This window comes from Electrona antarctica (genome assembly GCF_951216825.1).
Source record: "Electrona antarctica genome assembly, chromosome: 1".
Taxonomy (NCBI): Eukaryota; Metazoa; Chordata; class Actinopteri; order Myctophiformes; family Myctophidae; genus Electrona; species Electrona antarctica.
Window position 1 is genome coordinate 12,024,704 of NC_136806.1, and position 64,387 is coordinate 12,089,090.

Consider the following 64,387-nt stretch of genomic DNA (forward strand, 5'->3'; position numbering starts at 1 on the left):
GGCCAAACATTTCCCCTTATTGCAAATGCTCGGAATTCTATTCCCTTTGTTTTATTCACCCAATTATTCAAAAATAATAATATAATAGTAGTAGTATAGTATAGTTAGACAGATAAGTACACATTTGACTGAGCAATGTTCATTTGCAGACAGTTGACCGGGAGTATCTAAACTTTGACTCAAGTACGGGGGTTGAGTAGTACTTTGGCCACTACTGCTAATAATGTAATCAAAATAAGTCAGCCTCTAAGGGCACGGGGTGCTCAATACTTTGCCCTGTTTCTGGATGTCATCAGCCCAGACCACAGGCGCTGGGCAGCAGAAAGGCATCCTTTGTTTTCATCCCCCTATGATTGTGAATCACCAACCTGCAAGCACCGTAGCCATGGCAATCTGCCCCAGCTTTAAAGGACAGCTTTAGGGGCTTGCACGCTGCAGCATTTAGGGTGATGTTCATAGGGTACAATAATGAATGTGCCGTATTAATTACTGTTGCAAATAATTACGTAGCTACTCTAACTCGGTGACTCTCAAACACATTGTCCCCCAAATGTATTTGGCCGCGGAGCACCATCTGAAAATATTTAGTGACAATGAAGGACCCACTGGGGGTCCCGTTACCCCATGTTGTAACTGCATGTACTGTATTGATGTTTTTTACCTCTGTGGTTCTAACACACTTTATGTCAGGTTTTTTTTCGACATATTTGTTTTAAAAAACAATTTAGTGGAGGCCACAATTCAGTGTGGACTTGTCTGTAGGCCATGACATGGCAGGTTAAGTGGTGGGGGCTGTTACAACACAATGCACAAGTGTCCCCCCCACCCCAGTGAGTGTAGATCAGGATGAATTAAAGCTCTATCTGTGTGCGTGCGTGCGTGCGTGCGTGCGTGCGTGCGTGCGTGCGTGCGTGCGTGCGTGCGTGCGTGCTTTATTCACACACGGTAACATGCATTTCAGAACACAACTGGCTATAGGAGCCTGGGATTGCTTGTGAAGAGGTTCTAAGCTTTTCTATAGACTTTTTCTTTATTTCTCTCTCTCTCTCTCTCTCTCTCTCTCTCTCTCTCTCGCGCGCGCGCGCTCTCTCTCTATTCATAAAAAGGACAGTATAGTCTAGTTTACTTTGGTGGATTCCCGTAGTTACACAACAGAGGAACTGCACAGCGAATGCTATTGTCCACATCGCTATGGTTACAGACTGGGGCCTTGGAAAGTGTCCAACATGTTAATTCTAGGAGAGGAAAAAAAGAAAGGTTCACTGGCAGTGCCCCTACGGTGCCACCCCAGCCCCCTACCTCCCACTACACGTTCAACCACCCACCCACCCATCACATGTCTGTCTTCTCTGAGCGTGTGTGTGTGTGTGTGTGTGTGTGTGTGTGTGTGTGTGTGTGTGTGTGTGTGTGTGTGTGTTTGTGTGTGTGTGTGTGTGTGTGTGTGTGTGTGTGTGTGTGTGTGTGTGTGTGTGTGTGTGTGTGTGTGTGTGTGTGTGTGTGTGTGTGTGTGTGTGTGTGTGTGTGTGTGTGTGTGTGTGTGTGTGTGTGTGTGTGTGTGTGTGTGTGCGCGCCCCATGGGCTTTGTGGCCATATTTGGCTGAAGTTTCATGCTAGCTGCTCTACAGTACCTTGAAAAAGGTTATCTTTGAAAAACAAAGAAGGGTCCCGCACACTGTCAGAAAACTTGCCAAAAATGTGCTCTTTATTTCAACGTTTCGGTCTATTCGACCTTCATCAGGACCGACAAATCCTGATGTCCTGATGAAGGTCGAATAGACCGAAACGTTGAAATAAAGAGCACAATTTTTGGCAAGTTTTCTGACAGTGTGCGGGACCCTTCTTTGTTTTTCAAAAATAACCCTTTTCAGTATGCTTTATTGCCCTACGCACCTGTCAATAGCCTTGAGGTGTGCATCGGCCTTTTGCTAAAAAGCTCTACAGTACCTTGAAATGTTCAGCATACTGACATTCTTTATTTTTTCTTCAAACTCATTTCTGATGATGAAGATCAATGGCCAATATTCTCCTTGACGTATGCTGACACATTTCAACAGTGGCGTAAATTTCTACATAATGGCCTTGACAATTCTGAGTGCTTTTTCCACCACTGCATTTCAAGGCAATCTGTTGTTTTCGAGCAGCCCTCAGGTGTCACATGCACATGTCTCCCTGCATCCGTGGGTTGGGGCTAGCAGCCCTCAGGTGTCACATGCACATGTCTCCCTGCATCCATGGGTTGGGGCTAGCACCCCTCAGGTGTCACATGCACATGTCTCCCTGCACCCATGGGTTGGGGCTAGCACCCCTCAGGTGTCACATGCACATGTCTCCCTGCATCCGTGGGTTGGGGCTACTAGCAGCCCTCAGGTGTCACATGCACATGTCTCCCTGCATCCGTGGGTTGGGGCTAGCACCCCTCAGGTGTCACATGCACATGTCTCCCTGCATCCGTGGGTTGGGGCTACTAGCAGCCCTCAGGTGTCACATGCACATGTCTCCCTGCATCCGTGGGTTGGGGCTAGCAGCCCTCAGGTGTCACATGCACATGTCTCCCTGCATCCATGGGTTGGGGTTAGCACCCCTCAGGTGTCACATGCACATGTCTCCCTGCATCCGTGGGTTGGGGCTACTAGCAGCCCTCAGGTGTCACATGCACATGTCTCCCTGCATCCGTGGGTTGGGGCTACTAGCAGCCCTCAGGTGTCACATGCACATGTCTCCCTGCATCCATGGGTTGGGGCTAGCACCCCTCAGGTGTCACATGCACATGTCTCCCTGCACCCATGGGTTGGGGCTAGCACCCCTCAGGTGTCACATGCACATGTCTCCCTGCACCCATGGGTTGGGGATAGCACCCCTCAGGTGTCACATGCACATGTCTCCCTGCTTCCGTGGGTTGGGGCTAGCACCCCTCAGGTGTCACATGCACATGTCTCCCTGCATCCGTGGGTTGGGGCTAGCACCCCTCAGGTGTCACATGCACATGTCTCCCTGCACCCATGGGTTGGGGATAGCACCCCTCAGGTGTCACATGCACATGTCTCCCTGCTTCCGTGGGTTGGGGCTAGCACCCCTCAGGTGTCACATGCACATGTCTCCCTGCATCCGTGGGTTGGGGCTAGCACCCCTCAGGTGTCACATGCACATGTCTCCCTGCTTCCGTGGGTTGGGGCTAGCACCCCGCAGGTGTCACATGCACATGTCTCCCTGCACCCATGGGTTGGGGCTAGCACCCCTCAGGTGTCACATGCACATGTCTCCCTGCATCCGTGGGTTGGGGCTAGCACCCCTCAGGTGTCACATGCACATGTCTCCCTGCTTCCGTGGGTTGGGGCTAGCACCCCTCAGGTGTCACATGCACATGTCTCCCTGCACCCATGGGTTGGGGCTAGCACCCCTCAGGTGTCACATGCACATGTCTCCCTGCACCCATGGGTTGGGGTTAGCACCCCTCAGGTGTCACATGCACATGTCTCCCTGCATCCGCATGGGTTGGGGCTAGCACCCCTCAGGTGTCACATGCACATGTCTCCCTGCACCCATGGGTTGGGGTTAGCACCCCTCAGGTGTCACATGCACATGTCTCCCTGCATCCGCATGGGTTGGGGCTAGCACCCCTCAGGTGTCACATGCACATGTCTCCCTGCATCCATGGGTTGGGGCTAGCACCCCTCAGGTGTCACATGCACATGTCTCCCTGCACCCATGGGTTGGGGTTAGCACCCCTCAGGTGTCACATGCACATGTCTCCCTGCACCCATGGGTTGGGGTATAGCAGCCCTCAGGTGTCACATGCACATGTCTCCCTGCATCCGTGGGTTGGGGCTAGCACCCCTCAGGTGTCACATGCACATGTCTCCCTGCATCCGCGTGGGTTGGGGCTAGCACCCCTCAGGTGTCACATGCACATGTCTCCCTGCATCCGTGGGTTGGGGCTAGCAGCCCTCAGGTGTCACATGCACATGTCTCCCTGCTTCCGTGGGTTGGGGCTAGCAGCCCTCAGGTGTCACATGCACATGTCTCCCTGCTTCCGTGGGTTGGGGCTAGCACCCCTCAGGTGTCACATGCACATGTCTCCCTGGGGCGACTGAGGCTCAAGAGGTAGGTCTTCCAGGTCGTCCAATGATCCATGGGTCGGCGGTTCGAATCCCGGCTCCTCCTGTCTACATGTCAAACAAAGTGTCCTTGGGCAAGACACTGAACCCCAAATTGCTCCCGATGTGCTGGTTGGTACCTTGCATGGCTTCCGATGCAATCGCTGTATGATATGTGTGTGTGAATGGGTGAATGTGGGTGAATGTAATGCACAATCTATGTAAAGCGCCTTGGATAAAGGTGCTATATAAATGCACCATTTTACCATTTTCCCTGCATCTTTGGGTGTCATTCTAGTCTGACTCTGAATGACAGCAACAGGTGCCGGTCACACTCCTCACTGAAATACCTCAACGACATCACCTGCTCAAGTACTATAGGTGTAACAGAGTGAAATATAAAATATACAGAATTCAAGTCTTATAGGCACGTACATCTCAATTGCATTTTATTTATTTCCAAGTACAAACATTAGACATATTTTGTGACATTGTGGTTCCTTGATTCTTGATCCCTGGCAGTGGTCTTCTTACTCAGCCATGTCCTTACCATGTTAGAAGATAGGACATAATTATTGATGAGATAACAGCATTACTTAATTTACAGAATTGTTATTTCGATCAGCGTTTGACTGTTATCTCATCTATATACCACATCAACACAGCTTGGAATTGTGGACAACATCGTAGGCTATTAAGTTTTGGGTCCGAGAGGCTAAATCTCATCAAATGGTGGTCCATGGTAACCTGACTCCGCCAGATGGGGCAGCAGAGAGTACACTGGGGGGAACCCAGTGTACTCTCTGCTGCCCCATCTGGCGGAGTCAGGTTAGGTCCATGGCTCCAATGGCGAATAAATAATGGACCTTGACATGAAAAAGGTTGACAACCACTGGGTTAAATAGCATAATTAGTCCCTGTAATCATACCTTTTCAGTCACAGTCACGGCCCTACTTGGCTCTCATCTTGTTGAGCTGCGACTCAGCAATGTCAGCACGCTCCTCCGCCTCTTCCAGATCATGCTGCACCTTCCTGAACCTAGACAGGTGACCGTTGACCTGCTCCTCCTGGAAGTTAACACACCTAGTTAACACACCTTCCTGAACCTAGACAGGTGACCGTTGACCTGCTCCTCCTGGAAGTTAACACACCTAGTTAACACACCTTCCTGAACCTAGACAGGTGACAGTTGGCCTGCTCCTCCTGGAAGTTAACACATGTGAAATGTAACACCTTTCAGCATCTCCACTGTGACTATCACAGGGATAATTATGGATTCTAGATGAACGGGGGGGTCTCCAGATGACAGTGAAGTGGCATTTAAAGGTCATGTGACATTAAACAAAAACAAGGTTTTCTTATTATTGTTTTTTAGGTTTTCGGAGCTCAATTACACTCAAATAACCTGAAATTTTAACATTCACTAGATTTTATGTGGTCTGATCTTCCTGTGGACTGATGTAAGAGTTCACAAATCCCATATATGACATAAGAACTTTCCAGCAGATGTCACTGTTGAGGGATTTTGTCGGTTTTCACTGCAGCTCAAAAGGCTTCGGAACACACAGAGAAAACCCCAGACCACAGAAAATCCACTGAATGTTGTTGGTTGGTTATGTGGGTGTAATTGAGGTCATAAAACCCAAAAGAAAAACGGAAAATTGAAATACATTAAAATGAATGTCATGAAATCTTTAATGCAAGCAAAGAAAAAGACCATTACTGCATCAAAGGTAATCAACAAACTGTACTATAAAAACTGGTCAAACATTGGCCAAATTGTCAAATAATAATAAGAAAGGGGCAAAGATTGTGAAAATAGCCTACAAGCTCACAACGCCTCCCAATGTCCCCAAAATAAATCCCCCACAAATGCATAATTTGTTTTGAGGTCCTCAGGAGTCCCCGTGCAGTTCTATATGTTGGGCGATCCCCAGTTCAAATATGATTATTTGGGGGGGGGGGGGGGGGGGGGGGGGGGGGGGGTTGAGAACCACTGGTCTAGGCCTATAATTGCATGATTACTTACAGCCTCCTCCGCCTGCCTCTTGTAGGCCTTCACTTTACACTGCAGCTTGTCCACCAAATCCTGCAGTTTGAACACGTTCTTCTTGTCCTCCTCCGTCTAAAATAGAGTGACAAATGTGTTATTTTATGAACTGCTTGACTTGTACAGTTACGTTATTTATTTTCATTCCCTTGTTTCAGATTCACAGACAGCTATGTTGTTGGGTTGGGGGGGAGAGACTCATACCTGATAGGACAGCTATGTTGTTGGGTTGGGGGGGGGGGGGGAGACTCATACCTGATAGGACAGCTCCTTCACTATGTTGTTGGGTTGGGGGGGGAGAGACTCATACCTGATAGGACAGCTCCTTCACTATGTTGTTGGGTTGGGGGGGGAGAGACTCATACCTGATAGGACAGCTCCTTCACTATGTTGTTGGGTTGGGGGGGGAGAGACTCATACCTGATAGGACAGCTCCTTCACTATGTTGTTGGGTTGGGGGGGGAGAGACTCATACCTGATAGGACAGCTCCTTCACTATGTTGTTGGGTTGGGGGGGGAGAGACTCATACCTGATAGGACAGCTCCTTCACTATGTTGTTGGGTTGGGGGGGGAGAGACTCATACCTGATAGGACAGCTCCTTCACTATGTTGTTGGGTTGGGGGGGGAGAGACTCATACCTGATAGGACAGCTCCTTCACTATGTTGTTGGGTTGGGGGGGGAGAGACTCATACCTGATAGGACAGCTCCTTCACTATGTTGTTGGGTTGGGGGGGGAGAGACTCATACCTGATAGGACAGCTATGTTGTTGGGTTGGGGGGGAGAGACTCATACCTGATAGGACAGCTATGTTGTTGGGTTGGGGGGGGGGGAGACTCATACCTGATAGGACAGCTATGTTGTTGGGTTGGGGGGGGGAGACTCATACCTGATAGGACAGCTATGTTGTTGGGTTGGGGGGGAGAGACTCATACCTGATAGGACAGCTATGTTGTTGGGTTGGGGGGGAGAGACTCATACCTGATAGGACAGCTATGTTGTTGGGTTGGGGGGGAGAGACTCATACCTGATAGGACAGCTATGTTGTTGGGTTGGGGGGGAGAGACTCATACCTGATAGGACAGCTATGTTGTTGGGTTGGGGGGGAGAGACTCATACCTGATAGGACAGCTATGTTGTTGGGTTGGGGGGGAGAGACTCATACCTGATAGGACAGCTATGTTGTTGGGTTGGGGGGGAGAGACTCATACCTGATAGGACAGCTATGTTGTTGGGTTGGGGGGGAGAGACTCATACCTGATAGGACAGCTATGTTGTTGGGTTGGGGGGGGAGAGACTCATACCTGATAGGACAGCTATGTTGTTGGGTTGGGGGGGAGAGACTCATACCTGATAGGACAGCTATGTTGTTGGGTTGGGGGGGAGAGACTCATACCTGATAGGACAGCTATGTTGTTGGGTTGGGGGGGAGAGACTCATACCTGATAGGACAGCTATGTTGTTGGGTTGGGGGGGAGAGACTCATACCTGATAGGACAGCTATGTTGTTGGGTTGGGGGGGAGAGACTCATACCTGATAGGACAGCTATGTTGTTGGGTTGGGGGGGAGAGACTCATACCTGATAGGACAGCTATGTTGTTGGGTTGGGGGGGAGAGACTCATACCTGATAGGACAGCTATGTTGTTGGGTTGGGGGGGGGGGGAGACTCATACCTGATAGGACAGCTATGTTGTTGGGTTGGGGGGGAGAGACTCATACCTGATAGGACAGCTATGTTGTTGGGTTGGGGGGAGAGACTCATACCTGATAGGACAGCTATGTTGTTGGGTTGGGGGGGGGGGGGGGGGGGAGACTCATACCTGATAGGACAGCTCCTTAGCTATGTTGTTGGGTTGGGGGGGAGAGACTCATACCTGATAGGACAGCTATGTTGTTGGGTTGGGGGGGAGAGACTCATACCTGATAGGACAGCTATGTTGTTGGGTTGGGGGGGAGAGACTCATACCTGATAGGACAGCTATGTTGTTGGGTTGGGGGGGGGGGGGGGGGGAGACTCATACCTGATAGGACAGCTCCTTCACCCTCCTCTATGTTCTCCTATGTTGTTGGGTTGGGGGGGGGAGAGACTCATACCTGATAGGACAGCTCCTTCACCCTCCTCTATGTTCTCCTATGTTGTTGGGTTGGGGGGGACAGACTCATACCTGATAGGACAGCTCCTTCACTCTCCTCTCGTACTTGCGAACTCCCTTTATGGCGTCGGCACCGTGTCTCTGCTCGTTGTCCACTTCCACTTCAAGCTCGCGCACCTGAGAAAGAATAGAATGTTGTGTACACATAATTAAAGGTATATTCAGTGATTTGACTTAATTCAAATATCACTTATTTTTTCTTTTTTTCTGGATAATCCTCCCTAGTGTGCTGACCATATAAGGAGTTCCTCCCTGTCCCCAGTGAGCCCCTGGGGTCAAAAAACCCTAGTTTCAGTTTTGGTGGCGGGTGGCAAAACCTTCATCCAATCAGGATGAGAGGGGCCTTCCTCCAATCATGATCGAGTGGGGGCGGGCCTTGGTGCACATGCTGTTGGCCTGTTGCACTTCCCCCCACTGTAGAGCGTCCATGTGCACATTTTGTTACCGGGGCGGACTGGGTGGTTTTCCAAATCACCCAAATCACTGAATGCTCCTTTAATAAGGCTGCAAGGCAACTCATACATTGATGTGCAATTATTTAGATATCAATCTAATCATGAAGGTCCTTATTAATGGTATGATACAGTGTTAATTTTGCAGACAAAAAATGTGAAACTAAATAAAAAACTAACCAAAATAGATTTTAGTCGACTAAATCAACTGTCGATTAAGTAAAACGTTTCAGACAAAAAAACCTAAGAACTAAATACATTTTCTGTCAAAAATGAACACAATTCAAAGTACCCTATCCTCCAGTTTGTGGAGCTGCCTCTTGCCGCCCTTCTCGGCCTCATTGAGACGATGCTGCAGGTCCTTCACTGTGACCTCCAGGTTCATATTCATCCTCTCCATGTGAGCGCTTAAGTCCTGCTCCTTCTGCAGCTCTTCGGCCATCATGGAAGCCTAAGATATACGAGGGAACAGTTTTATATTATGTATTTTACATATGTATTTATTTATTTCATCCATCCATATTCAGCTGCTTATCCAGAGTATGGTCGCTGGGGCAACAGAGAGCTCCAGACGTCCCTTACCCGAGCAACACTGTCCACATCCCGAGGGGGATCCCGAGGCGTTCCTAGGCCAGTGTGGAGATTGAATCCCCCTATCTGGTCCTTGGTCTGCCATGGGGTCTCCTCCCAGTGGGATGTGCAGCAAGGACCTCCCTAAGGAGACGCTCGGGAGGCGTCCATACAGATCGCGAACCACCTAAGCTGACTCCTTTCCAAGTGAAGGAGTCCCTCGTGGATGACAGAACTTCTCACCCTATCTCCAAGGGAGAGGCCAGCAATCCGACTGATGAAACTCATTTCGGCCACTTGATCTTATTCTTTCGGACATGACGCCGCACTTCATCACCATAGGTGAGAGTATAGGAAAGAAGATTGCTTGGTATACGGGGAGGTTCGCCTTCTGACTCAGCTCTCTTTTCGTCACAACAGCGCGGTACAGCGACTGCAATATCGCTCCTTCCGCTCGGATTCTCTGGCTGATCACCTGCTCCGCCCTGCCCTCTCTCGAGAACAAGACCCCGACATACTTAAAGTCTCGTTCCCTACTTGGGAGTGCACAAATTAACCATCGATTTCCTGCTGAGAACCACAGGCCTCAGATTTGGAGACATTTTATTTTATTTGACCTTCATTTTTATACAGGTGAGGCCCCGTTGAGATGCCAGATCTCTTTTACGAAGAAGCCGTGTTCAGGGTAGCAGCAATACAAGACATGTATGTAGATATACTTTATAAGACGATGTACAGTTATTGTTTTACATTCTGCTTACATCAACGATGGCCTTCCTGGCGTTCTCCTCTACACTTCTGAATTCCTGAATAATTTCGTCCACCTCACCGTGGACCTGCACCAGCTCAGCGTCAGTCTTCTTCTTGCTGTTCAGAAGTTTTGTATTCTAAAGGAGAGAAGGAACAGTTAATATTCCAGGACCTACACTGCTACAGTGTCTGATCATCATGCAATTGCAATCTGGGAAAAAAAATATCTATCTATCTGAAAAGAGATCAAAGTAAGGAGTGTTCTTCTTCTCACCTGGGAGTGCAGCAGTCCCAAACGCTCACTGGCATCGATCAACTCCTGCTCGGTAATCTTGCGGCCTCTGTCAGTCTGCTCGAGGGCACTTCTCAGCTCCTCGATCTCGGCCTTCATCAGGCTGTTACTGCGCTCCACTGTGAAGGCTTGTTCCCTGTGGTCATCTTCAGCCTGGAGAGAACCATCAAGCTGCAGTTGGGCATCCTGAGATGACAGAATAATGAAATGTCATAACTGTTGTATTGATTCCTCACACAGCAAGTGGATTCCAGGAACTCTCTGGGTTCCTTTAGGGGGGTCTAAATTACAAGTATATAACTCTAACAGTGTACAAACAGAACCAAATGGACCTTTAAGAGGGAGGGGCTCCCAACATGGTACTTTATCAATTAACTCCTTAACTCTTGAGAGCGTAAAATAAGCGTTAAACACCTGCATTACTTATACTTAACAAGTCTACACAAAAATAATTATTATTTTGATCAACGTTTCCCTGTTATCTCTTCTATGCGGTACCAACATCAATACAGCATGGAATTGTGGACAAAAAATATTCTTTTGTTTTGGGTCTGTGAGTCAAAATCTCATCAAATGATGTCTAGCAGGTGGCACCCATTGTGTTAAGGGGGAGACCTTGAAATCTAAAAGTTGGAGGCCCATTGCTCCACAGCTATGACCAGTACCTTGAGTTGTCCCTGGACGATCCCGAGGTGTTTCTGGGACTCGGCGGCCAGGCGGTTGGCATGGCTCAGCTGAACGTTGGAGTCGTTCAGCTCTCCCTCCATCTTCCTTTTGACCCTCAGGGCCTCGTTCCTGCTCCTGACCTCAGAGTCCAGCTGGCTCTGCATTTCGTCCACCACTCTCTGGCTGTTCCTCCTGATCAGCTCCAGCTCCTCCTGCTTCTCCGAGAGCTTCCTGTCCACCTCGCCCTTCACCTGCTTCAGCTCCAGCTGCACGCGGACCATCTTGGTCTCTTCATGCTCCAAAGTATACTGGAACAATTAAGGTTATTATAGTCAACGAAAACGGGAAAAAAAACATTTTCGTTTAACTGAACTAAATAAAAACTATAATAAAACAAGAATGACTTGGTCATAAGTGCCAGGTGCAGAAAGCTCTCGTTTATCTTTATTATACGGCAATGGTTCCCAAACTTTTCCACGTCAAGGACCCCCAAATTGACACTAACTATCCCGCGGACCACCATTTGAAAAGCTATGCCAGGGACCCCCATGGGAGAAGATGTTTACGGCTCTAGCAGTGATTCTCAACCATTTTAATTTCAAGGACCCCCAGTTTGACATGCATTAGTCTACGGACCCCCATTTAATGGCATTTCTATCTCTGGAACCCCCAATTTATATTGTAAAATCAATGTTAATTTAACTCAGAGTTACAGACCCATAAGGGTCCATTTGGTATCATTTAGCTGGGGACCCCCTGAAACTCCCTCAAGGACCCCTGGGGGTCCCCGGACCCCACTTTGGGAACCACTGATCGACAGTATAATCAGTTTGTGTGCCGCAGCCTCTGCCTCAGCTCACGGCTTCGCGTTGCGGCGTTCAGAGGATGGGTTTTATGGGCAAGTCACCCATTGGCTTAGACTCAGGCAGCCTAGAGACGAGGCAGCCAATCATGAAAAGGTGTCCACTACAGTCGCTACTAGAGGTAGTAGCAAATGTAGTCCAGGCGCTTTTCAAGCACCTGGCGAAAAAATAAAAAAAACACCTGCATTAGGCTTATGTACTGTAAAAGAAAATCTTATTTTGATCAACATTAATTTGCCTGATATCTCTTCTATGGTATACCACATCAATACAGCATAGAATTGTGGACAAAATCTTGTCCAACGACAACAAAATATTCTTTAGTTTTGGGTCTGTGAGTCAAAATCTCATCAAATGATGTCCGTGGCTTCAAATGCTGAATAAATAATGGGCCTGGCCCTTGATATATGAAAAGGGTTGAAAACCTCTGCTTCCTCCAGACCAGAGGAAGCACTCTACAGATGACGTTCTAATCTAAGACATACCTCTGCTTCCTCCATGAGGAAGCACTCTACAGATGACGTTCTAATCTAAGACATACCTCTGCTTCCTCCATGAGGAAGCACTCTACAGATGACGTTCTAATCTAAGACATACCTCTGCTTCCTCCATGAGGAAGCACTCTACAGATGACGTTCTAATCTAAGACGTACCTCTGCTTCCTCCATGAGGAAGCACTCTACAGATGACGTTCTAATCTAAGACATACCTCTGCTTCCTCCAGACCAGAGGAAGCACTCTACAGATGACGTTCTAATCTAAGACATACCTCTGCTTCCTCCATGAGGAAGCACTCTACAGATGACGTTCTAATCTAAGACATACCTCTGCTTCCTCCATGAGGAAGCACTCTACAGATGACGTTCTAATCTAAGACGTACCTCTGCTTCCTCCATGAGGAAGCACTCTACAGATGACGTTCTAATCTAAGACGTACCTCTGCTTCCTCCAGACCAGAGGAAGCACTCTACAGATGACGTTCTAATCTAAGACGTACCTCTGCTTCCTCCAGAGCGGTCACTAACTCAGCCTTCTCAGTCTCCATGGCCTTCATGGTCTTCTCCATCTCATGGATACTCTTACCAGTCTCACCCATCTGTTCCGCCAGGTCTCCAATCTCCTCTATTTTAATAGAAAAAAAATCATTACTAATTGACTGTAAAGCACTGGTACACCATTGTACCCTATATACTCAGTATGGCGTCCTTGGAACAACATATTTTCAGATGGGGGTCGGCGGCCTATTAGGCTATACATATACTTTTTGGGGTCCTTCTTGACATGATATTGAGCACCACTGATACAGAAACATAGGTATTTCAGAAAACTGTCATGATTTAGAAGACATTTTTTTTAATTCCGACGTCAGGCCTAAATGTCCTCCTGGTACCCACGCTGGAGGTTCTTGTTCTCCCTCTTCGTAGTGTCCACCTGATCCAGAGCCTCCTCGTAGTAGTTCCTGGTCTTGAAGAGCTCGGCGCTGAGAGCGCGGGCCTCTTTCTGAGCAGCCTCCAGCTCACACTGTCCCTCCTGCAACTTCTGCTTCCACTCAGTCACAACCTGGAAGGGAGGGCGCTCTTATCATCATACATCATCATACATCCTCATACATCATCATACATCATCTATACATCATCTATACATCATAAAATTCCGGCCAATCACTTTTGGCGTCCTCACTTTTCTGTCCTCACTTTTTATCCTCATTTTTTTAAGCCCTCAGCCAATCAAATCATCACTATGGCGTACGCACACACACACGCACACGCGCGCACACACACACACACACACACACACACACACACACACACACACACACACACACACACACACACACACACACACACACACACACACACACACACACACACACACACACACAGCCCATAAAACACACACACACACACACACACACACACACACACACACACACACACACACACACACACACACACACACACACACACACACACACAAAAGGCTAGAATATGGAGATAAGAGGTTACTTAGGTCGCATTCACACCTCTACTTCGGTAGACTCGATGCGAATGGGCGGAGAAGTTGCATCATTCTTGCATACTTAATTTGCTGCGTTTGCCTTCACACTGCATGGCCGTGTCAAACCACAGTAGGGAACCGCATCAGGGAACGTCATCAATGAGTTCAATTCATAAACTTTACAGTGAAATAGATGGTGTTAACTTAAAAATATATTGTTTGAGTAATAGTTAGGACTTAATAGGACATAAAGTGAGGGTTACGTGGTGCATTCACTTCTAGTCATTTTTACTAGTTGACTAGTTGCCTAGTTTACTAGTCGACTATAGTTGTTTAACTACCTATTTAAGTACTTTTTTTTTTTTTGGAAATAAATAACTACCTATAATTTTTTGGGGAAATAACTATTTGTACATTTAAAAACTGTGTACATTGGTGAATATAGCTATAATCTACCTGATCTTGAAAAAAGACCCCCCCCCCCTTTTTTCTCTTTTTTTTCTTATAAACTAGTCAACTAGTACCAACAAGGTTGACTAGTGGATTTACTAGTCGACTAGTTGAATAGTCGACTAGTTGCTTAATGCCCTATTAAGTGGGTGCAGTGTGTCGTCGGGGATTGGACGTTGTGTAAAGCATTCTGGTGTGAATGCAACCTTATTTTGAGAGGAGCTGATTTCTGAAATGACAATTTAGGCAAGATGGCAAGCACTGTTTCTGAACCTTGTCAAAGTTCCTCTGCTTCTTGTCGAGGTCGGCGGCCATGCTGTTGCTCCTCCCCACGTCGACCATGAGGTCCTCCACCTCACCCTGCAGTCTGTGCTTGGTCTTCTCCAGAGAGACACACTTCGAGTCCACAGCCTCCATCTGCTCCTCGGCCTCCTGGAGACCCTGGGCAAGCTTCTTCCTGTTGGATCATGGAACACAGCGGCAACGTCTCTGATCAGCTGATGATTTTTAGGAATGACTCCCAGCAGTGAGTCAGTAGTGGAAAAAGTAACTCACATTATTTTGTTTTTACTTAATTAATACTTAGAAATGTCATGACGTTCCTGGTAACGTTTATACTCACTTGGCCTCCTGGATCTCGTCGGTGCGCTGCGCGGTGACGCTCTCGTACTTGGCCCTCCACGCGGCCGCCTCGCGGTTGGCCACGGCCGCGGCGCGCTGTAGCTCCACCCTCATGGCCTCCTGCTCCTCCTCCAAACGCTGTAGCTCCGCCCTCATGGCCTCCTGATCCTCCTCCAAACGCTCGCGGAGCAGCTCGACGTCGCAGAGGGACGACTGCAGGCCGTGAGCCAGGGCGCGCTTGGCCTTGACCTCCTCGTCCAGCTGCCTCCTCAGTTCCTCCACCTTTAAAAACCCATTTAGACCCGAGTTAAAAACATTCACTTTGAAATAATATATATTCAAAGATTTGTGCCACATTTTTACGATTTTTCAAAAATAGCAGACCTACAAGCTCGTAGCGCGCCACTCGGTGGCGCGCTATGAGCTTGTAGATCTGCTATTTTTCAATAGCTAAATTATAACATAATGTTTAAAACACCAAAAAGGGTTCCCACCGAAAATGGGTTAAAACCCCATTTAGACCTGAGAACTAATTCTACAAAATGTCTTCTAAATCCTGACAGTTTTCCTGAAAAACCTCAGTTTCTGTCAGTGGTGCTCAACCTTTTTCACGTCAAGGACCCCAAGAACCCCCAACTGAAAATATGTAGTTCCAGGGACCCCCCCGAGAAGCGTTAAAAAGAGTTAAAAACTTAATCTCTGAAAGAATATATATTCAAAGATTTGCGGCACATTTTCAAGATGCGTCGACTGCCGTGGCTATTTTCTAAATTCTTTATACATTTGAAAACTTGGAATGAGACATTCTGCATAATAAGTACTTTCTACATTTGGTACTTAAAGTACTTTTACTTTGAATCCCAGACTTTTACTTGTAACGGAGTAGTTCTAAGTATTGGTACTTTTTTTGATACCTCTTGGGTGTGGAGGATTTTGACGGTGACTTTGCCAGCCTCCTTGCTCAGCATGGAGGCCTTAAGGTACAGCTCCTTGGGGTGCGTCACGTAGCAGGCCATTTCCGGGTCCGTACTCATGGTGGCGGCTACAGAGGGTTCTCTGAAATAACAAAAAGCAGGAGCTCTTGTATGTGTGCTCTTCATGTGGGGTCCAAGTTTCTTAATTACTTCATCATTATCCAACATTGCATGTGGCCAACTAACTGCAACCAAGCTAAGCTATACGTTAACACAGGAATAGAAAATACTACATCAGGGTCCTATTTGTATATGTCTTTAAATGTTTTGATGTGTGTATATACACATCTAAGGAAAGAAATCATCACAGTTAGAAAAAAGGGAATACGTGTAGGCCTACACCCTATACAGTATAGAAAATAATTATTAAGATCATGGAGAAATATAGTTGCAACAGTGATGAAAACCTATAAGACTAAGTCACAGTAAAATAAATGAAACCATACTGAACTGTTTTCTTCTGTGGCAGACAGTAGTGTACCTTTCAACTGGAGCAAGCTGTTATCCTGCTGGCCTGTGCCTTCTGTTTCTCTAGGACCCCTTATATATATGGGTACGGGGGATGCTAAACGGCCAGCAGCTGAAGCAACACTGCCTGTTTGGTTGTGGCCAATTGGATCACGTGCCATTTTATTTCACATAACCGTTTCCCCGCCTATAGACAGAACACCTACATTTGAAGAAGAATTTGACCAAATCCTATAAATCCATGCAATGATGTTTTAATTTTTCTGGGATCATTATTTCAGGCACCTTTCATTAACATGATTTTTTTCATTTTTTACATCCTTTAACTTAACATACTGTTACATAATGTTCATTTAAATATAGTTTTGTTGCCTATATTCCATGCACAGGTGGGAAATGAGTGACTTACTGTAATACAGTGCTATCTGTCAAAGGATGTTTCATGAGAATTCTAATCTATGAGGCTTTGTGAAACTAGATTTTAGTCATATTTTAGTCATGTGAAATGTTTTAAGTCTACAGTTGATCAATCATGTTTCATGAGAATTCTAATATATGAGGCTCTGAACTTATGCCAAACCATTCATCATTGTTATGACTGTTATTTATTTCACTTTGATTTCATTTGTTCTAGCTCAGCATTACAATAGATGGCTGGGCTGTCTCCTTACTGCACACATTAAGGAAAGTTCTCTCACAACTGCAGTGGGGAAAACAACATGCTAAACCATTTCTGCCAAATTAATAAAATATCTACCGATATATTTTTTTGCTTCAGATGATATATCCAATGATGGTATTATAGTAATGCTGACACCTCTCCTTTGTTCTGACACATCACAAGCGATCGTGTTAAATACTCACATGTTAACTTGCTGAAATGACAGCCAACAGCCTCAGGACAAGCATGGCTAAAGGATCAACAGCTGATGGTCAATTGTAGTGTATGTTCTTTGTCTTGTTTGAATAGCCAGTATAGGCCTATATTATTCTTAGAACAAATGCTTGCCAAGTTTATTGCCAACATAGGTGAGGTCTTTTCTGTCTTTCTGATAAGGAGCTTTTATATAACTGTTAGATTTTTTAATTAGACTAATACAATCTGCATTGTGTTGTGCTGATGTGAATGGGCAGTCGAATAAGAATATTATTATTGTTAATTTACATTTTGTAAAATGTTGAACACTTAAAGGGCTATTTCACAGCTGGAAGAAACTGCAGTCACTCAATCTTAATAGTATTAACAGTAGCACAATTTGAAATTTGCGCCCTATGGCCAGAAAACTAATGTAGTCTAAATACAAAGGGAACTCGCTCGCTCGCTCGCTCACTCACTCACTCACTCACTCACTCACTCACTCACTCACTCATCAGAATCAGACCAAAGTGACACCTCCAACACCCACACAAAGGATCAAGGGCTCCTGAAATGTCTGACTCTGAGATAGATCACACCTTGATTCACAAAAGACTTAAGACCACATTCTATTCTGTATCAGACTCTGCTGTGGGAGAGGTGCTGTACCAACATGTATGGTATGGAGCTACAACGCCTCACATGTTGAGTTGTGAGCTTGTAGATCAGCTATGTTCACAATTCTTGCCTCTTTTTTATAAATTATTATTTTACAATTTGGCCAATATTTGTTGATTACTTTTGATGCAGTATAGTCCTAGATGGTCTTTTTCTTTTCTTTCTTTCTTTTAAACTAAAAAGGTCTTAGAGATCCTTAAATTGTCACTTCCCTGTGATCTGGGGACCCCCTCATAATCATGTGGGGACCCCAATGGGGGTCCTGACCCACAGGTTACGTCTCCATCCTGAATGCATACATTTCCAAAGATTACCCCCCCCCCCACACACACACACACCAATGGCATCGCTGTAGTGAACGAAAATAAAAGCCTGGGTACAGAGGCTAGTCAAATCCTAGTCAAACACATGTAGGGTTTCTTCCTGGAGGCTGAGACCTTGACAGTCGAGCGTGCCAATGAAAAAAACTGATATAGTGACATGACATCACAATATCATCCCCTCTAACCCCTCCCCGTTTATCATACAACAGCTGTGGATGCGGCTTCAGTTCAGGTGGATCACCATTCACCACCTACCAGCCAAACCAGGCATATGGTGGGCATGTCCACATACAAATGACATTTTAACAAATACTGTACAGTATTTTGAAAAAAAGTCTTCCTCCTTATATAATAATAATACCTGATGATCATGTTTTAGGGTGGGAAAAAAATCAAGTTAGTTAAAATTAAGCAGTATCGGCAGCTTTTCCGATTGGTATTGGAACAACACTACTTCTGGTCTAACCCCAGATTTAATATGAGAAAAGTGACTAGATGTCCTGGTTTTGCCAGGCCGTATCAAACCGGTTTCAGACTATCCATAAACATGAAAATGGCCTGGTTAGCTGGTTTTCAACATCCACTACCAAAATGTGCTAATTTTTTCACCACATGTTCTGTTGTTCAGTCACTAATTGTGCTAAAATATTTGTCATCAGGTGAATATATAAAAATACAACAAAAACCACAATAAATTGTCAAAAGTAATGAAAAGCTCAATAATGAATAATCAATTGATCAGTGCGAAGAAATTAAACGTTTAAAGTTTATTCAATCATGGTACATTCTTACAAAGCCATGAATCAAATTTTGACGGAAGCTGCCTTTCAATGGATTCTGTTGGACAATCTGTTTTTATATCCATACAATCATTATTTCACAATTGAATTAGAAGAACCTACTGTAACTGTATTACAAAACAATGAACACTACAATTAATTTACAACAGCACATTCTTGAATTAAGTACTTTATTTGGCAGAGTATGTATAGATTGGTTATGGTGGATTTTATGTACCATTGGCATGGTGATATTTTCAATATATAAATGTATACATTCCATCGTATAGTGAACTATTGTATGTACAATCCACCATGTAAGCACTGTACATATATATAGTTAAATGTTGAAAACTGGTGAAGTGGTCCTTTAATGCTATGTTTATTGAGCACTGTCACATTGCAGAGGATGTACAGTATATAAGAAAAAAGGGAAAAATGACTTTTAGAAATACAAATTTACAACAAAAATAATCAAAGTCAATGACAACTTTTAGTGAAAGTGTATGTCTCATTTTTGCCACATATTGTTTTGCATACATCTGTCTTGTATACCAGTGTAAAATAAAGGCACATTTCTTTTAAAGATGTGTTTCTTTGGCATCTGTATATGCTTTATTGCAGATATATGTGTGTATTTCAGGGTAGAGAGACAACACTCCAAGAGAGAGAAGATACAAGAACGCCCATGGTGATCACTGATTACAAATAAGGGCATGGTGTGTGCAGTAGCGCATGGCACCATGTACCCTGTGTGTGTGTGTGTGTGTGTGTGTGTGTGTGTGTGTGTGTGTGCGTGCGTGCGTGCGTGCGTGCGTGCGTGCGTGCGGCCGTCTGTGTGTGTGCGTGCGTGTGCGTGTGTGCGTTTGCAGTGTGCACACATAAACATATACATATAGCTCCCATGCAGTTCCACTTTGTGTTCCTCACAGCTATTGCTCCAAGCTTTATAATATAGGACAGTATCGTCCACCACAACTGTTGTCTCTGGAGTCTTGTGCTTGCAGTACTCCCCCTGCAACACTAGAGGGCTTGTCAGCCTGTGCCACAGCAGAGGAGCACTCCCCCTCAGGATGCACTCTGCTGTCTGCCAGCTTAAACTCCACTGATGTAAACGAAGAAAGGCTGTGATTTGTCTTTGCCCAGGTTTTGCTGGTGTCAACGGTGGGCGAGACCCTGACACCCTTTGCTTTGCTACTACTGCGAGCATCTCCGTTCCCGCTTTTGACACTGACGTCGTCCAAAAAGGGGTCCGAGTCACTCCCGTGTTCCATATTGTAATAGGCACACTTGGGGGTTTGAGGCTTTGCCAGGTCTTCGAGCTCTGACGAAGATATGACGTCGAGGGGTTTGTGCTGCGCCAAATGATCCACCTCGCCGGTGTTCTCCTGACATGAATCTGCGGATGTCGTGTCTGCAGTGCCATACATTCCCTGATTGTCGCTGGAGATTGGAGGGGAATTTCGTATGAGGTGGTTCTCCTTGAGGAGCCACCTACCTTGATCAATGAGAACCCCTTCATTTGAGTCGGCCTCTGTGGAGGCCGAAGCAGGCTCTTTTGAAGGCTTCTTTAATGAGCTTGCTGAGCTGTGATTAGACAGATCCTCCCCTAATGCTTTTGTCCCTGAGTCATAAGTGGAGAAGCTCCCGCCACTCTTTAACGTGGGCCTTTCTGAAAACTGTCCTTGTGACAGTTTTGAGTCGGAGCGCCCCTCACTGTTTAATGTGGGTCTTTCTGATATATGTTCGTGTGACAATTTTGAGTCGGAGCTTCCCTCACTTTTTAATGTGGGTCTTTCTGATATATGTTCGTGTGACAATTTTGAGTTGGAGCTTCCCTCACTGTTTAATGTGGGTCTTTCTGATATATTTCCTTGTGACAATTTTGAGTCGGAGCTTCCCTCACTTTTTAATGTGGGTCTTTCTGATATATGTTCGTGTGACAATTTTGAGTTGGAGCTTCCCTCACTGTTTAATGTGGGTCTTTCTGATATATTTCCTTGTGACAATTTTGAGTCGGAGCTTCCCTCACTTTTTAATGTGGGTCTTTCTGATATATGTTCTTGTGACAATTTTGAGTCGGAGCTTCCCTCACTGTTTAATGTGGGTCTTTCTGATATATGTTCTTGTGACAATTTTGAGTCGGAGCCCCCCTCACTTTTTAACGTGGGCCTTTTTGATATATTTCCTTGTGTTAATTTTGATTTGGTGCGCTCAACGTTTGTTCTCCTATTGGGTTTATCACTCATATGCCTTGCGCCTGTGTAGTTTGGAGACTGACTCTCTGAATTCTCGACACTCTCAGAGAAAATGTCTAAAGATCCTTGAGTCTTGTCGTATCCACCGCTGTCTGACGTCTCCGGCCGATAATCAGTGGATAAATCAGAGGTATTTGGGCTTGGAAGTCGCTTTAGGCGGTACAGGTTATCACTTCTGCTTTTGGGGATTATAAATCGTTTTGTGTGCACTACCTCAGCTTTATCCTGCTCTATCCTAATGTTACCGCGACCATCATATGTGAATATCAGGGCTGAAGATTGAAGGGCAGAGTTAACAAAGTCTAACAATTCCTGTGATATTTCAACTGGGTGGCGTGGGTTGCAGCTTCCGTCCTCGTTCTCATCTCCCTCCCCTTCATCGGTTATATCTTCGTTCATGGTGTCTGAACCGTGACGCATGTCATCCTCTTTCTCATTTTCGGTGTCCTCTGTATCGACATTTGTGTTCTTGTTTTCTTGGTGCTCCTCCCACCTACTCTGTAAATAACAGGCTTCGTCCAATAGCCTTTCATTAGCGGCTTCTTCGTCCTGTTTGTCCTTCTCCCCTCTCTCTTCCTCAGCCCCCTCATCAGACAGGCTGTCCTGTTCTCCTTCCCTTGCTTCCTCAGCCTGCTCTTCCACCCCAACCTCTTCCGCTTGCTCCTCTCCCTCATCCTCCTCCTCTCTGTCTCCCTCCTCCTCCTTACCACTCTCTTCCACTTCACCGCCCCTGCATTCTTCTACATCCTCCTCCTCCTCCTCCTCTGTATTTTTGTCCGTCGCAACCTCGCCCTCCTCCATCTTCTCTTCTTCCCCACTCTCGTCCTCCACCACCACCTTGTCATCCCTCGCTTTCTCATCCCCCTCTTCCTTGTCACTTTCAGCAACTGCCTCTTCTCCTCCCACTTCCTCATCCTCCCCCACAGTGTCCTCCCCCATTTCCTCATGGTTGCCTTCTTCGTGCCTGTCCTCCTCACTCTCCTTCACGTCCTCATCTATAACCCCCTGCTCCTTTTTCTTGGTTCTCTCTTTGATCTCCCTACCCTTATCCTCTGCCCCCATAGCATTTTTCTCGCTGTCACATTCGTTAGGCTCCATTTCTTCTCCTGACTCAGAATGATGTGTTTCTCTTTTTAGCATGGTACTTTCTTCTACCTCCGGTCGGACGTTTCTATTGTGCTGGAGTGTTGACGTAATCTCCTCCCTAAGGTCTTGGGGCATGTTGAGCTCAGCCATGAGCTCATCAATAACCAAATGTTTATCTTCAAATGGGTTGCCCCCTTCAGAAACATCTAATGCAAACTCTGAGCATTTGGGAGACAGGGGTTCACGTTCAAGCCTCTCCCTCAACACTTGGAAATCACTCCAGCGTTCTCTAAGCTTTAACGAGGTTCTGCTTTGGAGATCTGTTAGACTTGCTCTCTGCTCCTCCCCATCCTCAATAGTGGAGATTTTCTGCAAGGATTCCAGCATTAGCATGGCCTCTGAGGTGACTGCAGAATCTGAGTTGGTGTCTTCTGATGTAAAGCCTGCTAAGGTATCTCGCAGAGTCATTACTGACAGAAATGAAAGGAACACTTTGGAGGACGAGCCAAACACTGAGGCCACTTGTGATGAGAAATTGGGTAGATTGCTAGACTTGGATGATTCATCCGTTTCAGTGGCACTTCTGATGGACTGAATTGATGAACACATCTGTTGCAGAACAGGTTCTACCTTTGATTTCAGACGTAAGCGGTTGGATGTGGAAGATGATGAGTCACACTCAACTGGACCAATGCTTTCAGCAGATTTGAGTGTTCTCAGTTGACTCTCATTGTCTACAGGTTCTATAATGACAGTTGGCATCGAGACACCCACTGCTCTCTGTCTATTATTTAGCACACCAGTGGACGTTGTAGGTGCCACGCTGCATACAGGAACAGATAAAGACGTGGATGCAGGGATACCGTCGTCACAATGCGAACAATTGTGTCCCTCTATATTAGCTTGGCATTCACTCTTGTCCTCAGATTCAGAATCACCACCTATCTGAAAAACGACCTTTGGACTAGATGATTGCTCTGTGTCTGCGTCCTCCATGTATGGTGTTTGTATCAAATCCGGCTTCATTTGCTGCAGCCAATTTTCTACATATTGGTGGGGGTCAGACGGCGTTGAAATACTCTCGGTCAATTCTAATGTTTGTTTTGGCATCCTTTTCTCACTCGTGGTTTTTTGCTTGGTCGCCAATGATCTTTTCTTTGTTGCAGTTCTACTCTCATGTGTATGTACATTATGTCCAGTATCTCTAGGAGTTATTTGACTCATATTCAGTTGGCTCTTAGATGACATCCCTTTGGGATTTTCTACATTACGTGATCCAGGTTGTTTCTTTATTGGTGTCCTTTCATCCCTACTTACTTTCTTCTTTGTTTGAAATATTTCTATTCTCTTAACATTACGATCATTTATATTACTTTCTGATGTCTTTCCACTCTTTGAAGACCGTGCCGGGCTTTCCTTTGGTTTTTTACCTGAACTAATTACTGGAGGAGACATTTGCTTCCCGGTAGTTTTCGCTGTTTTCCTTTTCTTTTCACCTTGAACAACATTGGATTTTTTCACAGACTCTGTTTCCTTTAACGGAGATTCATTTTGAGAGTCTGCTACAGTCTGGGCCTCATTATCAGTCAAAGGGGAAAGGTTTTTGCTAATGTTCGGTGTGGGTGCCTTGGGTTCAGATGACAAAGACAACATCTCTTCTTTCTGCCTGTGTAGTGAGTCAGCGATGGATGGCAGGGTAAAATCAACATCACAATCATTGCTAGATGAATGTTGCCCTGAGTCACACGAAGCCGGTTTATTCTGTGGGACTGGAGGAGAACTATGTTCAAACACGCTATCTGTGCTGTATTCCATGTTTGCAGTATAGCTGTCAAAGCAACCCTGCTTCTCGTAAATGTGCATCACAGTCTCTGTAACCTCATCATTTTGTATCTGTAGTACCTCTGCTGTTCCTGGTGACCTGATGGAGGAGTGAGACCCTTTATTGCTAACCCCGGCAGCAGGTGTGGTTTTGCGGGGCTTTGGGACTGGCCTGCTGCTGCTGCTGCTGCTCTGTCTGAGCACACAGTAGCCCTCGGTGAGCTCGCCATCGGCAGTCCTCTCCGTGTAGGAATACTGGCCCAGTGTGCTGCTGGCTTCCACCCCGGACTCCGTCACCGTCTTCACACTCTCCACAGATGCTTTCTTTCTGACGTGTCGAGGACTTGGGGTTGGGTTTTGCTGCGAACTTGATTTGGGTGTTTCTGTCGTGGGACTCATGTCATGGTTCTCTTGTTTGGTTTCATCCTCACTAATACCAGGGTTGTCCCTAGCCATGGAATGGCTCGAGTCAGGTGGACTTTTGCCTGACGTGGACTTTGAGGCACGAACTGTCGTCTTACTAAGGCTGACGCGGCTGAGTGTGGTGGTCCAGTGGAGCATCTCCTCCTCCTTTATGGTCAGACGCACCTTCATCTCCACCGTCATGCTCCCGTCTGGGTTCACGCGGAAGGACTTCTCGATGTCGTCGTCCTGGGGAACAATGCAAGCGCGTCTGTTCTCTGCTCCAGAATGTTCAGAGTTGTCCATGTCAGTGGAGCTGTGGCTTGGTGGGTTGCCTTCGGTTTCAGTCCTCCGTTGGTGACTGTCGGTGCTTCCATTCAGAGACTTGTTGATCTGGTCGACAATGTGCCGTTCTGATGATAATGAGAAATTCCTTGAGGCTCTTCCACTGGATGAAGATTTGTTTTCCTCTTTAATTGCCGATGTATGATATGAGGATATTCCATGAGAGGAAATGGAGAGAGAGAGAGAGAGAGAGAGAGAGAGAGAGAGAGAGAGTGGGGTTAATAAAAGACGTATGAGACATTGAAGTATTGTGTACAGCATCATGTGTACAGCATCATCATTTAAATATAGTGAATATATACTGATTAATGAACACTTACGAGTTAGAGGTTGCATGTCGATTGGCTCTGCAGCCTCTGAGTTCACTAACATCTGTGCCACCTGACCCGTTCTGTGAAAGCTGTGCTTTCCTGATCTGAAGCGTTCACTGCCTGCTGCGACGATGATGCCAGAGCACAAGATCAGGGCAGCAAGCCCGTCAACCTGAAAAGGACGGGGGGGAAAACATTGGTGTCAACAAAGTTAATGGTGTCACTTGTTGATTTAAACGAGATGCATTTAGTTATCCTATGTTTACTGTTGGCTACTGAGTACTGACTCTGAGCTATTTAAGTCCTTATGACTCATTGTGGCTTCAAACGCAGAGGTCTTTTTGCGTTAAAAAAGAGGGGCATAACAATATTTAGTGAGGAGTGATTTTGTCCTTCACACCCGTGTGAAGTGAGGGGCGCTCTTATCATCATACATCATCAATGATGTCATCATACATCATCATACATCATCTCATTCCGGCCAATCACAATTTGCGTCCTCACCTTCGTCTTCAAAGTTTGTGTTTACACGATGTTCGTGTTTACACAAACCCTCAGAGCTGGACATAGGAGGGGCTAGCGCCCCTCAAGAATAAGCTATTTTATATTTTACAATAACAAATAAATAAACAAATGCCGATCAACAAGCTTATCACAATGGCTTGCAATGCCTCACAATGTGACGTGTTCAGAGCTTTTTCCATACAATGGAATTAAATAGGGCTTCATTAAATCTGGACAATATAAAAAAAGCCACCCTCATGTGGTTCTAGTACGCATCTACCTCGCTCTGGATTAAGAGCCTAAATTGTAAATTGTACCTCGACATAAGTGAGTACCATGAGAACAAGCATCATGCACAAACAAAACACCTGTTTGTCTGTATCACTGATGATGGACTGATGTATGGACAGACATTAGGAGAGATATACCAAGGGGTATACAGTAAGGGGTATATACTGTATACTGTATGGTGATGGTCACCAGGGACGTGCAGAGAGTGTTAGAGGGGCAGGGGCTAAAATCCCGTAAGAGGGCACTTTTGGACAAAATAATAGAAAAAATAGCAGATCTACAAGCTCTCAACGCGTCGCAGCGCGATCAGCTATTTTCGGGGCGCAACCCAGCACTCTTTAGCTATAGAGATGCGGTGTATTACGACATGGATTTCTACGTTCAGGAGACTTCGGAAAAAAAGCAATTCTCCTGAAGGCTGCCTTCCGGCATGGAATGGAAAGGAGAGGAGGGCATTTGCATTTCTTTCACTATAGTAAATGCTGCATTCGTGGTCTGGAGAGGGCAGTTGTTTTACAGACGGGTAAAAGGCCAGGGGCTGATGCCCCCTATGATGTCTATGTGTGCACATCCCTGATGGTCACATCAGCACAGTTGTTACTATACGGGCGGCGGTGGCTTAGGGGTAGAGTGGCTGGATGGTAACCGCAAGGTTGCCAGTTCGAACCTGGGCTCCCCCAGAGTTAGTGTCAAAGGGTCCTTGAGCAAGTCGCTGAACCCCTAATTTCTCCTGATGTGCTGGTTGGTGCCTTGCATGGTTTCCGCCGCCATCAGTGTATGAATGTATGTGTGAATGGATGAATGTAATGCACACGCCTTGGATAAAGGCGCTATATAAATGCACCATTTACCATTTACTATATATAAAGATGGTATAGTCTGGTGACCACCAGAGAGACGGGTGACAGCCGGAATGTAGAGGGCACCCCGGGAGCAGTATGGGTTAGCGCCCCAGCCTGCATCCTCCGTGAGGAGGAAGCCCATTCGAGCTGCAAGTGGAGCCTGCAGAACTCAAGAATCCACCACTCCTGAATGAAGTGTCTGGGGCTGGGAGTCTGGTGCAACGCACAGGTCCTTAGCTGTACTCCTGGTGAGAGCAGGAGTGGACCTGGTGAGACGTAGGAGGGGCCCGGACAGGAGGCAACCCACAGAGCCTAGTCCCTCCACATGCCAGAATAGTACCTCTCAGTCCCGGCATAGTAGTTCCGGAGTGGTTCCAATGGATTGTGTGGCCCTGGTCTTTCCCTAGTGTAGTGGGTCTGATCGAGGGTAGCTACTGGGACGTAAGTCGGGACTTGATCACCCCGGCTGGGTCACCCGAGTGAGGGGTATGATGTTTGCGAGACCCAAAACCCCGATGACCTTGCAGGGATACATCACTGAGGATACGTCCCAGTTGCATCCATGCGATGTATTTTCATTCAAAGACATGCTTACAGAGAGAGACTCTTGGGGTAATGGAAGTCAAAGACGTTGGCTGACATGTTATTTGTGCCCAAAGTGGCCACGATACCCCAAACTACATAGTGCTGCTTTAAGCCCTATACTGTATATACTTATTTGAGGGGCGCAAGCCCCTCCTATGCCCAGCTTTGTGTCTGTGTGTGCCCCATAGCAATGATGATTGGTTGAGGGCTTAAAAAGTTAGGATAAAAAGTGAGGACAGAAAAGTGAGGACGCCAAAAGTGATTGGCCGGAATGTGATGATGATAAGAGTGAATAGTTCCAAACTGTGTTGTTCCCAACACACACACACACATGCATGCACACACACGCACACAGACGACGACATTCTCTTGGTTATAATTTTACAGATATTTGTCCGACATGACTCCCATTATGACCAGTGTGGATCTTCTGATCGCATATCATATATGTCAGTTCAGTGCCGGATTAACACCTCTGAGGGCCCCTGGGCACTGTAGCTCGAAGGGCCCCCCTTCACGCGCACGCAACATTTTTGCTGTTTTGGGGCCGTTTTGAGGCGGTTTTATGCCGTTATATTGGCCTATTTCTGGTCGCCTACCCCCCCCCAGAGTGATAGCCAATCTAGCGCATTGTTGCTGCTTTACACACAATTGCACTTTTCAGCTGCCTTCTCACCAACAATAAAACACTAATCTTTTTAGACACCATTTATTTCATTCGGATTAGCAGGGACATTTTCTGTGGAGCTTTTTTGAGGGGCCCCTGGTGCCCAAGGGCCCCTGGGCACGTGCCCAAAGTGCCCATATGGTAGATCCGGCCCTGTGTCAGTTAAACATACTTACTCTTCTGCCATCAGCGGAGTAGAGTTTCAACACAGGGAACTGCATGATCTGGGAAAGGTAATCCAACAAGGCATCAAAGGTCGGCGCAGTCCTTCTCTGCAACACGACTGTTCGCTTGACAGTGGGCTCCCTGTTCTTGATGACCACGAGCCTCTTTGGCGTACGCACCCCCGCTTGCCTCTCGTTGATTCTCCCGATCCTCTTGGTGGTGCCCAATTCTTTCCTTCTGCCGGACCGACCGATCCTGTTGGTGGTGCCCAATTCTTTCCTTCTGTCGGACTGACCGAACGAGGGTCCGTTCCGTCCCCCCCGTCGGCCCACGCTGTCAGACGAGGGTCCGTTCCGTCCCCCCCGTCGGCCCACACTGTCAGACGAGGGTCCGTTCCGTCCCCCCCGTCGGCCCACGCTGTCAGACGAGGGTCCGTTCCGTCCCCCCCGTCGGCCCACGCTGTCAGACGAGGGTCCGTTCCGTCCCCCCCGTCGGCCCACGCTGTCAGACGAGGGTCCGTTCCGTCCCCCCTGTCGGCCCACGCTGTCCGACCGTGTGGTGTCCCACGGTATCTGCTGCCGGTTGACCTTGTCCAGGTTCAGAGGCTTGACCCGTCTCCGGTCGGAGCACACGTACAGTCCCCCGTCGCTTAAGTCCTCCAGGCCCTTGAGTTGGTGGGTCCCGCGGGGCGTGGTGACGGTCCTCACGCCAAACGGCAGAGGCACTTTCTTGGACAGGGCGTCCAGCAGGGCGTCGAATGTCTTGAAGGTGCGGCCGGTGATGACCATGCGGTGCCCGCCGAACGTGTGGTCCCCGCTCTTGTAGAAGCACACTCGTTTGTAGGCGGAGGGGTCGGAGACGGGTTGTTGCAGCTGCTGCAGGGTCCTGGAGGCCGGCGTCTGCACGTCGCTCCCTGAGGTAGGGCCCCCGGCGGGCAGCTCCTCCTTCCCTGAGGACAGGCGCCGGGCGGGCAGCTCTTCGCTCCCCGAGGACGGCTGAAGGGCGGGCAGCTCTACGCTCCCCGAGGACGGCTGCCGGGCGGGCAGCTCTTCGCTCCCCGAGGATGGCTGAAGGGCGGGCAGCTCTACGCTCCCCGAGGACAGCTGCCGGGCGGGCAGCTCTACGGGGGACGAGTTACTCATGTTGTCCAGGGGCTGGCTATATAGGGAGAAAACAGAGAGAGAGAGAGAGAGAGAGAGAGAGAGAGGGGGGGGGGGGGGGGGAGAGAGTGAGGGAAAGAGATGTTACTCATGTTGTCCAGGGGCTGGCTATTGATGATATGCACATGGCTGCCATCATGCCAGAAAGGTGCTACCTAGGTGCAACTTTCCATAGACAGCCCATTCATCCGAACAGAAAAGTCCTATCTATTAAAATAGATAGGAATCTATCTATTAAATAACGTCAAACTCACCAACATTGCAGCTGTATGGAAAGTTTGAATTATCGTCTTACTATATTTTTATTAAACAAACACATTGCAGATTGAAAGAGGATAATTCAAGCTTTCCGTACAGGGGGTCCTTATCATGAAAAGGTTTTGGAAGCACTGTACTAAATTCTTCAAGTCACCCCATGATACAACATACCCTTATGGGAGCAGTATCTTAGTGGCAAATGCTAAATGCTTCTATGTAAACAAAGTACTTTTCATCACCCACTGGCTCACACAACATGAACAATTATTATTATTCTACACATACCAAGGTTGAGCATTAATGGTAAAATGAATGGTGAATGCATTAATCCAACAGCATCTTCGTACCTCCATTGATACAAAACTACCTCTGTGGCCCAGATGATCACTTCGAGCACTCGTGGTGGCAATCACAGCTTTGCCATCTCGCACGGTTTCATAATATAGTGGCATATGTCAAAGTGGTACACTGACTACACTACATAATCTCCACACTGTAACAAGATTCTAAGAAAACAATAAAACAGCAAGTAACGGATAAATACTATTATTATTATTATGTTTCTTTTTTATGTATGTTTTCTGTGTTTTATCAGCTGTAACAATTAAGAGCTATAACTCAAACAGAGCAATGTCTCAAACCAGATTGAGTAATATGTCCACATCCTGCATGCTTTAAAATGCATATATATAAAATATAGCGTATATAGAGAGAGATATTACTTCATAAGAGATGAGTCAACTTGACATGCCATGGATCTCCACACCAAACAGAAGCATGTCATCTACAGTATGAGCATTGAAACTATAGTCATGATTCTAACAGGAACTAAATAAAATGTTGGATAAGGCAAACAAAATGATAGAGAAAATCTCTAAATTAATACACTTACCGTATTTAATATGTTCCATAAATCGTGATGTTATGGCCAAAACGCCATAACAGAGCTAGGCATCTACTACTGCGGTCCTAGAAGCTGCTCAGTGGCGTCCATCCGCCAGGCTATTTCTGGACGAGTAACATCATGGCCAATTTGCTTAATCTTTGCTCAGAGTTAATCAGCATATCATGCTGTGGTGAATAAAGTGTGGGAAAGAACCCGACAGGAATATGGACAACAACTGGCAGGCAACATCAGTGCGTACTTCAAAGTGCATCAAATATATGTGTTGGTATTTATGGATGGTAATTATATTGGAAATAAATATGAATTCTGTAATTTTGGTCCACAAAATTGCATTTTTGTATTATTGATAGAACATACCCCAGTCCATCTAAAACAAAGACATCTGTTTCCAAAGGGATTTTTACTGCATGTATCAAATATAATGTCAAAACTTGTCTAACTCAAAATTGTCAATATAAGATTTGAACTGAATGCAAGAGAGAAAAAGCCAAGTCATTGAGACTAACTGTGCAAATGAGTGATTGAAGCATATTACACTCAATACACTGGTTACATTAAATTGACATTTCCCCTCCTACTCTGTCTAGATATCACGGGTTGGTACTAGTGCCGTTTCTATTTTACCGGCAGCCTCTTAATCAGATTTGAGGAGCCTGCTTGGCCTAATAGGGATTAGGTGAAAGGTTTGACACACTTGTTGACAGCATGAGATACAGCAGAACAAGACCTTACCGTAGTACTTTCGCCTCACAACTAAGTAGGTATACTATTGTTGTAACATCTGAGATATAGAGGAGACTATATATTTTCATACATTGTCTTATATTTATTGCAGTTGTCAAGATTTAATTTATAATAAATATACCAAACTGGATATACTGCAATCTTCACAATGACATAATGTACAATGAAATAAAGCATAAGAGGTGAACAACGTGGTACACTTGTATGATTTGCTTAGACGGTAATGGTTGCATCGTAGTAGGTGAGATGAACTCTCACCCTATGGCAGTTGCTTTACAAACTCGCCCTGACCTGTGTGACCTAACCTAATTGCTTCTGTCACATGTTTCAAGGACAATTTCCCTCAGCACGGAGATGGGCTGCTCGAGGGATTGGTTCACTATAAGTTCACGTAGAGTGGCACGAGAGTGGTTTTGTAAACCTAGTGTCATAATCAACATCACACACCCTCACAGGCCATTTTGATTATGGTCTGTCATATAAGTATAAGCATATAAGTTTAAATTGTCTGTCTGTGACACACTGTCCTTTGATTATTATTACTATTTTTTGAGTTTTGAATACCCCTTTTACTCCCCAAATTAGTCGTTATGCCAATTAATTCCTCCGCACTCACATTTGTGTGTTGTCACTGCTGTCACCTTCTGACTCACCTGCCAGTAAGGCTCTACTACACCAATCGGATGTAGTAGAGCCAGGCTGTACTACACCAATTGGATGTAGTAGAGCCTTGATCCGTCCTACTCCTCCTGCCCAACGCTCTCCCTGCTGACTGACAGGTGCAGTGACAAATATCAACCTCGCCACCCGGCTTCCCACCCCTGAACACCGGTATTCGAATAGATAGACGCTCGACAAAGCTGGATGAACCACAGTGGATTCGAACCCCCAGCCTCTGTGGTGAGCGGGCAAGCAATTTACCACTGAGCCTATAGTAAGGTTACTATAGACACAGAGCCTATAGTAAGGTTACTATAGAGCGTCGCAGTCCCGCCCCCTACCATGGACCAGGAAATTATTCTCCGTTCATTTTCCTCATAGACATTTCAGAAAGTATTTATTTAAAGACGTTTACGCCGCGGACAAAGCCAACTCGAGTCGTGACAAATCATGACAACAAACAAAAAATTTTGGGCCGAACAAATAATTAGAAAGAAGAAAAAAACGGCAGGTTACAACACTTTTTTTGTTTCTTCTTTGTAATTATTTGTTTGGTCCAAAATATTGTTTGTGTTGTCATGAGTTGTCACGACTCGAGTTGGCTTTGTCCGCGGCGTAACCGTCTTTAAATAAATACTTTTTGAAATGTCTATGAGAATAATGCATTGGGTTTCATTTCCTGGTCCATGATAGGGGGCGGGACTGCGACGCTCTATAGTAAGGTTACTATAGACACAGTACCACTGAGCCTATAGTAAGGTTACTATAGACACAGTGGTAAATTGTTCTATAGTAAGGTTACTATAGACACAGTGGTAAATTGTTCTATAGTAAGGTTACTATAGACACAGTGGTAAATTGTTCTATAGTAAGGTTACTATAGACACAGTGGTAAATTGTTCTATAGTAAGGTTACTATAGACACAGTGGTAAATTGTTAAGGTTACTATAGACACAGTGGTAAATTGTTCTATAGTAAGGTTACTATAGACACAGTGGTAAATTGTTCTATAGTAAGGTTACTATAGACACAGTGGTAAATTGTTCTATAGTAAGGTTACTATAGACACAGTGGTAAATTGTTCTATAGTATGGTTACTATAGACACAGTGGTAAATTGTTCTTTGTGATTGTGAGAGAGGCCATCCTTATATAAGAGTACATTTTTAAGTGATTGTCTGGTAGGTTAGGCAATTCCTTATAGGTTCAAAAAGACCAAGGCTTTTATGATTTTATAATGTAGATTGGGGTCCCAGAGATGAAAAACTGTACCAAATCGGGGTCTGCTGCCCTAATACATGTCAATCTGGGGGTCCTTGAATTGAAAAAAGGTTGAGAAGCTCTGTGGGCAAGTCCCAGAAAAGGTAAAGCATCTGAGCAGGTAGAGAGGGAACAAAACCCTTCCAACACAGACAGAGAACTGGAGTGCAAAAGGTCAGGAACTTCATCCCCTGCTGCACCACCTGATTATACCTCATTATCTTAACTGATTATAGTGGCAATGTTTGTCCGGGTAGCTCAGTCGGTATAGAGCACTCGCCTTTCAACCGCTAGGCTGATCCCGGGCACCGCCAACTCTGATATGCCGATCCCAGGCACCGCCAACTCTGATAGGCCGATCCCAGGCGCCGCCAACTCTGCGTATGAGTAGCACGGCTTGAAGTCGTGCAGTAAGTACTGGGAGCCATGGGGTTGTTTTTGGCACCAACATTTTATTTTAGTTTTAGTCATAGTCTTTTGAATAGTTTTCATTAAAGTCCCCTGGAATGTTTTAGTGTTAGGTGACATTCACACCAGAAAGCTTTACTGCGATTAAAACGAATCCTGCTACACATTGTCAGAAACTGCCTCATTCGAATCCTAATGCGCATCAAAGAAACAAATTCTACTTCGACTTACTTACTTACTTACTTACTTACTTATAGTAGCAATTTGTGTAACTGCCAAAGGGCCAAGGCCTATATTCAGTCGGTCTTGTCTTTCACAGTATCGATTCAATGCGTATATGTCTTTGAATTTTGTTGATCGCAATTCATCAACAAGTTACTCTACTCAATGGCACTAAGGAGTAAGGATGCCATACAATGTGTTCAACATACTGTTTACTCTTAATAAAGTTATAATGACAAGCCAACACCCATATCAAAACATGTAGGCCTACTGTAGGCCTAAATACAAATAAGTAATTGTTAAGGCACATAAAGTAATGCACATTTACAATAATGAGGTTTAGGTAAAGTAAAGATAAAGTTAAAACATAACAGTATCATGAGTTACGTGGCTTGCAGCTCAGCTTTTGTTGTGAGATGTCAACTGTTACAGATACACACTGACTCAGGCATTTAAATCAAATCCTTTCTGTTCTAACTGATTTATGTAAGACAATATTTAAATCAAACCACATTTCACATCGAGTGTACATCTGTGCTTTAGTGCAGTGGTTTTCAACCAGTGGTCCGGGGACCACCAGTGGTCCTTGAGGGGGTTCCAGGTGGTCCCCATGCAGCTAAATGATGGAGAGTTGGTAACCAAATGGACCCTTATAGATCTTTAACTCTTGAGAGCGTAAAATTAAACCAAATGGTTTCATGGTTTCATTTTACGCTCTCAAGAGTTAAATTATTGTTAAACATCCACATTACAAGAAGTAGACAAGACGTCTATACACATCAATACAGCATGGAATTGTGGACAATTTTTTTTATTTGGTCTAAGAGGCTAAATCTCATCAAATGGTGGTCCGTTATATGAAATGGGTTAAAAACCACGTAGGCCTACTGCTTTAGTGTATAGCAGCAGGTGACTTGAAGAAGACCCACTGATGCCATCTAATGACAATTTGTGGTATTGTTTTCCTAACAGTTATAAGCTTTCCCCGTCAGTATCCTTCCAATAGATGTCTGATGGTGTCAGTACTAGAAATATACTCTCTGCAAACTTTCAGTGAAAAGGCCAGGGAGGGGAGAGGGGGTGAGCCACGAAGCTTTTTATTTTATTTTATTTTTTGAGGGGCGCCAGCCCTCCTATACACAGGTTTAATGTTTGTCTTTATAGTTCAATGTTTGTTTTGTAAACGCCATTGACAATGAAGGGAAGATTTACGTCATAATGTAACTCATTACGTCATATAATGTTTCTTTTTTTTTTATGGCGTTTAATGTTTGTGTTGGCACCGTTTGTTTTACATCGCCATTACATCACCTAATCAACATGAGTTAGACTTTAATATATTAGCGCCCCTCACTTCACACGGGTGTGATTTTTTGCTTGATAAACCTATGGGCTACTTAACTTGAGGAATGCTGATGTCTATATGTAGATATATATGTAGGCTACGTGTAATATCCATCCAATTGGTTGCACTGGAAAAGTGGAATACTAGAGATTGTTTGATTGATTGATTGATTGATAGATAGATAGATAGATAGATAGATAGATAGATAGATAGATAGATAGATAGATAGATAGATAGATAGATAGATAGATAGATAGATAGATAGATAGATAGATAGATAGGTTAGGAAATTCCATCAAATATGAGAAGAAATTCTTGTAAAAAATGTTGCATGAACATCATTCAACAAATAATATAATACACACACACACACACACACACACACACACACACACACACACACACACACACACACACACACACACACACACACACACACACACACACACACACACACACACACACACACACACACACACACACACACAAGATTGGATACTTAATAAAGTATCCAATCAATCAATCAATCAATCAACCAATCAACCAATCCGCCCTTGACATGATGAACAAGTTTAAGCAGTAGTGGTTCTCAAAGTGGGGGTGGGGCCCCAGGGGGTCCCCTGCTAAATGATAGATAGTTAGGAACCAAATAGACCCTTATGGGTTTGTAACTCAGAGAGCTCTGTACAAATGGAACCAAATGGACCCGTTAACACTCCCAGAGTTAAATTAACAATGATTTTACAATATAAATCAGGGTCCCAGGGATAGAAATGGCATTAAATGGGGAGGGTAGCCTAATGCATCTCAAACTAAATGGGGGTCCGCAGGGCAATTTGGGCCGGGGTCCTTGTCCTTGACATGAAAAAGTTTGAGAACCACAAAGTTTACCATCTGGAGCAGTGCTAAACGTCCACAGTAGGTGGCGGTAATGCTCCATAACCCGCCCATAGCCATAGCGGTGTGCTGTGCTGTGTACCAGTGTTGCCATGTCCGCTTATTATAAGCGACTTTGTGCTTGTTTTCTGTAAAGTTGCTTGGAAATATTGGTAGTTGCGGCTTGCGGTTTATTGGGTCTTGTTTCTAACGTGTAGTTGCTTATTTTGGTCTTGTTTCATAATGTTGTTTTAAACCAGTGATTCTCACACATTTTCATGTCAAGCCACCTCCAGATTAAAATGTATTTGTCCATCTAAGAGTAAGGACTCTAGGCCTACTACATCTAAACATATTTTGTGCCAGGATACCCCCATACAAGATTTATGTTGTTAAAATGTTTCAAAGAATATTCCACATTTTGTCACTTTTGTTTCCCCCATGATTGCTTTGAAAATATAACTCTGAATCAGTCAGGCTTCTTTTTATTTTGGGCTTGTTTTCTGGAAATAAAAACGCCTGGGTTTCCCGAGGCTAGTTTTCATGGACCTGGTTTCTTATTTCTCTCACACGTGTGTGTGAACATGGCAACAGTGAGTCTCTCGTAGTGCCCTGTGTGTGGACGCCTGGGCGGTGTGCCTGACTGTGTGGCTGGCTGGCCTCTTTTGTCATCAGCTTCCATTACTCGTCGAGGAGAGGGACCCATTTGTTTTCTTTTTTTTACGGGTTCCTGCAAAGCAGATCACTCCAACTCAGCCAACAATACATCATGGGCAAAAAGGAAGAAGAGGAGATCATCAGAATCGCCAAGAAAATGGATAAAATGGCCCAGAAGAAGAGCGGGGTGAGAATGAGATGAATGGATGCCATCAGTTTGCTTTGCTGCTCGGTTGCATGGCTACTACTACACGTTAGCGTGTTAGCATTTAGCTGTAGCCTCCTGTGTATAGTATACTACTAGCCTGGCGATGTTAGCCCCAACAACATGTCAACAACAAATCAAACCCATCCGTCAGTTGGCACCCCTTTTAAAGAGCGTCCGCGCCGTCCAAAAATAACTGGATCCAATGCATCAGAAACTATAACTACACGCGAACCTGATCTTCTAAAAAGCTGCCTCTGGTTGGCGGTCCTGCTTTTGTACTTTTGCTTTTTATCGCTCACCTTTTGCCAGAGCTAACATAAGTTAGCCCTGAACACAAGCCGGCTTCTTTTCTTTGTGAATCCCACACAACAAACCAGTCGAGTTTATTTCACGCGTTGACTTGAGTTTATAAAAGTCGTGTTTTTTTGGGGCGGATTCTGGCGATGCATTTGTGAGCACGAAAGAGCTCAATAGCCGCACAAGAATGGTTAGCCAGTTAGCCGTCTATGCTAATAGTTAATCTAGTAAACATTGGGTTGTTGTTGTTGCGTTTCTGATAGAAAGTAGCCTAAAAGCACTGTGATTAGTTCTCTCTCCAATTATTCTAAAGCAGTGGGTCCAGGGGTCCTTGAGGGAGTTCCAGGGGGTCCCCACTCCCCAGCTAATTGATAGATAGTATAACCAAATGGACCCTTATGGGAGACCACCTTATGGGAGACCACCGGTTGGTTCCCAATGGGAACCGGTTCAGTTTTTTGGTTCTTAGTCCATGAGTCAGAGCTCCAAAATTGGAACGTTATATATGAATTTATACCGGTAAGTAAATTCATATATGATAAACCTTCCGCAGTAGTAGCTTTTTCATATTTTCTATTTTTTTGCATATTGTCCTATATAATGCCTCATTTGCATTAATTTAAAATTTGTAATAGAATAAATCATTGTCTTCGTGTAAGTAATCAACTGGGGAAGTTTCATGGTGATAACAATCTAATATACCGGTAGGTATGGTTTTGCACACTCAATTCATAATTAACGTTTCAATTTTGGAATTGACATTTTGGAAAGAATAGCCAATTTAACACAGAGGTGCCCACTCTTCCTTGGTGCCCATTCACTGCCCGCCTGCTAGAAGAAACATGGGGTTACCAAAATCATCAGAGTTCATCCTGCAGTGCAAATCTATAGTTAACCAGGTGTCTTGTGTGCATAATTAATATAGTTGTCTAAAGTAAATGCAGGCGTCACTGATATTGTTTGGGTTTAATCCTCCGCTAGGTGGGAGTTGCACGGCAATAAGTCTCCCTTCAGAATATGTGTGCAAATGTTAATGAGCATTTCTGCTAAAGGAGGAAAGGCACCAACATCTGTAGAATTCATCTTCTGGGGTCAATCAGAAATGAGATCGCATCCTAGTCTGATACTGGGTTCCCATGGTCATGATATTCCTGGAAATATTTTGAAACCAGAAATTACATTTTCCAGACATGGAAAAAGGTTTGGAATGTATAAAGGAACCTGGAAAAATAGTTGGCTATGCATTGTTTGTGGCTATAGATTTTTGTTAAAAAATTAACGTTTCCAAAACATGTATAACATTACACAAAATATGTAACATACGTCGTTATTCGGGCAGCGTGATTGCAGCCCAATGTGTACCAAGTACATGACAAAAATAACAGATCAACAAGCTCAGCGTGCTGCAGTGTGATCCTAGGATAGGCGGTGTAGCAAAACATTTGGCTCAAAATGTAGAATAGAATTATAGCGTTCTATATTCTATGCTTTATTGTTGCTACACTGCCTGTCTTTGGGCATTACACATAGGAGTAAGAGACTCGTTATTGCGCTGAATGATTATTATATATGGAAATTGCGTTAAAATATTCAGGAAAAGTTGTGGAAATTCATTGGTAAAAATGTGTGGGAACCCTGTGATGGGTCTGGTGATATCTGCATTCAATGAATGGGCTACAACTGAGGATTGAAGACCTGAGGCTGATTCTACAAAACTTCGTCACTATGAGCTTGTAGTTCTGCTACTTTTGAATAGTATAAATGACACGGATGCTTTCTCGGTTTTGATGGGCTAAATAAAACGGTATCGCATAGAACTAATAAAGTCTTTAAGGTTGTCCTGAATATTATGGGCTGTATCCGGATTGGCGTTCAAAGCAGTGGGCGTAGTAGGATCTCTGCCAGATCCAAGCCCATAACAAATACATTTAGATTAACCCTGAACTATTAGTCGATCTCTGTTTGTCTGGCAACGTGACCTCTGGGTAGTATGACAGTGAATTATTAATTGGTGGACTGATTGACATCTTTAGAACCCTGCTTCTAGTTGGAAAGCTTAGATTAAACTCCTGGTTCAATGTTATTATATATAAAATAAAATAAATGTAAACATGTGAGCAGGCTGATTCTGAATTTAAACTATTTCTCCCCGCTGCAGTCTGGGGCTTTGGACCTACTCAAGGAGCTGCGATCTATCCCTATGAATCTGGCATTACTTCAGGTATCTTTGCTCATTTCTTTTCTTGCATCTTGATTGCACCGTTTGTATCTGTCGAGGCATTGAAGCAATGTCTTTCTCCAGTCCACTAGAATTGGGATGTCTGTCAATGCCATCCGCAAGCAAAGCACAGATGATGAGGTGACGTCTCTAGCCAAGGCCTTGATCAAATCATGGAAGAAGCTTTTAGGTAATCCCTTTATCATCATTATTACTATTGTCTCCGCCTGTCTTTGCCTGATTGTAATGCTGCCTGCTTTCCCCCCCACTCACTGTAGTACATCAAAGCCAATAGTGTGTGTACTTGATACTCAAATGGCAATTTCTCACTTTTGTCGTGTTTTGTTGAGCTGTCTTGGTGCAACTGTGGTGGTGTTTGACACTGTTTCCTCTGCTTGCCAGACGAGCCTGGAGGTGGAGACAAACCTTCAGAGGAGAAGAGGAAAGAGCCGTCAACGACACCTGCCTCTCCATCGCAGGGAAGCCCAGAGCCCAAAGAGGAAAGGTGAAGGCAACTAAATGCATATCCTACTGTAGCTGTTGTTCAGCATAAGTGCAACAACATTATCTAGGGATTCCCCCTAAAAGTGAATGGGCTTCATTCACAAAGCGTGGGTGTTTCCACATGCAGTCTGATTCATCATTATTATTTGTACTTATTATTTCTACTTTAGAGCCCCCCCCCACACACTCTCTCTCTCACACACACACACACACACACACACACACACACACACACACACACACACACACACACACACACAGTCTGTTGTTTACCTTTGCAAATGAGTTGAAAGAACATCATTTGATGAACCAGTCAGACTGGGTTCAATCTGGGAACCCATTTGCAAAACATCAGAATAAATCTTTGAATGTGCCTCTGGGGCCACTGCCCGTGTCCATGTGTGGAGACCAGAAGATTCACCCTCCTCATGCAGATTTATCTGGTGTCGGTTGCAAGCTATCCGTCCAGCATATGGGATCTTCAATTCGGTAGGGCGTGTAATCGTCGCCCAATCGGAGGACGACGATTAGTCGATTTCAAGCCCTACTTAATTGAAGGCACCTTTTTGACTTCTTTGTATTCACACGGTATTAGGGCATAACCAGACTCCGCCAGATGGGGCAGCAGAGAGTACACTGGGTTCCCCAGTGTACTCTCTGCTGCAGCTAGAGGCGGGATCAGCGGCAGCTAGAGGCGGGATCAAGGCATACACAGTCCTGCCTTGATCCTGCCTCTTGCTGCCGCTGATTGGCCAGGCCGTTTGGTGGCCGGAGCATCAAGTCTGCCTGAGAGTTCCCAGATGGGAGAAGGAGGGGGGAACCCAGTGTACTCTCTGCTGCCCCATCTGGCAGAGTCAGGTTAATTAGGGCATGCCTCCTGACGGAGATCTGTGCTCTGCTTACAGCGTAAGTTTGAGTACTGCACAAGCTCAAGGAGTCACCAGCTTTTTGTGTAATTAACGGAGACAAATTGTAGCAGGTTGTACGCTCTCAGAGTTAAGAATCAATTTTAATGTCGCATCACAGGTTTACAGGTCAAAAGAAGTGGGTGAAATCCATTTTTGTGCAGTTAGTTTTTGTTGCAGTGTAGATTGTAATCACAGAGATGAAGAAAATCATCAAGTGGCCTATTAATGCATATCAAACTGGAGGTTCTTGACGTTCAAAAGCTTGAGATTGAACCAGTGCTGTGTAGACTATAGTGGCATTGCCAGCTAAGAAGTTCTATGTTGTCTTCAACAGCTCCAACAGTAACTCAATGTTCCTTCAACAGCTCCAACAGTAACTCAATGTTCCTTCAACAGCTCCAACAGTAACTCAATGTTCCTTCAACAGCTCCAACCATGGATGGATTAAAGTGAAAATAGTGATAAATTTGGCACAAAATCGAAAGGCCCCCCAAACCCCCCCGAATGTGGCTTTTTTCCCTCCTTTTTTCCAACTGCCCCTAACGGTAAGGCAGAGGGGAATTGAAGTGGATGTAATGGATGCAGTTCAAAGTGAACTTTACTCGGGTATCTAGTTTGTCGCAGTCCGTCCATCCTATTAATGAAAAATGGGCGACAATGATCGGCGATCGAAAATCAGCTAAAGTTGCTGTTTTCAAGTCGTTTTGGCCATTATCTCTGGAACGGAAAGTCCAATCTGCTCAGTTCAAAGCTTGTCGGAAGCGTGACTTTGAGCACATTCTGAATCCAAGCAAGGCCGGAGGCCCCCATTGTCTCAGGGCCCCTTTGCATGTGCACACAATTCCTCCATGGCTCCAACAGTAACTCAATGTCCCTTCAACAGCTCCAACAGTAAACTCAATGTCCCTTCAACAGCTCCAACAGTAAACTCAATGTCCCTTCAACAGCTCCAACAGTAAACTCAATGTCCCTTCAACAGCTCCAACAGTAACTCAATGTCCCTTCAACAGCTCCAACAGTAACTCAATGTCCCTTCAACAGCTCCAACAGTAAACTCAATGTCCCTTCAACAGCTCCAACAGTAAACTCAATGTCCCTTCAACAGCTCCAACAGTAAACTCAATGTCCCTTCAACAGCTCCAACAGTAACTCAATGTCCCTTCAACAGCTCCAACAGTAACTCAATGTCCCTTCAACAGCTCCAACAGTAACTCAATGTCCCTTCAACAGCTCCAACAGTCACTCAATGTCCCTTCAACAGCTCCAACAGTCACTCAATGTCCCTTCGACAGCTCCAACAGTCACTCAATGTCCCTTCGACAGCTCCAACAGTAACTCAATGTCCCTTCAACAGCTCCAACAGTAACTCGAGCAGCAAGAGCGAGCCTGCAGACGTTCCAACCAACAACCTCATCTCCACGTTTCCCCGCGCACCAACCACCTCAGACTCTGTCCGGATCAAGTGCAGAGAGCTGCTGTGCGCCGCGCTGCAAACGGGAGGTAAACCCATTTATTAGAATATGGAAACGGCCAGTGCTGCCTGGCTGTCAGCACAGAGAACTAGAAAAAGTGCCCTTCTGGGCACAGGTCTCCACCAGGAGGATAGGACTGTGTGAGATGTTTAGGAGTAATATAAACATGTTTGCCTTTGATGGCAATTGGATGATTTGAGGCATTTTGTTCCAAAAATGTGTTTTGCAAAAATCAACCTGTTGGTGGCGCTATAACAGGCCAATGTGAAAAGGGTGGGATATATTCCTCAGCCCAGTAAGAAAATGTGTGAAAGATTTCACGTAAATTGCATGCTGCGTTCATGATTTGAGGCTTTTGTTCAAAACGGGGCAATCTTGCAAACTGTGAAAGCCAATTATAGCCAATTATGATGGAATATGAAATATCGGACAGATCCGACTTGAGCACATGACCATAGAGATACTGTGTAACGATTTGTGAGATTTTTGGACAGAATCTGGAGGAGTAATATCAAAAAATGTGTTTTACAAAAGTCGGCCTCCTGGTGGCGCTATAAAAGGCAGATGCGGAAAATGCAGGTCAAAGGTTTGTCCTTGGCCTCTAGGGAGTGTGCATGCAACGTTTCACGCAGATCGGTGCAGTTTTAGGTAAAACATGTGAAAAGCTGCCTCATGGTGGCGCTATAACAGGCCGTTCTGGAAAATGCGGGGCAGAGGTTCATCGTTGGCATCCAGGGAGTGTGTGTGCAAAGTTTGGCATCGACCGGGTTAACGGTGCCGGAGATTAGCTGTACACAGACGGACGGAAGGAAGGACGGACGGACGGACGGACACACGGACGGAGTGCAAAACATACTCTCTCCCCATGCCTTCGGCCTGGTGGAGACAATGATGGGTTTCTGAGTTGTGCTTTAAATTAAATTAAATTAAAAAAATACATGCACGCATGCACACAGATGGACACACCCTCACTTTTTCATCCCTGTCTCTCGTCCTGTTTTCTTTCAGATGACTACATTGCTATTGGTGCTGACTGCGACGAACTTGGGGCACAAATCGAGGAATATATCCTGTTGAATGTTTGCACTCAGTTCACCATGACATTGTTCTTTCTTTTGCCATTTCTGATAGTTCTGAGATTTTCATTGTGGATACCTAATTCATTTAAAGAATGTTTTTTTTTAATCTTCTACTAGCTTTGTATTAGGGATGGGCACGAATAGTTGAATAAGCCGATGTGGAACAGGTTATACATCAAATACAGCACATTGTTCACGCTTATGTGGAAATTATGGATGCATTTAGTTGTGCTTGGCCTTGTTATTTACACTTGTAGTATTCTAAGTAGCTTTGATTCTGAACACCATAAATAACCATAACCTGTCATTGTCTTATGGTGGTGGCACAGAGTTAGGTTGTACTTTGAGCCATTTATTCATACACAACATGCTACAGAATGTTTCCTCAATGTGGAGTATAATATAAGCAATTATATAAATTGCCTACTGTTTTTTTTATTTTTTTAAAGCCCATCCCTAATTTGTACGTCTCCATAGGTGCTGCATTGTCGGTAATGCATAGCATTCCACCAAATTGCTTAGTAATATTTGTTTAAGCTTAAAACTTCCTTGACTTGCCATCACTTATCCACCAAGAGTTCAAGTGTACCGACATGAAATTCAAGAACCGAGTGCGGAGCCGCATCTCCAACCTAAAGGACGTGAAGAACCCCAACCTGAGGAGGACTGTGCTGTGTGGGAACGTGTCCCCCGAACGCATGGCCAAGATGACGGCAGAGGTCGGTTAGACCTGAAAACCATTCTAAAAATGTCTTCTAAATCATGACAGTTTTCTGAAAAACGTTTCGATGTCAGTGGTTCTCAAACATTTTCATGTCAAGGACCCCCAAATATATGTGTAATTGGCCGCCAAACCACATCTGAAAATGTGTTGTTCCACGGACCCCCCCAGAATCAAAGATTTGAGTTAAAAATGTTTGCTCTGAAAGAATATATATTCAAAGATTTGCGCCACATTTTTGCGATTTTAAAAAAATAGCAGACCTACAAGTTTATAGCGGGGCACCTAATGCCGCGCTATAAGCTTGTAGGTCTGCTATTTTTAAATAGCTAAAGTATAACATAATGCTAAAACACCAAAAGGGGTTCCCGTTCAGAATGGGCTAGAGCAAAACAGTAAACACTTGAGCACGAGCACTTCACATGGAAATCTCTGGAAAGTGTTATGTAGGATTTCAGCCCGATCTCACCCAAACGTGGTGAAATAACACAGATTGGCAATTCCGTAAATACAGTACTAGTGAACTGTGAAAGTGAACACTTTCCAGATAATTCCATGTGAAGTGCTTGTGCTCAAGTGGGCTGAGGCGGCTCAATCACACTTTGCAACGTTTGCCACGGCAACTCGATCGCTTTAGCTCGCTCGGTGGTGGCTCAAGTTTCGCTTGAGACAGTGCCCCTCGATTTAACCATTGGCAAAACCCTCGGCTGCCTCAAAATTTAAACCTTATGTACACGTTATCAACCGTTATCAAGACATTGGAATATGGCCATACTGACGTTGTTTTCAGTGCGTGCAGGGCAGTGCAGACATGTCTGGGGCATGGAAAGTAGGGGGGATTAATATTTACTATTCTGTGCCCATCGGCACGCAACTCCAACGGCGCTTAGTCGGCTCTGGCGGCCGTCGCAACGCTCGGCACGGAGACTCACTCGGCTAGCGCCTCGCTCAGTGGTGCCTTAAGTGTCTCATGGCCACCAGAAACGGCGCTCCTCCGTAATGGTCATGGTCACAAATAGCAAGCTCTCCCTACCGTGTCAGTGGTTTCACTTCCGTGTTTCCTAGTATGTCTGATTATCACACATTGGCTCTATTCCAAGGTCCTGATCACGGACAGGACTTGATTATTGGCTGATGACATTCGAAGCGGGTGGAATATGTGGTGGTGTGTTGCTCTGGCCGACTGATGGCATTCTGATTTATTGTCGTTTATTGCCTAATTGTTCTTGCAGGAAATGGCCAGCGACGAGCTGAGGGAGATGAGAAAGAACTTGACCAAAGAGGCTGTCAGGGACCACCAGTTATCCACCACCGGAGGCACACAGTCGGATATGTTTACCTGTGGCAAGTGCAAGGGCAAGAAGTGCACCTATACACAGGTATGAGGATTTCTCTTTACCGTGTTTTTCAACCCTTATCTGTTTCATTGAGACCCGGTTTGATATGAATGTGATTAGGGGTGTACCACTAAAAAGTACTACTATTCGAATAGACACTCCCCAGTCGTTTCATTTCTATCCAATAGCATACTAGCCTACTGCTAAAGCATAACTTATGCTCTTGTCGAGCGATGGTGTCGCTCTCTGAGAAGTTAGAACGGCAGAGAATAGCTGACCTGCAAGCTGACATGGTGTAGTCGTGAGCGTTGTGGTTGTAGTGTCTTGGTATGACTCAGGTTGTGGTTGTAGTGTCTTCGTATTCCCAATCTCAGGACGGGTGCTCTAAACGGGGATCTTCACCAGGGGTCCTCTGGGTGCATACTTAGTTTAGACTAGTCATTGGTTAGACATGGGTTAAGGTTGGGGTGCATACTTAGTTTAGACTAGTCATTGGTTAGACATGGGTTAAGGTTAGGTTTAGGTGTGCTGTGTTATTGCCTCAGTCGAAAAGATCTACAAGCTCACAAGGCCTCTTGTTGTGGGCTTGTGGATCGGCTATTTTCGTCGAAGAGGGAAATGTGGAGGGGGGATAAGTGTAGCCTGGCTTGGCCAGCCTCATAGCGGAGATTCACTGAAGATTCTTCCCTATGCGGGGAGGAAACATCAGTGAACCCTCGCTATGAGTCTGGCCGCGCCAGGCTAGGATAAGTGCACATCAAGTACAGAACCATCTCTCTCTCTCCTGGGTTAGAGGTAGTGGGGGTCCCTGCTTCATCTCTCTCTCCTGGGTTAGAGGTAGTGGGGGTCCCTGCTTCATGTCTCTCTCCTGGGTTAGAGGTAGTGGGGGTCCCTGCTTCATCTCTCTCTCTCCTGGGTTAGAGGTAGGTGGGGTCCCTGCTTCATCTCTCCTGGGTTAGAGGTAGGTGGGGTCCCTGCTTCATCTCTCTCTCCTGGGTTAGAGGTAGTGGGGGTCCCTGCTTCATCTCTCTCTCCTGGGTTAGAGGTAGTGGGGGTCCCTGCTTCATCTCTCTCTCTCCCGGCTTAGAGGTAGTGGGGGTCCCTGCTTCATCTCTCTCTCCTGGGTTAGAGGTAGTGGGGGTCCCTGCTTCATCTCTCTCAGCTTAGAGGTAGTGGGGGTCCCTGCTTCATCTCTCTCTCCTGGGTTAGAGGTAGTGGGGGTCCCTGCTTCATCTCTCTCTCTCCCGGCTTAGAGGTAGTGGGGGTCCCTGCTTCATCTCTCTCTCTCTCCTGGGTTTTAGAGGTAGTGGGGGTCCCTGCTTCATCTCTCTCTCTCCCGGCTTAGAGGTAGTGGGGTCCCTGCTTCATCTCTCTCCTGGCTTAGAGGTAGTGGGGGTCCCTGCTTCATCTCTCTCTCCTGGGTTAGAGGTAGTGGGGGTCTCTGCTTCATCTCTCTCTCCTGGCTTAGAGGTAGTGGGGTCCCTGCTTCATCTCTCTCTCCTGGGTTAGAGGGAGTGGGGGTCCCTGCTTCATCTCTCTCTCCTGGGTTAGAGGTAGTGGGGGTCCCTGCTTCATGTCTCTCTCCTGGGTTAGAGGTAGTGGGGGTCCCTGCTTCATCTCTCTCTCCTGGGTTAGAGGTAGTGGGGGTCCCTGCTTCATCTCTCTCTCCTGGGTTAGAGGTAGTGGGGGTCCCTGCTTCATCTCTCTCCTGGGTTAGAGGTAGTGGGGGTCCCTGCTTCATCTCTCTCTCCTGGGTTAGAGGTAGTGGTGGTCCCTGCTTCATCTCTCTCTCCTGGGTTAGAGGTAGTGGGGGTCCCTGCTTCATCTCTCTCTCCTGGGTTAGAGGTAGTGGGGGTCCCTGCTTCATCTCTCTCTCCTGGGTTAGAGGTAGTGGGGGTCCCTGCTTCATCTCTCTCTCCTGGGTTAGAGGTAGTGGGGGTCTCTGCTTCATCTCTCTCTCCTGGCTTAGAGGTAGTGGGGGTCCCTGCTTCATCTCTCTCTCCTGGCTTAGAGGTAGTGGGGGTCCCTGCTTCATCTCTCTCTCCTGGGTTAGAGGTAGTGGGGGTCCCTGCTTCATCTCTCTCTCCTGGGTTAGAGGTAGTGGGGGTCCCTGCTTCATGTCTCTCTCCTGGGTTAGAGGTAGTGGGGGTCCCTGCTTCATCTCTCTCTCTCCTGGGTTAGAGGTAGTGGGGGTCCCTGCTTCATCTCTCTCTCCTGGGTTAGAGGTAGTGGGGGTCCCTGCTTCATCTCTCTCTCTCCTGGGTTAGAGGTAGTGGGGGCCCCTGCTTCATCTCTCTCTCCTGGGTTAGAGGTAGTGGGGGTCCCTGCTTCATCTCTCTCCTGGGTTAGAGGTAGTGGGGGTCCCTGCTTCATCTCTCTCTCCTGGGTTAGAGGTAGTGGTGGTCCCTGCTTCATCTCTCTCTCCTGGGTTAGAGGTAGTGGGGGTCCCTGCTTCATCTCTCTCTCCTGGGTTAGAGGTAGTGGGGGTCCCTGCTTCATCTCTCTCTCCTGGGTTAGAGGTAGTGGGGGTCCCTGCTTCATCTCTCTCTCCTGGGTTAGAGGTAGTGGGGGTCCCTGCTTCATCTCTCTCTCCTGGGTTAGAGGTAGTGGGGGTCCCTGCTTCATCTCTCTCTCCTGGGTTAGAGGTAGTGGGGGTCCCTGCTTCATCTCTCTCTCCTGGGTTAGAGGTAGTGGGGGTCCCTGCTTCATCTCTCTCTCCTGGGTTAGAGGTAGTGGGGGTCCCTGCTTCATCTCTCTCTCCTGGGTTAGAGGTAGTGGGGGTCCCTGCTTCATCTCTCTCCTGGGTTAGAGGTAGTGGGGGTCCCTGCTTCATCTCTCTCCTGGGTTAGAGGTAGTGGGGGTCCCTGCTTCATCTCTCTCCTGGGTTAGAGGTAGTGGGGGTCCCTGCTTCATCTCTCTCCTGGGTTAGAGGTAGTGGGGGTCCCTGCTTCATCTCTCTCCAGGCTTAGAGGTAGTGGGGGTCCCTGCTTCATCTCTCTCCAGGCTTAGAGGTAGTGGGGGTCCCTGCTTCATCTCTCTCTCCTGGGTTAGAGGTAGTGGGGGTCCCTGCTTCATCTCTCTCTCCCTGCTCTAAACCACCATGCCACTGAGCTGCTTACACTATGGTAGACTACTAGTAGTAAACAAGAAATTATGACATGGTCATATTTGTCAGGTGAAACAGGCGCTTCTCCGTTGTCCCCCTTTTTTTTCTCCCCATATTATTTTAGTAACGTGTCTGTGTCACAACGTTGCGGCCGTTGTTTGCGTTCGTTTCAGACGTTCTGTTCGTGGTTCAGTGACTTCGTTTTGTTGTGGCTTTCCTGCTGTCCATGTAGTTAGCTCATAACATTAGCAGCTGTTGTCGTTTAGAGCTGCGGTCTTAGCGTGGTTGCGGTGCGGCGTTGCCAGACCTCCACGGTGCGGGCAGGGCTTAGGAGGCAGCCAATCATGACTAGGTCGCTACTACGTGATTGGCTACACGAGTGGTGCAGACTCCCCATTGGCTTAGGCCGTGTTTCAGAGTATACCATTGGCTTAGGCAGCATGGCGTCACTCCCATTGATGACTAGGTTGATGACTAGGTCGCTTACATTTCATGAGCTTTTATGTCAGGTTTCACCTGACAAAAACTAAACTGTGTGTGTGTGTGTGTGTTCGTCCGTCCCCAGGTTCAAACTCGCAGTGCTGATGAGCCCATGACCACATTCGTCTTCTGTAATGACTGCGGAAATAGATGGAAGGTATGTTGTGAATGCAAAATATTTACTCATGTACTTGTCTATTTGTGTTTTCTTATTCATACTGAGCTCTGTCTGTTTTACAAAATATGTTCTGTTATGTACATAAATTGTTACCCTTTTTGGTAAAAAAAAACAAACAAAAAACCTTTACTCCATGTCTATAATGAATTACCCAAACACACACAAAACATGCTTATAATGCTGATGATATGCTTGTAAGATTGTAATAGTTATAAGCACTCATAGATAACTCAATGCTTTATAACGGTACTCATAAGTCATGCCATAATATGATGCTGCCTATGCATGCAACATGCAGCATTTTATAATTACTAATAAGGTCAAGAATATAATATAATCATGATACTTCATATTTGCTGGTCACCCACATATCGTTGCTGTCGGGAGGAAACCTCAACTCCATTTTTGAGGTTTTTGATTTTTTTTTGGCATAAATCAGTGCTATTGAACACCCTTACGTCTGTATTATATAATATTGAACCAATGGAAAGTAGTACAAAGTGCTTTGGACAATGGACAAAACCTCTTAACTCCATTGGACCCTCAAAATGTCTGCTAAAGCAACTAACTCCACCACCTCTCCTCCTCTCATGGAAGTTTTCTTAATTTCCTGAAAAATTTATATTTTTCATTTCCTGAAATATTTGAAAAACATTTTGGAGTTTCCTCCCGACAGCAGAGCTATTTTCTTTTCCCCAGCATTATAGTTTATTATAATTCTCATAGCTGTAATGCATTATAATTTACATGTTAACACCTTGGAGGCGCAGGACGGAGATCACCGTCAAGTTCACGGTCAGTTGCCCGAGACGGAGATTGATTAATCTCCGTCCAATTAGTGCTATGAAAACTGATCGCATCGCTCTACAGCCTAGAGGCGCTTGTTGCGCAATCCTCGGTGTTGCACAACAGTGACACGTCATCGAAAATGTTCCCTGCCTGTTTAGCTGACGACAACGAAAATCTTAAAACATTCATAACTCGCGATCTAAATCATCCCGTCTAATTATGAAAAAATATCCTGTGTTTGACGGCCCTCCGCTGTCCAGTCGCTAGTCGCGATAGATTTATTCTTACCTCCCGTTGTCGATCGACTCTAGAGTGGTGTGGCTATTGTTAGCTGCTACACACACATTCACAACAACATCGGGTCCGTCGGTAAAAGTGGTCCGGGCGCTATAAACGATGGGCAGATTTTATTAATGGATTAAATAGGTCCGGGCCCTCAAGGTGTTAACCAGTCGCTGATCCTGGGTCACATGAATGTATGCCTATTTTTTCCGTTTTCGTTTTTTTAAATTTGTATTTATTTATTTCTGTCTTTCTTTTTTTTTCTCCAGTTCTGCTGAATATACAAGCGATATAACCTTGGAATTCAGAGAAGTAGCAAAGTTTCCCGGACCAGGAATCTGTCCGTCTGCAACAGATTGGAAGGTTTATTTTATGTGGTATAACCTGGTGCACAAATTGCCATATAAATACACCACTGCTTTTATTATTTGAATATAATGTTCATAGACGCAGTCTGTTGTCGGGTCCTGCCCCCCCACTCCTCTGTTCAATTGTTTCGATAGACGCAGACTTTCGTTGTCGGGTCCCGCGGCCCGCCACCCTCCGTTCAAATGTTCGATTTTTTGTTTTTAGCTATGTTCGCTGTCGGATATATACGATCAATCTCGTCTCATCTCTTTTACCAACATTTTTTATATGTCGTTTTAACTTTTTTTTTGACAGAACTTACCCACAAGTTACTACCCGTTTTGCTTTGCCCCCCCCTCTCCCCCCACAATGTTTTATTTAATTTCCCAATGAAATGTCATAATTTGATTAAATAGTAAAGAAAATGTCTTTTCATTAGTCTGTGTTGTCCTCCAGCCTCCAATTTATTGTGTGATCTATTTCCGCTTATAGCTCATTTTGTGCATGAACCTTTGTTTGGCGTTATAAAACAGAACAAGCATCCTTTGTTTCAGTCTGAATTTTCGTTGGCTTTTTGCGTTATGTCATTTTACTGTTTACTATGGGTATTAGTAAAAGATATGTCATTTTACTATGGGTATTAGTACAAGATATGTCATTTTACTATGGGTATTAGTACAAGATATGTCATTTTACTATGGGTATTAGTACAAGATTTGCAGACCCAAGCTGTTCAGTTCTGAGTTGAATTGGTGGAATAATTAGCTCATGAATGTGAATATTCATTGTTAATCTGAATAGGGACAGTATAATGTCTTGCTGAACGAGCACACAATTACCTGTTGTGTATTTTGCCAGGTGCAACCACTCGATCGTTTCTGACGAGCGGAAACATATCTCCCTATTTCAACTTTTTTATACATATTTATAAAATAATATCCTACTTCCTTTTATAGTAGTGTCACGCAAAAATAGACAATCCACAAGTCCATTTAAGTTTTCATAATGCTGGTTGTTCATTTCAGCAATCTTTTAAAGAACTTAACCTGCCTGAAATACTTTCAATTGCACTTGGCAGAAGATTATCAGGGTGCAACACTTTATGCAAGTCACTCGGGTCAGTAAAATTATTGTGCTTTATTTTAGAATCAAAATGCCCACAAATCATCATTTTCTTGGAGAGAAACAGAAAAAAAGCTAAACCATATACTGTAAACATTCACATGATTTCTTTAATGTATTAATTATTAAACATACCGCAAAAAATAACACATTTCATATAGGCTAGTAAACAGAAGAAGAAACATTTATAGGCAGTATCACTCCAAACCATTGGCTTAGATTGTGTTCGAGGTTGATCTATGTGATGTAACCATCAGCTCAAATTGCACATATCAAGTAGAAAATGTACTCCCAAATAATCCCATATCGTCACTGTCGGGCAGAAACCTGGTATCTTCACATTTCATCTTTTTGACGTATATTATTTAATTCTTTAAATAAAAGCCCTATTTCATACATCGCTGTAATGCCAATGGTGCGCAAAAGTAGCGAAAATATCTGATCCACAAGCTCACGACACGTCACAATGTGGATCGCCTACTTTCACTACTAAAACATGACGGAATAACTACTGGAATTATATTGGAACTGATTATGTTTTTCCCCCCGATGTCCTTCTGGCAAGTTACCGTTTTGGACATGAGGTTTCCACCTGACGCCTGACAATTTTATACGTAGCCCTGCGACGGACTTAGCCCCCCACATCGACTTACAGTTTTTAGTTAGAAAGGCGAGTAACACTGTTGTAACAACAAAGTATAGGCTTAAAGTAGAAGTAGAAAGTGCCACTGTAGTAGTAGTAGTAGTACACAGATTGGCAGACAGTAGTTCAGATCACCCATAGCCCCATCAGCCTTATGTTGTCAACATCGCCACCATACTGTTTGGTAACACTACCAAAATCGATTAATGTAGTCATGACTAAGGAATATAGACAAAACACATGCAATAACTTGGCCGATGAGGGGAGGGGGGGGGGGGGTGTTGGTGTTCCAGTAACTGACTTAAGAGTGCACGTAGTAATACCCATCCATATGGCAAGTGTTTGAAAACAACTGTTGCCAATGATAAAGATGTCACAAATCTGAATGTCAAGGCACTTCCCCAAATGAGGATATTGTCTTTGAGTGACATGTTTGTGAGGCAACACTAATTTAACTAAAACTAGCATTATACATTTATACATATTATTTGACACTTGGCAACTCCAAATTTTTCGTATGTGGAAAACGTTAAAATGTATGAGCACAGTTTACGTGGTAGCTTTGGTGTCACTGCTAACATGGCCTAACTCTCTGCTGCCCCATCTGGCGGAGTCAGGTTAAACATGGCCTGGTCCCAGAGGCCTTTTTAACCATCAACTAAAATGATAAAATAACAAGGCTTTTTAACCCATGTAGACCTGAAGCCGATTCAGGAGCCGAACAGTTTTCTGGAAAAACCTGTTTCTATGTCAGTGGTGCTCAACCTTTTTTCATCTCAAGGACCCCCAGAATTCTATAGTATTTGGCCGGGTTGCTATTTTTCAATAGCCACATAACGCTTAACAACAAAAGGGGTTCCCGTCCTGAATGGGTTCAACTATAAGTCACAGAATTGCTCACTGTGGCTATGGACCAATGCCACTATTCACTCTATATTAGCAATCTTAAATCTATCTCATTAACATGACAAAGGACTCCATTTCCTATCAAGGAAATGGCCATGCTTATTATAGTTAAGTACTCTCATTTTTCCTCTTCTTAATTGACACGTTATGACTGTGTGCTCGTCCAGAATACTTTTTGTACTGGCTGGTTTTTCCAATATTGGCAATCTTTAATATATAAAAAATAATCTCTTAATTTCTGATGCCTGACTAAATAACAACTACCTTTGAATATTGCAAAATACTATGAGTTGCTTAATGAGTAACATTTGAATGAAATATCCTGTCTCTGATAAAGTTAAATACTAAGGCGTAGGTACAGTAATGTACCTTCCCTTCACTCACCATAACTTGTTAGGGAACCACCAGATTGCACTCTGACAGACATACACAGCAAAATCCTCAGTCTTAGTTTAAGGATTTTGCATTTTGTTTATTCGCTGCATAACCACTAAATCACTTTAAAGGTATATTCAGTGATTTTACTTAATTCAAATATCACTTATTTTTTTCTGGATCATCCTCCCTACTATAGTGTGCTGACCATATAAGGAGTTCCTCCCTGTCCCCAGTGAGCCCCTGGGGTCAAAAACCCCTAGTTTCAGTTTTGGTGGCGGGTGGCAAAGCCTTCATCCAATCAGGATGAGAGGGGCCTTCCTCCAATCATGATCGACCCTTGGTGCACATGCTGTTGGCCTGTTGCACTTCCCCCCCACTGTAGAGCGTGCATGTGCACATTTTGTTACCGGGGCAGACTGGGTGGTTTTCCAAATCACCCAAATCACTGAATGTTCCTTTAACCCTGGCTTCCTTATTTTGGGGCATATAACATTTTGAAAATTGCTCACAAATAGCTCATAACAGTTCTGTTCTGTCCTAAATGATACAGACATTATGACAACGGGGAACCGGTGTGTACCTCCAACGCATTTGGGTTTAGTTTCAGGATACAAATATTACTGCTGAAGGAAGTAGATGAGCTATTTTCAAAAAAGATTTCGCTTAGGGCTTAAGAAGTGGTACAAGAAGTGGAGTTGCCAAGTCACTGTTACAGGTGAGGTTGGCTGACTGAAAACAGGTTGGAACCAAGGTAAACCATACAGTACCCCACAAAGCTGCCTGCAAGTACAGCTAACACTTAGCCTTTGACTTGAGCTTTGATTTTCATACGCAGTAAATAGAATCCCATAAAACACCCACAATTCCCTTTTTCTTTTACTATTTACAAACTCAAATATATAATCTACAGTAGGAATCATTTTCTCCCTCAAACAATCATACAAAAAAAATGACCATAAAAAAAGAAGGAAAGAAAAAAAACGTTCAACACAAATAAAATAGATTATTTCTATCCAAAAGACAACAGGAAACAAATGTATTAGTATTCCTTTGGAGAGTTTTGCTATGTTGAACTGTAGCAGTACTGTCAAGCCCTCGGGAGGTTTTTGAGACCTGAGTGTCTTTCGGTCAGGTGCAGATCACAATAGCGCTGAGATCCCTGGGAGGAGGAGGTTCATGTAATCGTACACTGAACATCTAAAGAAATGGGTCAGGGGAGGGGTGAGGGGTGGGCGTGTGTGTGTGTGGACGGTCGGGGAGTTAATGAGAGTTAAAAAGATCACAGGTCTTCGCCACCCTAAATTTCGGGGGACTGCTCTGACAGGCTGTTGAGCAGGTTTTTGTAGGCAGAGGAGTTCATGTAGCGCGGATACGAGTCTCTTTGCATTAGCGTGTAGATTTGCAGCTGGGCGTCGTCAAACGTGTGAGAGGTGGGCTCCTGCATGTTCCTGTTGATCACCTCGCGCACGCGGGAGTCCAGACTCACCTGGAGTAGAAGAGAAACCAGGGACAGCGTCTCAATGTCCACTGTTCGATGTGTAGTATAGCATACTACACCCTATAGCATACTACACCCTATAGCATACTACACCCTATACATACTACACCCTATACATACTACACCCTAGCATACTACACCCTATAGCATACTACACCCTATACATACTACACCCTAGCATACTACACCCTATACATACTACACCCTATAGCATACTACACCCTATACATACTACACCCTATACATACTACACCCTATAGCATACTACACCCTATAGCATACTACACCTATCCCTATAGAATACTACACCCAATAGCATACTACACCCTATAGCATACTACACCCAATAGCATACTACACCCTATAGCATACTACACCCTATAGCATACTACACCCCAAAATGATAGCCGCGGACCCCCATGAAATTACTTCTTGCCAGGATTTGTGACTTTCATAGCACCCTATAGTGTATATACACTATAGTATAGTGTATACACATAGTTTCATTATATAGAATATTCCTCTGTTAGACGGATGTTAGGTTCTTAGCTTGCTTATGATTCTTGTTGACTATTTCTGTGTATTTGATGTATAGTTACTATATTTACCCAGGGTAACTGGACTAAGCATCAGATACTTGTTTACAGCCAGGCCCTGCTCATAGAACATTTCATGGTAGTGGTTCAATGCCTTGCTCAAGGGCACTTCAGTGGTGGTAATTTTAACGTGCCGGTCCGGGGATACGAACTGGCGACCTTCCGGTATCAAGACCGCTCCGCAAACCGTTCGGTGTGTTGTTCTTGGTTACTGTAAATCATTCTGGATTAAGAGTGTCTGCTAAATTGTTTCAAGATTATTCCAAATTGGTCAAAAACATTTCAAGATTTTTCAGTTTTTCAAAAATAGCTTGTGAGCTATAGATCTGCTATTTCCTAATAGCTGAAATATACAACAGGGTTAAACTGGTTGAAAAGATTTTGATGCTATAGTAAGTAATTTAGCTGGGGAAGCCCCTCAAGGACCCCTGGGGGTCCCCGTCGGGCCCCACTTTGAAAACCACTGACGTTTTAACCTTCACCAGGCTTTCTTCTCTTCCACACAGACCAGGAAAGCCTGGTCGGTGTTACAAAAGTGCCGTGTGAACCGGTCTGGAGCGGATGATATCGCTACGTCATGTTGTAATATTGTTTTGTAGTCATCAGGCAGGAACAATCATCTGGAACTTCCTTTCCCTCAAACCGGAAGAATAACAATAAAAGCACTAGTAGCCTGCAGCTTTTATTGAGAAAAATCGGTTTGAGGGAAAAGGAAGTTCCGGATGATTGTTCCTGCCTGTCGACTACAAAACAATACTACAACATGACGTAGCGATATCATCCGCTCCCGACCAGATCATAAACCAGAAAAGGAATGCTGCCCAGGCTACTGACGTATAGGAAGGTTTTGAAAGTAAATAACCAGACCTCTTTCGGAGAGAGGATGGAGATGTAGTCTTCGTAGATGATCCGGGCCTTCTCCTCGATCGCACCTGTGTTGGTCTCTTCGGTGAACTCGTCGCAGGCTAACCAGAAGAGCATGTTCTCCTCGCTGAACTCCGTGCGAAGGAATTGGCGGAAGGCGGCCCTGCCCACTGGGCAGCACATCAGCTTGTCAAACGACTGACCCCACAAGCGCACCTCCTCCAACGTGGGCTGAGGACTAGAGAGAGAGAGAACAGACAGCAGAGAAGTCTATGATTTTAGCTTTAATTGTTTTTTTTGTTTTGTTTTTCAATTTGTATTATGAAGTTAGGCTTGTCACAGTTATACATAATCGCCTGATCACAATTATTTGAGATCATGGTCACAATAATCTCCAAACTTTTTAAAATAATAATGGAAATAGCCGATCTGATCAGCTATTTGCACTATTCTTATTTTATATTTGAAAGTATATAAATATTAAATGTGATTTCTTATTTGTCATGTCTGCCCTGTGCAATTTTTGCTTACAAAGCCAAATAGAAATGTGATTTTTATTTACAGTATATGCTTCAATGTTCAGTGATGAAAAAAATAAAAACAAATCGGCCTGGGCCAGCCTAACGGTCCGGGTAGCAGCCTGACTGTGTGTGTCGCGGGTTTGAGTCCCGATCCTGACGACATACTTTTCTGTATGTCTTGCCCCCCCATCTCTCTCCCTGTTCCCTGTCAACCTACTGTGATCTATCAAATAAAGGCAAAAAAAACCCAAAAATATATATATATAAAATATATATATAATACACAATGAAATCGTTAATTGCAATTATTTGTAATGATAATGAATTGTCAAGTAACATTTCATTATTATTATGAAGCCATGGATGTGTAGTTTGTCCCTTTGAGACTGACCTGTCCTCACAGTCTTCTTCTTTGACATCGTAAGAGGCCTTTCGATTCCTCTCTTCCCGGTCTTCGTTCCTAATGATGGAAATGACGTAAACAATGCATACACGACACGTTATAGAGACAGAAATCTAAATATTCTCCTTGAGGATTAGAGATGTAAAATCATGATAATGTAACACAAGGCCAGGCCTGAAGCTTATGGTAGTACAGTGCTTATATAAGGTTCTTCTTTCTTTTCTTTTCAAAATCTTTTTATTTCCGTTTTATAACAGTATGGGTGTCAAGTCACAGGTTCATAGAAAAAATAAAAATAAAATATCAGATTTTAGTATCAGTGACTGAGGTAAACAAACGTAGCCTACTGTATGAATCAGAGATCGTGGGCAGACATAATGAAAAGACTGTTATTGTGCAAAACATGCCCCTTCAAGAAAAAATAAAAACATTTTCTCCCCTTCAAGTCCCAATTTAGTATAGCCAATTCCCAATTCCCCAGCCTCTCTACAAGTACTCCATCTCTGCTAACCCCCACAATCAGTCATTGGGAGGGTGAAGAAAGCCTTGGGTCTCCTCCGATACCCGGGCCATCAAGCCAACATCTTCTTTACACCCGACTTATATAAGGTTCTGGACACCTGTCTTTGAGGGGGCAGTCTGACATGTCCGACAACATGCGTGGCTGGTTAAGACCCATGCGTGGTGGGTGAAGACTCACCCGTGGCTCCCGACATGCATTGCCATGTTAAAACTCACCCGTGGGTTTGGGGTAGGGTGTCTGACTAATGCCTGTTGAACTGTTGAACGTCGGACCAAACCCATGCACCCGTCTTTGAACATGTGCATATTAGGGGTGTGCTGAAATATCGATATGGCGATATATATCGATACGTCCTCCCGCGATAAATAATCGATATTGATTATTCAAATATCGATATCGGGAAAACCCCCCCCTTTTTTTTTTTTTTTTTTTGAAATGTTGTTCATAATGAAGTGATGACAACGTGTTTAGAAAAGGAGGAAATGACAGCTAAAATAAAGCAAATCCCACTCAGATTCCACAGCAACCAGAAGTACTGAATTACTGGATGGTGATTTGTCCAAAGTCTCCAAACAGCTTTGTGGGAATACAAAATGCTGCATTTTTTCAGTTCCAAATATTTTGTAGTTGCAGATATTGTGATATATCGTTGATGAAATTTCATACAATATATCGATATATCGCAAATATCGCAATATATCGAATATCGTGATATTATCGTTATCGAGGGCCTAATATCGTGATATATATCGTATCGTGAGGAACCCATATCGTCCCACCCCTAGTGCATATGAAGTAAGGTGAATCGCTAATAACCAAAGGCCTTGCACAGAATGGTGAAGTGAGAGATGAGAAACTCAATTCCATGTCTCAGATGCACAATGCAAGGACAGAAGTCGGTGGGGCCTGCTATACGGATTTAGCTCAGCCAGCCCGCGGCCACCCGCTTCAAGGGTTATCTATCAACCTATAATCACTAGTATGTTCTTATCAAGACCATTCAATGCATACCAGACGAGTCGCCCATTTACCAACTCGCTGGCGGAACTGTGTGGCCTGGTATTCCTAAAGTAACCTAAGTAAATTATGCTTAAACGGTTAAACCTAATCTTATTCCTAACCTTGACCTCAGTAAAACTATGCCTAAACCTAACCCTATACCTAAACGTAACCCCAGTAAAACTATGCCTAACCCTAAACTTATTTCTAACCTTATTCTCAGTAAAACAAGATAAAGAATACAAGAACCGCGGCACCGAGTGGTCGGCGGAAAAAATGGAGGGCGAGATGGATTATGGGCGACCGTGCCTGATACCATTCAATGCAGCCAGTATGGACATTTCCACATACTGCCTACAGCGAGTAGGCGACTAGGAAATGCGGAAGTGAATTCACTGCCGCCATGTCAGCCAGACTGAACACAGTGAGCGGCAGTGGCTCAGGGGTAGAGTGGCTGGATGGTAACCGCAAGGTTGCCAGTTCGAACCCGGGCTCCCCCAGAGTTAGTGTTGAAGTGTCCTTGAGCAAGACACTGAACCCCTAATTGCTCCTGATTGCTCCTGGTTGCTGCCTTGCATGGTTTCCGCCGCCATCGGTGTATGAATGTGTGTGTGAATGGGTGAATGTAATGCACAATCTATGTAAAGCGCCTTGGATGAAGGCGCTATATAAATGCACCATTTACCATTTACCACACAGCGCGTAGATATGAGCTATACTTTGGCAATTTTCTATAGCATTTGAAACCGATCTACAGCAATGTGTATATATAACTACATCACGTTGCAACTGGAAAATAAATACTTGTCAGACCCGTTCAAGTGAATGGCTTACACTAGAGGTACCATCTGTGCAGTCTGAACTGGGAAAATCTGCTTTCTGCTTCGATGCCCCTACTTCATGAAACACTCTACAACAAACACTGAAAATTGGTACCCCAATATCATATGGACAATTTAATAACCTGCTTCTGAACCTCCCTACCTCAATATGTAACTGTTTTTAACTTGTGTTTTGTTTCACTGTCTGTGTATTATGTCTCTATGCCTTACTTGTAGATTTGTTTTGTGTTTTCTGTCTGTCTTACCGGTAATTGTTTTTTATATATGTGATGTCGTCAGCATTGCAAATGAGGGGGAACCTTAATGCTCTTTTCAAGAATAAATAAAGGTTTCAATCAAGACTCAGGCTTTAGGAAAGGGCAGACCTACCATGAGCAGCTACAGCAGCAGCACCAGCAGAAGCAGCATGTGTTTGAGCCCCGCGGACCGGCCTGGCCCGCTTGGCCCTGCAGGGCCGGTGCAGAGCCTCCCGCTGTCGACTCCTGCTGCACCGACATCTGCCTCTTTCGCATCGCCATCCGCTCTGATCCCATGGGCTGCGGACACACACACACACACACACACACACACACACACACACACACACACACACACACACGCATGCACGCACGTGTGCACACACACACACACACACACACACACACACACACACGCACACACACACGCACACACACACACACACACACAAGCACACAGACACAGCAGAAGGACACATTGAGACATTCACAGGCTGTCACAATCATTACATAATTGTCTAATCACATTTATTTGAGATAATCCATAATTAAAACATTTTGGCATGTTGAAACATGTTCAAAGCCATGTGCAATTTATCTTCACGAAGCCTAAAAGCCAAACACACATTTGTATTTATGTTCCAATGTCAAGAACACAATTAAATTACAATTATACAAATTACAATTTTATATGCGTGACGATTAACCGCTCGTAGCAGCCTATATACCTATTTTTCTATATCAGTGGTGCTCAATATTTCATGTTAAGGACACCAAAGATGATATGTAATTGGCCACCGACCCCCATCTGAAAATATGTTGTTCCAGGAACCCCCCAGAAGCAAAGATTTGAGTTAAAAACGTTCTGTGAAAGAATATACATTCAATGATTTGCGCCACATTTTCACGATTTTTCGAAAATAGCAGATCTACAAGCTCGTAGCACAGCACTCGGTGCCACGCTACGAGCTTGTAGATCTGCTATTTTTCAATAGCTAAAGTGTAACAATCCTTAAAACACCAAAAAGGATTCCCGCCCAGAATGGGTTAAGTTGCTATTAAATGCATTGATGTCGTATTCGACCATAGGCCTAATATTGCATATCATGTTGTTATTAAATCCCTCTGGCATCTCACATTTTGAATTAAGGATCCTTGTTAACCAATTAAGACCTGTCCTGGAACGCATCTGTGTCACCTTAGCTTCTAACCACTTATTTTATACTTAAGCTATTGAAAAATAATAATATTTTTGAAAAATCGCGATATATTCTTTCATAGCGAACGTTTTTAACTTCTGGGAGGTCCCTGGAACAAAATATTTTGAGATGGGGGTCCGCGGCCAATTACATATCATTCTGGGTCGTCCTTGACATGAAAAGGTTTGAGAACCAGTTTTCAGAGAACTGTTTTAGAAGACATTTGGTAGATTCTAGTCTCAGTATTATGCAGCATCAAATGTAGTAAACCCCATGGTTGAGCGGAGTCCCTCAGGGTGCTATACTAGTGTATTTTCTGTTTTTTGTGTGGGGAAAACCTTATAGCTGAAAATAGCAGATTGAACATGCGTTGCAACGCAGCGCGCTGTGAGTTTGTCAATCTGATATTTTTCTGCAAAAGCTTTACCCACAACATGGATGCTGCATCGGTTTGAGTGGTTATAATTCTGATGCTTTGGATGAGTGACCACTTGTATTAAAGTACGGTAATTTGTTAAATTACTCTTACTGACACCCATCTCATTTACTCACGTGGGTGCACGCACGCACGCACGCACACGCACGCACACACACACACACACACACACACACACACACACACACACACACACACACACACACACACACACACACACACACACACACACACAAACAAACACACACAAACACACACACACACACACAGTACCTTGTTGAGGTTCCCTGGCACATGGGGCAAGTGTTGGCATGCATATGCCCACAGGGGTCATATCGTAATGGAATGCGTTCTGCCCTAGCTGTCAGAGAGAGGCAAGCTGAAGGAAGCTATAGCCTTCCCCCCCCCCTCACTGATCAACTATGTGTGTGACTGAGCATCAAAGCACATTTTATAGCACAGTGGCGCTGCATGCAGGCAACAGAAATCAGGAGGTCAAGCCATGGTCATATAACCTTCTTTAGCCCCCCATGTCCTATTTCTGTGAATGCCAATGCAATTTCACAAGCCCTATACAGTACAGGTGCAGAATGTGTCCTAATTTCACAAGCCCTATACAGTACAGGTGCATACTGTGTCAGAATGAATGGGATATAGAATTGAATTAGAATACATTCATTCATTCAGAACTATACATAAACAGCTATGCAGCAGCTGCAGCTCACATGTAGTCCTATAATGCATGTAGTCCTATAATGCATGTAGTCCTATAATGCATTAGAATTCATTCATTCAGAACTATACATAAACAGCTATGCAGCAGCTGCAGCTCACATGTAGTCCTATAATGCACATACAAATAGTGCGGTTCTCTATGGTTTTTATGATTTGTCAACTAACTTGCCAAATATCCCGTCTTGTAAGTTGTGCCGTGCATGCACTATATTGCCAAGTTGACGGTTGATTGGGCTATACTATACTGGCAATAATAATAATAATAACTGCCAATGCCTATAGTTTTTTTTTCAATTGAATTCCCACTTAGGTTGTAGTAGGCCTAAATGGCAGTGCAGTGCACATATACTGTAGGAAGACTAGCAGTCCTCCTACTCTCATTATAATAGATGTGTCATCACTAGGCAGTGAACACCAACCATCAGCCATTTCTATCACATCATTATGTAACAAATCTGTTGCTTTCAACTGCCTTATTATTAAAGCTACTATATATCCGGGCATAAGAAACGATGCTTAAAACATCCATAAGAAGATTTGATATAAGGCAACATCGTGGGAGAGGGGGGGACTTGAAGGCGCAGCAGCTTATTGCCAATATAACCGCAGCATCGTTCGTTCCATCAGCGCCGATACAAAACCATTTGTCCATTTCTAAAATGGATGGATCCGCATTATGGTTATATCGAAATATACTCCGTGCTGGTGGTGGGTTTGCGTGTGTGCCCAAATGGCATAAAGCCTATATAGGCTACTTTACGCGTTTAGGTGTCGGGTATGCAAGTATGGCTACTTCAAAGCTGACACACAATTGCATTAGCTTTGCCCTCAACAGCTGATGAAGATGAAATGGGGGGTGGGGGCGGCGGTGGTACCTACTATATCCATCCATTCAGAGGATCATGAAACACGAGATCACTAAATGAACTACAGTTGTCATTAAAGCTTAGATTTTTTTTTAAAGATAACAACAACAACAACAATAGCACATGTATGAGTCGCGGGGACTGGGTATAGCCTATATAACTGTTCATAATGTGAAGTCAGTGTTTAAACAACCGACAAACCATTTCCATTTCTCGCATGCAGGCAGCAGATCACATCAATGGGAGAATTAAGAAAAGCAGCACATTGCAGCTTCATCACCCCCCAGCCACTGAGCCAGGACCACCACAGACAGACAGACAGACAGACAGACAGACAGACAGACAGAAAGACAGCCTACTACATGGGTCTGTTAAAAAAAAGACGAGACCACTAGCCTATAACTGGATGGATGGATGGCAATAACACTCACACAGTGAAACATGCCGTTTTTTCTTTTAAATATAACAACCAGGAATTAACAACAGCCCCAGCATGCGCTCCTCCGCTCACCAACTAGCCCGTCGTGATCGCGTTACACAATTTGGCTTACAAATACTTACAATTTCACCATGTATGCCCAGAGAAGAGTTAATTCTTTGCCTTGATTACATCCGTTGGCACATACGGCTTCTTTTTTTCTTCTTTCCTCCCCCGACCGGCCGCTTCACGTCAGTACGCATGCGTCTGTCTTCTCCTCTGCAAGTATAGTACTGTAGTATAGTAGCCCTATGCTGGAATTAAATTAATAAAAGCTGTGCGTGGTTTCACTATGTGACATGTTGGTGCTCGGTGGTCCGCACAACACGGAAATCAACGGACCGCATGCACGAATCTCAAACGGACCCCCAAATGAATAGGCCTGCCTATAAGGCCACGG

The 64,387-nt window shown here is 44.7% G+C and overlaps 3 protein-coding genes across 6 annotated transcripts; 1 reads left to right on the top strand and 2 right to left on the bottom strand.

Annotated features, from left to right (window-relative positions):
- Positions 1-19,988: 19,988 nt before the first annotated feature.
- On the bottom strand, positions 19,989-29,460 carry LOC306913988 (uncharacterized protein; the record flags this gene model as incomplete). Its single annotated transcript, XM_079490846.1, has 6 exons — positions 19,989-20,776; positions 21,323-22,976; positions 23,952-25,078; positions 25,274-25,436; positions 28,330-28,608; positions 28,861-29,460. The coding sequence occupies 6 exons, from the start codon at positions 29,458-29,460 to the stop codon at positions 19,989-19,991; spliced, it is 4,611 nt and encodes a 1,536-aa protein (XP_079346972.1).
- A 7,253-nt stretch (positions 29,461-36,713) lies between these two features.
- Positions 36,714-51,285, top strand: tcea1 (transcription elongation factor A (SII), 1). 4 transcript variants are annotated; one of them, XM_079505468.1, is made up of 11 exons: positions 36,714-37,002; positions 39,479-39,541; positions 39,623-39,728; positions 39,941-40,043; positions 41,961-41,978; positions 42,323-42,450; positions 43,431-43,487; positions 44,066-44,220; positions 45,455-45,601; positions 49,231-49,302; positions 50,664-51,285. In XM_079505468.1, the coding sequence occupies exons 1-11, from the start codon at positions 36,928-36,930 to the stop codon at positions 50,670-50,672; spliced, it is 933 nt and encodes a 310-aa protein (XP_079361594.1). In that variant the 5' UTR covers positions 36,714-36,927; the 3' UTR covers positions 50,673-51,285. The 4 variants fall into 4 exon arrangements, with proteins under 4 accessions (XP_079361594.1, XP_079361593.1, XP_079361592.1 ...); XM_079505467.1 differs by lacking the exon at positions 41,961-41,978 and adding an exon at positions 42,274-42,291; XM_079505466.1 differs by lacking the exon at positions 41,961-41,978 and having other exon boundaries at positions 42,305-42,450; positions 43,431-43,501; positions 44,080-44,220.
- Positions 51,286-55,088: 3,803 nt separating this feature from the next.
- Positions 55,089-60,570, bottom strand: rgs20 (regulator of G protein signaling 20; the record flags this gene model as incomplete). Its single annotated transcript, XM_079490966.1, has 4 exons — positions 55,089-55,277; positions 56,753-56,987; positions 57,662-57,730; positions 60,407-60,570. The coding sequence occupies 4 exons, from the start codon at positions 60,568-60,570 to the stop codon at positions 55,089-55,091; spliced, it is 657 nt and encodes a 218-aa protein (XP_079347092.1).
- Positions 60,571-64,387: the final 3,817 nt, after the last annotated feature.

Excerpts from the sequence above, each read along its gene's own strand:
- tcea1 (XM_079505468.1), top strand. The coding sequence starts at position 36,928 with ATGGGCAAAAAGGAAGAAGAGGAGATCATCAGAATCGCCAAGAAAATG. Across the intron at positions 39,542-39,622 it reads TGAATCTGGCATTACTTCAG|TCCACTAGAATTGGGATGTC; the intron begins GTATCTTTGCTC and ends GTCTTTCTCCAG. Across the intron at positions 42,451-43,430 it reads CGCCGCGCTGCAAACGGGAG|ATGACTACATTGCTATTGGT; the intron begins GTAAACCCATTT and ends GTTTTCTTTCAG.